This window comes from Trachurus trachurus, assembly GCF_905171665.1.
Source record: "Trachurus trachurus genome assembly, chromosome: 11".
Taxonomy (NCBI): domain Eukaryota; kingdom Metazoa; phylum Chordata; class Actinopteri; order Carangiformes; family Carangidae; genus Trachurus; species Trachurus trachurus.
In genome coordinates this window covers 5,767,270-5,839,358 of record NC_139904.1, presented here as the reverse complement: position 1 = coordinate 5,839,358, position 72,089 = coordinate 5,767,270, and the positions used below count along the sequence as shown (strand labels likewise).

At 42.3% G+C, this 72,089-nt stretch overlaps 2 protein-coding genes across 2 annotated transcripts in view; both read right to left on the bottom strand.

Annotated features, from left to right (window-relative positions):
* Positions 1 to 23,466: 23,466 nt before the first annotated feature.
* Positions 23,467 to 58,771, bottom strand: dbpa (D site albumin promoter binding protein a). The gene is made up of 5 exons (XM_083982711.1): positions 57,635 to 58,771; positions 51,186 to 51,454; positions 49,556 to 49,763; positions 28,129 to 28,382; positions 23,467 to 25,765 (listed from the first exon to the last, which is right to left on the bottom strand). Exons 1-5 carry the CDS (start codon positions 57,831 to 57,833, stop codon positions 25,550 to 25,552), a joined length of 1,146 nt encoding a protein of 381 aa, XP_083838837.1. The 5' UTR covers positions 57,834 to 58,771; the 3' UTR covers positions 23,467 to 25,549.
* Positions 58,772 to 64,028: 5,257 nt separating this feature from the next.
* Positions 64,029 to 72,089, bottom strand: part of znf865 (zinc finger protein 865) — a 12,757-nt gene continuing 4,696 nt past the window's right edge. Inside the window, exon 3 of the mRNA XM_083982715.1 lies at positions 64,029 to 70,057. Within this exon, the coding sequence (XP_083838841.1) occupies positions 65,405 to 69,565 (4,161 nt within the window). The 5' untranslated portion in view covers positions 69,566 to 70,057 and the 3' untranslated portion in view covers positions 64,029 to 65,404. The remainder of the gene's footprint in view (positions 70,058 to 72,089) is intronic.

Below are 72,089 nucleotides of genomic sequence, written 5' to 3'. Positions count from 1 at the left end.
TGTGTCACTAACAGGAAGTGGCACGTCTCTGACCACAGGAAGTGGAGGCTGAGTTTGATCTCTGATCAAACGACTTCACACACTTTGACAGCGAGTGAGACAGAGACAGAAACATGACGGCTGAGCTCAGGTGGATTTTCCTGCTGCTTCACTTCACAGGTAAAAACTCACATTAAAGAAACACGACCAGTATAAATGAGTGGATTTGTCTTGATGTAAAATGATCCTCACAGGAAGTCGTCTTCTAACTCACTGTTTGTCTCTTTTCTCTTGTCTCAGCTGCAGCAGTTGGAGTAAACATTTCATATGTCATAGTCAGGAAGGGAGATGATGTCACTTTACCTTGTTATGTTGGTACAGGTGGTCAGAGGAGATGTGATGGTACTGAATGGGTTTTATATGCTCTAGGAAGCACCTCACCAGTAACAGTGTTTAAAGATGGGAAGTTTCATGCAGACATCAGATCTAAGTGGGACAGACTGAGAGTCACAGAGAAATGTTCTCTGGTTATAGAGAAGGGCTCAGTAGATGATGCAGGTATTTACAACTGCAGAAAGTTGATAGACGGAGGACAATATGAAGATCCTAGTGTTATTCTGTCTGTTGTCACCAGTGAGTATTTACACTGAATCATCTCACTCATTCTGATTATTACAGTGATGAAGCTCATTTCTCTCTCATTGTCTCCATCAGTGACTGAACAGAAGGTCGGTGGTGATGAGGTGACGTTGACCTGCTCTGTGAGGTCGTTTTTAGCTGGGTGTAGACACTCAGTTCAGTGGCTGTTTGCTGATGATGATGATGACGATAAAAACAAGAAGACGTCTCAGTCTGACTGTTCTGACTCTGTCAAGATTAAAACGTCTGAAATTAATCAGAAGAAGAAATCACTGAGGTGTAAAGTGACAGATACCTATAAAAACACAGAGGAGCTGTTTGAGTTCAAGACTCAGAGATCAACAGGTGAGGAGATGATGAGCTCTGCTGCCCTCCCTCTCCCCCCTCTTTCTCTCTCTCACCCTTCCCCCCTTTCTCCCCCTCCCTCTCTTCCCCCTTCTATCTCATGAAGGAAACATGACGTGTTTCATCTTCTTTGTTCACTTTGTTCAGGTGGAGACACAACAACAACAAAACCAACAACGACAACAAAAACAACGACAACAACAAAACCACCAACAACAACAGCTGTTGACCAGACAACAACCAACATGATGACATCAGAGAAGACAACCAACACTCAAGGTAATCACTAAACGTGTGACGTATAACGTGAGGCACCAAATGCAAAGTTCATCAGTTCCAAAACAATCAGATTTTCTGAGTTATTCAGACGACAGATGAACTTAAAGGGACATTGTGTAGGAGGAATTCCTCCCATCTAGCGTTGCGGTTGTATATCTCAAGCAACTCAATCATATTTTTCATGCTGCATTCACGTGAAATTGGGCAGTTGCCAGTTGTTGCTGTTGCTCTGTATGTTGGCTGATTTTATGCATGTTCTTTAAAGCAGAAGTAAGCGATCCGGTCGTTTTGGGTAATGCTGTGTTCCAGGCAGGCTTTTGAAATCGTAAATTACAGCTTCAAGTCACAACTTACGACTTTGTAGCGTTCCAGGCAACCCACTCGTGTTTTTCCGACCTGTTTTACCTGTGAAAGTCACTATAACGGCCACTCGTAACTTCCGACCCGTGAACTCGTACCAGATTGAACTGGTACGACTTCACAGGTCGGAAAAACACGAGTTACGGGCTGCCTTGAACGCACCATAACAGTCCTCGTCCCTACGTCACCACATTCACGCGCATCCCTTGGTTGCACACACAGCCCTGCATGCCGTTCTCTCTCCTCATTGGATAAAAACTGTAGGATACGATAAATGTTTTCTCTTCGGCTGAGAGCAGAGCAGAGGGACTGACAGACCCGTGTTTCGGTCCAAACACTCTATGTAAGTGATTGCTGTCGGAAGATATAACTATTTAAGACTTATATTAACACAAATATATCACTCACTTCTGCTTTAATGTAAGTGATATTTTTGGCCATTACTGGATAAGGTCAAAGGCCCCCCCCCCCCCCCCCCCCCCCCCTCTCTCTCTCTGACATTGAATGTGTCTCCAGGCTGGTGGTGGCTGCGTCTCATCGTTGTAGCTGCAGGTTTAGCAGCTCTCACAACATCTGTGCTGACGGTCAGCATCTGGATGAGACGTAAAGGTGACGACTCTCACTGACCAAGCTTTGTCCATGAAGCTGGAGTTTTCCTCTTGAAGCTGAAGTCCACTCTTTTCTCTTGGTGTCTTTTCAGGAAACCAAACGCAGACAGAAGGAAACACAGTGAGTTCAAACACTCATCAAAACAGAACTCTACAGAACAGAACCACAGTTTATCAGTTTGATGGATGGATGGATGGATGGATGGATGGATGGATGGATGGATGGATGGATGGATGGATGGATGGATGAATAATAGATGGATGGATGTCGGATGATTGATGGATGGATGGATGGATGGAAGGTTTGATTAATAATAAATGGATGGATGGATGGATGGATGGATGGATGGATGGATGGATGGATGGATAATGGATGGATGGATGGATGGATGGATGGATGGATGGATGGATGGATGGATGGATGGATGGATGGATGGATGATGGATGGATGGATGGATGGATGGATGGATGGATGATTGATTAATAATAGATGGATAGATGGATAGATGGATGGATGGATGGATGGATGGATGGATGGATGGATGGATGGATGATTGATTAATAATAGATGGATGGATGGATGATGATGGATGGATGGATGATGGATGGATGGATGGATGGATGGATGGATGGATGGATGGATGGATGGATGGATGGATGGATGGACGGACAATGGATGGATGGATGGATGGATGGATGATGTGGATGGATGGATGGATGGATGGATGGATGGATGGGTGGATGGATGTTGGATGATTGATGAATAATAGATGGGTGGATGGATACATGGATGGATGGATGGTGGATGGATGGATGGATGATTGATAGAATGATGGATGGATAGATAGATTGATGGATGGATGATGGATGGATGGATGGATGGATGGATGGATGGATGGATGGATGGATGGATGGATGGATGGATGGATGGATGGATGATCTTCCACTCAGACCAGTTTCAGCTTCTTCCTGTTCAGCGTGTCGAGTCGTAGAGAATTTAAACCATCTGTGTGAAATCTCTTCATCGTTGTTGTGTGAAGTCTTGAGTTAAAACTAAAACATGTGTTGTGAGGTCACCACCACCTTGACCTTTGACCTTTGTTGTTTCCACAGGTGCGTGATGATGATGATGGTGCTGCTGATGAAAAGGAAGGTGAGGGTGCTGTGTTCTATGAAAACGTTGGAGAGTCTTCGTCCTCTGATGTTGGACAGCGCGTCAACATCATGTTTCACACGAGGACACAACATCAGAGTCCAGAGACGATTCCAACACGTGGGACGACTGAGTGACTGTGAACACAACACAACACAACACAACACAACACAACACAAACACACAAACAAACACACTGCAAGTAGCACACACCTCAACTAAACAGGAAGCTCCAGGTTTCTGTCTCTTCAGTGGACGTTTGTCTTCAGCTCTGTCTCCATGTGTCCTCACTGTTGGTGGGACTGTTGTGAAGAGAAGGTCTGGACTAGAGGCTGACACGGGAGTGTTTTTTCAATCCCGTCCCGTCCCGCTCCCGCAAAAAAATTCCCGTCCCGTCCCGCTCCCGTGACAAAGTCAAAAAATAATCATGTCCCGTTCAAATCCCGAATAAATCACTCCCGATCTGGTCCTGTTCCCGTTTTTTTCTATTTTAGAACACAGTCTTCGTGTAAACGATTGTGTTGACAGACACGGACCCCCCCCCCCCCCCCCCCCCCAGCGCACTGCAGGCTGAATGACAGACAAAACAAGACGGTAGATGTGTTGACGCCCCATACCGTCTTGTTTTGTTATTTCAATTAGCGATAATGAACGCCCTCCTCGTCCTTTCTCTCTCTTTTTCTTTCTTTATTTTTTGCTTGTGTGCATCACCTGTTTAACGTGAGGTGGAGATTACGCCGCCGCCGCATCAGCTGACTCCTCTTACTGGCGGAAAACGTTTGCCTACCGGTATGTTGATTTACACAGGTTATACTCCGCTACGTAGCCACGACAGTGATCACTGAGGGTGTTAAGTGTACATCAGTCCACACATTGAACTTTTGGACCGTTTTGAGCGCACAATCCGGGTTCTTAACGTAGGCTCCTGCCTGGCTTGTGCTTCTTTTAATGTCGTGCTTTGACTCTCCCGTCACTCCCGTTTACATTTTTTCCCGTCACGTCCCAATCACGTGATTAAAAATAAATTGACTCCCGAATCACGGGATTCACGCGGAAATTCACGCGGGAATCCCGTGTCCCGCGGGAATCCCGAGAAAATGTCAGCCTCTAGTCTGGACCTGGTCTGGTTCTAAAGTTCCTTGTTGTTGTGAACTGGCTCTAAAAGACAGACAGGAAGTGTTTCCAGGGAACACGACAGAGGGACGGACCTGGTTGACACTTGTCCTAGTCGTGTCTGTCACTTTTTTGTGTCCCCTGGAAACACTTGAATTGTGGTGTTGTTGGTTACTTGCAGCCTGTTTCTTTGTGTTTGTGTTGTACTTGAATGTGTAACTGTGTCAGTGTGTTGATCTGTGGCTCACAGTGGGAACATGCAGACTGTACATACATTATATTTTTATGCCTCTGTCTCTTCTTCTTCTTCTTCTTCTTCTTCTTCTTCTTCTTCTTCTTCTTCTTCTTCTTCTTCTTCTTCTTCTTCTTCTTCTTCTTCTTCTTCTTCTTCAGACGTCAGGTCAAACCTAAACATGTTTGTGTATCAGCTCAGAAACAGAACAGATTTGCTTCTTGACAACACACTGTAGACAACCACATGTATGATGCAGTGTTTGTGTTCCTGTGCTTCTCTGAGCTGGTTGGACTCCTTTACCTGGAGGTGGGCGTGGCCTCCTGCACACCTGCACTGATGATAAAACAAATATGAAGCTCTGTAGCTTTTTCTTTTATTTGCTTTGATGGACTAAATTCCTGTTTACACTTTTGAGCACAAAATAAACTTATGATATGAATTCATGATGTGTTGAACTTCTTTAAATTGACTTCAAGAGCAAAGTTGAGCTGTAACTTTAATGTTTACAGGTTCTTTTTCAAGCTGAGACAGTTTTACTTTAGTCAAACAGGTTCAGAGGAAACATTTCTAATGATGTGATTCAGCTTCTAGAAGCTTCTACAAACATCTTGTCACCCAGCTGAGAACTAGTCCATGATTTATGACATCATTCCTTTAGTTTTCATGGTAGTTCCCCTCTGGTTCATTAATCTCTCCGTCTGTCATTTTTGTTCATGGTGGATTCTTATTGGCTAAATCAGATGGAGATATATGTATATAAATATACTCATATGGGGGATGGGGCCGTTCCCCAGGCCACGTGGATGTTGCCGGCCCATCTCACCTTGGCAATGCCCCCAATGGAAAGTTTCTACTTCGTAATACAGTCCTGTATTTGGAGGATGAAAGCAAAAGTGTTTTTGTTTTTTTTTAAATAATAGTAATAGAGTAATTGAAGGCCCCAAAATGTAATTTTGCTAAGGCTCGGGCCTCTTGTTCCACGTCGAGCGCCTTCAGCTGTTTCCCGCGCAGCAGTTGGACTCCAACTCTGTAACTCTGGGAGTTTCCTCCCTCTCTCCTCACAGCGATCCCACCGGCCACATTTACTTTCACTTTATTTAATCCACTCAGTGTCAAACGGCCTCTCTGGGAGTTTTCTGCTTTAAAACCTCGGCTTCAAGCGAAGAAAAAAAAAAAACCTTCAGATGTGATGAACACAACAATAAAAAACCTGTCGCTGCTGCAGGAAATGCTCGTTCATCATCATCACTGTAGAGTCTCTAAGTCTCTGGGCTTTGGGAGCAAGGGGGTTGTTAAACATATTGAACCATCTTTTGAACATTCATCTATTGATCACCAATAGCAGAGGGACTGTTAGATAACAGCGCAGCTCGCCTCGCTGACCTGATATTGACAGGAAACTGGTGCATATGACACTGATTCTGTGTTTAGATAGCATTCGGCCGAACTCTGAAATAAGAAGAGAGAAACATCAATCTGTGTCGGTTTATACAATATCAAATATATTACTCAATATTACAACATATGAGTCTGAAATGTTGCTACGAGAGCTCCAGGGAGAAGAAGATGAGATGTTTTTTTTTCGGTTTTTAAAACTATAGGCCTGCATGATATCAGCAAAATGTCCAATGTGTGATGACGATATGACTTGCAATAAATAAGCAAATATTAAGGTGTGCGATAGGGGTTGCACAGACTAGTCGACTAATCGACTAGTCGACTTTACTGCTCCACAATGACGTTTTCAGCTTGACGTCGACTAGTCGCTGATCATGTGACAGTACAAGAGTAGCGGCTTGAAACAACAGCTGAGTGCGCTGAATGAAAAAAATACGAGCGCCGTCAAGCTGGATAGAACGATCTCGTACCAGACAGGAAGTCGGGCACAGAAAAGGCGAGAGAATCCGGTCGATTTTCAAAATAAAATAAATGATGATTAGTTTGCTTGTCCGTCTATAAATATTTATCAGTTGCGTCTGCACAAAAGGCACACATCCATACATACAGCGCTAGAGACAGACCTGTGTGTGTGGAAAACCGAGTAGCTACAGACGGGTCGATGTTTGACCTGCGCGGAGAGAGCAGGAGAAGCTGCTGCCTGCAGACGCCAAGCGCGGTGCGCCTGTGAGACGCTGCGCTGCCGCGGCCAGTGTGTCCGGCTGCCGGCAATTAAAAAAAAAAAAAAAACTCCGCTCATATCGACAGCTTTACGTCGTGCACAACAACAACCACCAACAACAGTAACAACCAGCCAGGAAAAAAAGCTGTGAGTGAAACTGTGAGTGAGCAGGACTGTGATGGTGACGAGGCCTGTGTGTCGTTTTCCTCCCTAATTGTTTAACGGACAGTACAATATTATCTTTTGCACTTGTAGCTATAGGAGTGTATGTTACAAAAAAACAAACTGATTTACAGCTTGTTGTTTATAAAGCTGCTGTATTGTGGACTAATTTATGTGCGTGAGCTGTCAGTCAGTGAATAGATTGTTGCAAAGCTTTTCCCTCCTCCTGTGATTTTAGTTATGATGGGAAAAATATGAATGATGTCATCAGCGACTAGTCGACGTCGACTCGACTTTCATAACATTAGAGTCGACTTTAAAAAATCTGAAGTCGTGCAACCCCTAGTGTGCGACGCGTATCAACCATACAGTTCCTGTGTCTTTCTGAAAATGACGTCCATACACCAGGTCTGTAGTGGTGCTTTAACACCACCACACAAATATACCACAATAAAAAGAGTAGAAAGCTTGCACGCTCTGCACAAACTCTATACATTATAAGTCGACTAAACACTAATGGGCTAATGGGATTTCTTGGTTTCCCTCATCAAACTCATCAAATACACAATCCAACAACTCCAAAACGCTCTGGTGGACAAGTTGTGACCTGCACATTCACCACGCTATGAGATAATAACACAACGTTACCAGACAGAGTCGTTTTAGAGGGAAATTCATGCAAAATCGCTGATGCGCGTTGCCTTCAGGGGCAGTTTTTCAGCAAGCAGTCTCTGTATTTACCTCAAAAACGACTCTGTCTCGTAACATTCTGTTATTATCTCATAGCGTGGTGAATGTGCAGGTCACAACTTTTGTGTTTTGGTGTTTCTGGATTGTGTATTTGATGAGTAGCTCTGAGGAGCTCGTGGCTCTGCTCCGCCGTTCTAAAAATAGCTTGCACCGACAATTAAAGGTAACAAACCTACTGCTATGACTATAGGGATTATGGCAATGGGCCAATTTGCCAAAATGTTGAACTATCCCTTTATGGTTGCTTTTAGCCGAGTATCTTCACCACTTCGTGTTGCTAAAGTGGCAAATTTAGGAACTTTTCAAAATTAGTGGTTTTAATGAATCATTAAATATTGTTTTATGGCAGAAAAGACATCATTTTGTTTGAGTTTGAAAGTTTAAATTACGTAATAAAAACATCAGTTTGAACTTGTGGCTGCTGGTAAAATAAGAATCCAACCGCCTGTTTACATCACAAATAGCAGAGAAATCAATAAACCCCCTGAAGTCTTAACAAGCTCGTTCTCAACAGGCTTATAATATTCAGATCCAGTTGGCGCTCACCTCATCATTACAGGTAAGCAGGATTATTCTTACTTAATTTTTTTCTAAACTTTTGTCTAATGAACATTCAGCCCCCGAGCTCGAGCTCTGCTAATATTACATAATTCTTTCCAATTTCATATTAAGGTGGATTTCCACAGCACCCACACACACAATTATATTTAATTACACTGCATAGCTTAAATCAGCCTTAATTTAATGCACGCTAAATGGAGAAAACTGAAGCTAATTACAGAAAACTCGCACTTTCCGCAGCGCAAAGCCTGATTTACCAGTTTTCCCCCCCGTGTGTGTGTGTGTGTAATTTAATGATTCTCGTCGACAACCAATATTGGCAAAAAAATATATATTTGCTGTATATTTGGAAAAAAATTTTCAGGCGCTGTACCGTTTCAGCAGTTGCAACCTAATGAGGGTAAATCAAGCACGTCGAGGAGGGGCCGCCCACGCTGCACCACATCGTTAGCAAACCCCCGAGTCAGGCCGAGTCAACGTTGTTATGAGGCTCAGGGGCTAAAAGTTGGAAAGAGGAGGACAATTGATTTTTCCGTGGTCACGTGGAAGGGGCTGCATATGTACTGTATTGATATATACTGTTATATACTGTTTGATTGATCTTTCCACAATGAGAAGGATTTTTATATTTAAGCTATAAATAAAACTGATGTTTGACAATGTTTCTGATCAAACCAGGATTAAGTTTCAGCTTTAATGCCCAAGATTTTCTTCCCAATTTGCAATAATGGGTGACCTCGGACCCTGCTTAAATTTACCATGGTAACCTATACTGTGGATCTTGGTACGATATCAGTATCTACCTTACATGTGCATGCAAGACAAAGCCTGAAAAAGAGGTTTTAATTATTTGTGAATAAAAGTCAATTATTGTCCACACAGCTTCACAGTTTCACCCACTCTCTGTTATTAGCTACACATCCTGTATCTACATCCATCCTAAAGTGGAGGCGGTGGGCGTCTATAGATCTTAAAAAAAAAAAAAAAAAAAATCCTTTGGGGAAAGTGTGTGATTTGTGCTACTGTTCTATATAAATAACAGTTGACTAATGAATGGAGGTGGAAAATATTGGAGAATCTGCACAATTCATTGTATCTGTGCCAAAGTCCACGGAGCTGCAGGAAGAAGCACAAGATCAGATTTACACTTAAGACTCAGACACAGAAATGTGATATGTATGCCCCTGTATCAAGAGGGATGATGTCACTTATATTAAATAAACATGAATAGATTATCTTGGATATAAGCTTATAGCATTTATGAAATATCATAATGTATCAGAAATGTCTATTTGATGATTTCTACAGTATTAGCCTAGTTGATATTCATTTAACTTAAATATGTGAGAAAAACATATATATAACATCTCTATTGGATTATGTATGTATTTGAATCCCAGTGTATATAATATTATACATATACATATATTGACATGATTTAGGATGGAGATACAGTACATAGATAACATGTCTACAATATATGGTCAATATTTGAAATTGTATTATTATCTATATCTATTTGATTTTTTGGACATGCACTTTTACTTTATATGTGCATATATGTCCTATATAGAAATTCAATATATGTACATGTACATTTTTACAATCACCATATCCATATTTAATTTTTTTTTCAAATATGATGGAAATCTTCAATACTGGCATATTGTGAATGAAATCTGTTTGGTTAAATGTTTTTCCTTCATTAAAAAAGATAAAACTTTCATGTTTTCCATTGTTTTGTTTTGTTTTCTCATTTCATTCAATAAACTGTGTTTTTGTCCTTTTTTTGTCCCACAAACATACAAGTTTCTCCACAAAGTGTGAGACTGTGAACAGAAACAACTCAGCCTCTGACTATGCGTAATAAATAACCAGACTCAGATGGACAGATGTCTGTGGATGAAGCGTGGCCTCAGTTAATCTCTGAATCTCATCAAAACCAGATAAAAGAAAAGTCATCACTGCTGAAATCACAGCAATCCCAGCTTCTGAAATAAAATATAAACATTACTGGTATTTTGTTGATCAAAGTTAGAAATGAAAAAAAAAACATACCAACACATTTTTACAGTAATGAAATCCTCTGGGTGCATCTCCTGCTGTGATTGGTTGAAGGCTGCCCGCTGCTTTCCACACCCACATTATCTGAAGCTAATTGTCAGTGTGCACAGAAGGGTTTATTTTATTTTATTTTTTTAATAAAGAGCTTTATCGCTGCCTGTGATTAGGACAGAGTGGGCAGTGGCTCTTTAATTACATTACATACAGTCAAAAATTATTTCCTGTTCAAACAGTGACAGTGTGTCACCTTCATGGCTGCAGAGAGACGGGATATGAATGTTTTGGTTGCAACAACTTTTCTCAAGCGTTCTAAACGTTTTTCATTCATCTTTTTTATTCTGCAGTTTTCTTTAAATTAAGCAAATTTATATGGCTTAGATTAGTTGTGTTTGTATTTATGTGTTCATTAATGAAAATATAGCCTACCGTATAGTAGCTCCATACAGTATAAAGGTAGATGTTTGTATTAAAGCTCCATACAGTATAAAGGTAGATGTTTGTGTTAAAGCTCCATACAGTATAAAGGTAGATGTTTGTGTTAAAGCTCCATACAGTATAAAGGTAGATGTCCATGTGTAGTGTGATTATAAAGCAGCTCTAGGTTCTATATTAATACTGTGAAAGTATCAAAGCCTCAGTCCACAGAGAAATGCACACAGCCTGTATTCAGAAACTGAACCAGCCGTCAGGACTTCCTGTCACTTTGTGATGTCACAACAAAGCCCCGCCCACCACCACCTGGACCCACCATTCAGCAACTTGCAGAATTTGGTTTCTTTGAGTGTTTTATTTGCAAATCTGCTCTGTTTTTTATTCAAGCACTCAGAAAACAATCAGCCAATCAGAGGAGAGAATCAGAGCCTCCTCTCTTCTGATTGGCTGACACTGAACTGTTGTTAGAGCGGCTGAGATAGGAGACAGACTGAGATTGTTTGTTCTGGTGCTTTCAACCACAAATGTATCTTCTTATCACTAAACACTATTTAAAAAAAATGTAATATATGTATTTTTACAACTCGACTCCTGTTGAATCACATTATTTTTGCTCCACAGGGTCGAAGACTTTCCTCATATTCCTGGTTCAACACCTTCCTCTGGATCGCCTCATTATTTTTCAGCATGTTAATGTGACACAGTCAGTTCACCTGAGGACAGGCCCACACAGCAGGAACTCACTGTGCCACTTCTTTAATGTTGCTCTGTCTAAACCTTCAGGCCGGTCACTGGGAATAAAAATTCATGACCAGCGGTTTCTATAAATGTGCGATAGTGACAGTCGTTCAGATTTCATTCTCTCCTCACTGTGACACAGTATTAAAGAAATACTGTTCTTGTCCTTCACCTCTGTGTTTATCACATAAATAAAGTCGACTTGACATAGTTAGACACTGAGACACGGAAACAACACATGACAATACAGAAAGTCAAAGTTAGTGTTGGTCAGTGTTGTTGATATAAATAAAAAATAATTCAATCTTATTTATTTACTTTTTAAATTTAGTTTGTATCATGTTTGATGGATATCTATCAAAATTCAAAGTTGTATTCTATAATATCAAATATTACATTTTCCAATATAGTGCATGCACTTAGCATTATCTTGTTATATAGGCCTATATATTGATATATATTGCAAAATTTGGGCTGAACTTCAAAATTAAATAAAATTTTATTGCCAAGACCTGGATATAAAAGTCTCTGAACCACCTCACATCTTTGCAGTTATATAAAATTTAAACTCCACTACATGATCCATCATAAATTAAACTGTGTTGTGAACTTTTTCTTATAAACAGACATTTTTAAGACTTATTATCAGCCCTTTAAAGCAGAAGTGAGTGATCCGGTCGTTTTCGCTAATGCTGCGTTCCAGGCAGGCTTTTGAAATCGTAAATTACAGCTTCAAGTCACAACTTACGACTTTGTAGCGTTCCAGGCAACCCACTCGTGTTTTTCCGACCTGTTTTACCGGTGAAAGTCACTATAACACTCACACTCGTAACTTCCGACCGGTGAACTCGTACCAGATCGAACTGGTACCACTTCACGGTCAGAAAAATACGAGTTTCCTTGAACGCACCATAACAGTCCTCGTCGCTACGTCACCACATTCACGGCGTTCCTTGGCTGCACACACAGCCCTGCATGCCGTTCTCTCTCCTCATTGGATAAAAACTGTAGGATACGATAAATGTTTTCTCTTCGGCTCAGAGCAGAGCAGAGTGACTGAGAGACCCGTGTTTCAGACCAAACACTCTATGTAAGTGATTGCTGTCGGAAGATATAACTATTTAAGACTTATATTAACACAAATATATTACTCACTTCTGCTTTAATTATTTCTGTTGTTAAATTTCTGACTTTAAGTTTGCAGTTTCCTTCAGACTTGTTGTACAACTTTGTCTTTTAGAAATAACATGGTTTAAACTATAGATAAAACCAGTTTGTCTTCATCTGTCACCACAGTCAGTTGTTGATCAGAGCCGAGGATAAAAGTTTGAAGTGTTCACGGCATCGCTTTGACTAAAGAGGACAAAATTAAACAGGAGTGTGTGAGTGATGCTGCAGAACAAACACACACACACACATCACATCTGTCTCACATCAGCACCGACACCCTGCCGCTTCAAGTTCACCTCCTCCTCCTCCCTCTCTCTGCACTCATCTCTCATCCCTCGTCCTCCCCCCTGCATCGACCCCCCTCCTCCATCTTCTCATTAATCACGTTTCACCTTTCCGATGACTCCGGGTCCCCTCGATGAAACCAGGAAATGTCATCGGGCCCTGACGAGGCCGCGTCATCACAGAGGAGGTCGATCGGGCCTCGTTAAGAGAATACTTCACTCTGATTGGCCGATTATGGCCGTTGTCATTCAACATCTGAGTATGATTTCAGTTAATCACAAGCTTAAGTTGATTTATACTCAAAACTGGCTGATGGGAATGATTTTGCTGCGTTATTGATACTGCGGTCTATCGATCACATTGATCTCTCACAGACATGTTCATGCATATTACACAGACACATTCACATAGATCTGTGAATAATGACCCAGAGCTTGCATGTTACGTTATCCTCCCTGTTTTATATTCTGCTCAGCACATGCACCTGACCTGCAGAAGTGCATCATGGGAATCAATAGAGCAACAACGTCCTGTGAAAAACCCTGTGTATCTCTAAAATATCGCATCTCATCAACCACACAAAAAGCACAGAAACACACTCACAACACACACACACACACACACAAAGGGTTTTAGCCGACCTCTAACCAGCCTATTCATCAGTGAGTTATTAGTGTGGAAACCTGAGGACTTGGAAATGCATTGTGGGACGTCGATCAGCGCTGCAATGTCTCTGATTGAGCCCACAGAAGGCCGACTGCAGCAGCCCGGAGGCGATTAGATCAAATCGCCTGATTCTCTCATCAGTATGCTGCCGCTGACATTTCACCAGCCGGTTCATCATCACACACACACACACACACACACACAAACACACACAGACACACACACACACACACACACACACACACACACACACACACACACACACACACACACACACACACACACACACACACACAGAGGCCCTGTCAGGTAGGAGGTGTGTGTTTGAGTGTGTGCGTGAGGAGGGGAGAGATAACTGATGGGAAACTTTTTTAGTTTTATTTTCTAAGGTCTACTGGTGCCAGAATGTTTCCTCACAGTTCACAGGATTTAACGGGTAGAAAAGCAGCCGAGCTCTAAAAATGCAAAGAGTTTCATTTCAATGCATAAGTTTTGAAATGTCTAAACACCTGTAAACAGTACTGTAAGGAACAGTAAGGTAAAGTAAAGTAAGATTCGGCAAGGTAAGGTACAGTACGGTACAGTATGGTAAGGTATGGTACGGTATGGTAAAGTAAGGTAAGATAGAGTAAGGTACGGTAAGGTAGGGTAAGGTAAGGTAAGGTAAGATAGGGTAAGGTACAGTACGGTAAGGGAAGGTAAGGTAGGGTAAGGTAAGGTACGGTATGGTTAAGTAAGGTAAGATAGGGCAAGGTAAGAAAGGGTAGTGTACAGTTTGGTAAGGTATGGTATGGTAAAGTAAGGTCAAATAGGGTAAGGTAAAGTAAGATTCTGCAAGGTAAGGTATAGTACGGTACAGCATGGTAAGGTAAGTTACGGTATGGTAAAGTAGTAAGATAGGGTAAGGTAGGGTAAGGTACAGTAAGATAAGGTAAGGTAAAGTAAGGTAAGATAGGGTAAGGTACGGTAAGGTAAGATAGAGTAAGGTATGGTAAGGTAAGGTACTGTATGGTAAAGTAGTAAGATAGGGTAAGGTAAGGTAGGGTAAGGTAAGGTACAGTAAAGTAGGGTAAGGTACAGTAAAATAAGGTAAGGTCAAGTAAGGTAAGATACGGTAAGGTAGGGTAAGGTAAGGTACAATAAAGTAGGGTAAGGTCAAGTAAGGCAAGGTAAGGTAAGGTAAAGTAAGGTAAGTTAAGATAAGACAAGAAAAGATAAGACTTCTGTAAATGTTCTTTGTTGATATTGCAGAGCAGTATCTGCAGAAGAAAAACATTGTCTAGCGTTTTAGACGCTTTTGAAAGGCGACGTCTAAATGTTTGTTTCATGTATTTTTTAGCTCTTGCATTTTCCTGTAAAATCAACTCTTTCCTGTGGAACTAAATTTCTGATCGACCGGATTCCTACGCACGAGCACACCTACAGAGCTGCAGCTGAAGGTCAGAGTGAATCATCCATCCATCCATCCATCCATCCATCCATCCAACTATTTTCTTCCACTTTACCTGGGTTGGGTCGCAGTCTCCTCCCAGGTGAACAGGCTGAGAAGACCTCCAACCTAATCCACCTTAACTGAATCAGACTGAATAGGAAAGAGACTAAATTTGCTTTGTATGTTGGGGATGTAAGAGCAGAAATATTCTATATGAAGCAAACATGTAAAAGGACATTGGGTTGTTCTTGTGCTTTACTGTTTGTGGAGTGTGAATACAAATACTGTCACACACACACACCTGCCTGTATGTGGGTCACAGGGCCCGGGGGGAGGGAGATTTTGATTGACAGCTGGTTGGGATCAGGTGCAGCGGCGGCTGAAGGTTTTCGGGGGGCAAACGGAGCCTCGGAGAGACGTTTAGACCGACGCTGAAATGGAGATCAGCACAGCAACAGATGTGACAGTTAAACCCCCGAACTGACCCGCTGTCTCCGAGCACACACACACACACAAACACAGACACACACATATATAAGGTCAACTAAATGATGACAGGATTTTTTTTAGATATTATCCATTAATGATTCAAGAGTCAGTCGTTCCCTCGGTCTCTGTGATACAGAGAGGCCAAAGATCAGACAGCAGCGACGAGTCTGTGCACGATGAGGAAAATAAAACCTTTGTTTCTGAAGGTAAAAATATGGCCTTGGATTTTTTCTTTAAAAAGTCGAATGTTGGATTCTTGTCTCGACAAAAACCTGAGGAGAAAACAAGATAGTCTGAATCTGACCTTCAGCGCAGAAGAAAGACTTTGAATATCATGAAAAACAATGTCTGGACCTCGTCTCACATCATTATTACACAATACAAGACTCCTTCGGTATAAAGAATTTAAATATGTGTTAAATTTACAACAAATGTTGGACCATGGAATTAAAATAGAGCAGATTTCAAGGTAAAAACACTACAAATGTTGGATGGTGGGTGCAAGGCTTGGTCACTGCTTTGTTGTGACATCACAAAGTGACAGGAAGTCCTGACGGCTGGTTTTAAGGCTCAGTTTCTGAATACAGGCTGTGTGCATTTCTCTGTGGACTGAGACTTTGATACTTTCACAGTATTAATATAGAACCTAGAGCTGCTTTATAACCACACTACACATGGATATCTACCTTTATACTGTATGGAGCTTTAACACAAACATCTACCTTTATACTGTATGGAGCTTTAACACAAACATCTACCTTTATACTGTATGGAGCTTTAATACAAACATCTACCTTTATACTGTATGGAGCTTTAACACAAACATCTACCTTTATACTGTATGGAGCTTTAACACAAACATCTACCTTTATACTGTATGGAGCTTTAATACAAACATCTACCTTTATACTGTATGGAGCTTTAATACAAACATCTTCCTTTATACTGTATGGAGCTTTAACACAAACATCTACCTTTATACTGTATGGAGCTTTAACACAAACATCTACCTTTATACTGTATGGAGCTTTAACACAAACATCTACCTTTATACTGTATGGAGCTTTAACACAAACATCTACCTTTATACTGTATGGAGCTTTAACACAAACATCTACCTTTATACTGTATGGATTTTCTACATTGCTGTTTTTGTTTTGTTTTTTGACTCAAATTTGATCATAATTATAAAATGTACACTACTTGCATCATTCATTAATTATTAAAGAAATGTATGTTTCTATGTCTCTGGGTAAAATAAACAGTCCGTATTTAACACAAATAATTTAAACATCATTGAGCTTCAGTTCACTCATTTATATCTGAGCTGCAGCTTCCTGTTGTTTCCTCTATAATGTCAAAGTTTCACCTCGTTTCATCATAACACAGACCTGTGTGTGTGTGTGTGTGTGTGTGTGTGTGTGTGTGTGTGTGTGTGTGTGTGTGTGTGTGTGTGTGTTTTACCTCTGACAGGCAGCCGACCACCGGGGGGCGCTGCCGCTCCCACCCACGCTCCACTACAAGGTGGGTTTCTCACCCTCAAGACACTTCTCACTCTCTTTCTCTCTCTCTCACGTGAGTAGAGATGTGAGGAAAGCACTTCTCAGAACCAGAACATCCAGCACACGTGTCATGTGTGTTGGCAGTAGCTAGTTGTCACGGCAACCAGGAGAGTAAAAGAATCAAAAGGGGAAGGGTCGGTAGGTCATGGTCTTAAATCTTTATGATGATGATGATGATGCACTGATTACATCACAGGCCGTCTGAAAGAAAGGAGAAAGTTACACTGAGGTAAATTCCTGAGCTCCACGTGGGTCTTTGTGTGTGTGTGTGTGTGTGTGTGTGTGTGTGTGTGTGTGTGTGTGTGTGTGTGTGTGTGTGTGTGTGTTTCAGGCGGGAAGGTCAGCCATCTGGTTCCCATTGAGACTTGAGGTGGAACATTGAACTCACCTCTCACCCAGTTCTCCAGACGTAGATGACTGCACGCACACACACACACACACACACACACACACACACACACACACACACACACACACACACACACACACACACACACACACATACTTAAAATGGCAGCGTAAATTCTCCTCATTGTATCTTTCAGGCCTCTTACTCACTCACTCACTCTGACTCTGGACCTATTTCCTCTCTGAAGCTTCAGCGCCTTTATCTCTTTCACATTGAGTAACAGAGTTTGGGTTTAACATATAAATGAATGTGATTGATCTAAACAACCAAATTAGAGCAGATAGGAAATTTACTGAATGGAAATTTGACACATAGTAACTCACATTTCCTTATTAAAGAGGCTGCTGCACCTGTTGCATTACGTTTCATGTTTGATTCACTACATATATTCATATATACTGTATATAAATATTTAATTGCAATCAATCACATGAGTCTCCATAGTTAATCACGATCATTCACAAAAAATGCAACTTAAAGAGTTTTACCTGATAATGGACAAATCCGCTGCTTTATGCAAATGTAACTTCATTGTCCATCAACAAAAAACACTGACAAATAATGTCAAGAACGCCTCACTGCATCTGGCATAAAGACATGTGATAAAATAATACCAGATGACCTGATTCAGTTCCAGCCGCTGATTCAAATCATGGATCAGGTCAAAAGGTAAATATAACACAACTTGTGTTAACTTCACTTAAAAAAAAAGAAAAAGTATAGTTATTATCATGTCGGGCCTCAAGTTAGAGGTGTTAAAGCTGCTCTGTGATCCAACCACTAGCCTCTGTTAGCACTAGCTCAGGTATGCAGATCTGTAAAGTGACGCTGCATGCACGAAAAACTTTTGGATAACAGCTGAAGAAAAGACATGAATTCACGTCTTTGCACCAGTAAATTCAATTATATTTGCAATTAAATTGTGAAAATGGAAACAAACAAAGAAATTAAAGCAGAAGTAAGCGGAATATTTGTGTTAATATAAGTCTTAAATAGTTATCTTCCGACAGCAATCACTTATATAGAGTGTTTGGTCTGAAACACGGGTCTGTCAGTCACTCTGCTCTGCTGTAAGCCGAGGAGAAAACTTTCCTTGTATCCTACAACCTTTATCCAATGAGGAGAGAGAACGGCATAAAGGGGCGGTCCTCTCTGTGTGCAGCCAAGGGATGCGCGTGAATGTGGTGACGTAGGGACGAGGGCGGGGACTGCTAACTCCATCGGTTAGTTATTATCATGTCGGGCCTCAAGTTAGAGGTTTTAAAGCTGCTCTGTGATCCACTAGCCTCTGTTAGCACTAGCTCAGGTATGCAGATACCCAGGTGTTTGATCTGTAAAGTGACACTGTACGAAAAACTTTTGGATAACAGCTGAAAAAAAGACATGAAGTGACGTCTTTGCACCAGTAAATTCAATTATGTTTGCAATTAAACCGTGAAAATGGAAACAAACAAAGAAATGAACCTGTGTGTCCGGTTCCTCAGTGTTTATCACGTCACATCAGCAGCTCATAAACGTGGCTGCGCGTTGGGAGCAGGAATTTCAGATCCCTGTTCTGTAGGGACTCCCTCTGGGCGAACTGTAAATACATGCAGCAGCAGCAGCAGCAGCAGCAGCAGCAGCAGCAGCAGCAGCAGGGTTACGAGGCCTGGCACCACCTGGCACAGCTCGGCACAGCTCGGCACCGAGTGGGCCGACGTGGCACGCTTTGGCTCGGAGAACCAGCAACAGCTTGGGCAGATGGTCGGCCGTGTGACGAGGGGGAGCTGGTGACGCAAACATCGGCGAACAGCTGAAACAACCCACCACATACAGGTGGTAAGACGATCCACTCCCCCACACACACACATACACACTCACACACACACACATACCAGGCTGGTGTGTGTTACATAACGGAGGTTGAGGGGTTTCGCTGTCTAATCTGTAGGGGACTTGCAATTCATGCCAGTAGTCATGGAAACACACACATTAGGACATGCATCCATGCAGACACATGTATTCAGTTAAAAACACCCATGTATAAACAATACGTGCACATGGAAATGATGAGCTCACACACACACACACACACACACACAAACACTCGGAGTGTGTGAACAGAGCAGCAGTCTGAAGGGTCCGACTGCCTCCCAACGGTCTGCTGCTGCTGCACAAGATGCTCACTTCGTTGTTCGGTATCAGAGTGAGGCAGATTTATAACATCACACAGATTATTACCCTCTCTTCTGCAGCTAAATCTCACATAACAAACTCAAACTGTAAAATCTTCAGTGTGGGAATCAAGACAACATGTCTTATTCTTTGTAAATTTATAGGTTGATAATGAACTTTAAACTCTCACAAGAAGAACAGTACTGTAGGTTATGTTCACAACTTTGCTCAACGACTGAGTATGAGTGTTACATTTCAAAGCCCCGGGGGTCGGGGACACAGTGGAGGTCAAGGTCCAGTAGAGTCTGAGAGATTGGACTTTGCGCCCCCCACCAGCCATCTGGGAGCTAGAAATCCAGTTTTTGGCAGCAGGGAGTCGCCTGGAATCGAACAAACAAGCTGCAAATAACAGCTTATTGTCAGCTTTTCTTATTGTCAACGAATGAAAAGAGCAAAAATGTATCAGTTTTTCAGTAGCTACTATCCAAATGTTCTATCATGTAGTGTCTGTTTTGATATTTATATTCAGCAGAGATACTTCTATATGACTCTCTTATCAATAAAACACACAAAAAACTATAGACGATGTTGACAGCTGGTAACTAGATTCTTTGTTGAAAACTATTTTAAGCGGTGGATTAACACACTGTGAATGTTTGGAGTGCCAGGATGGTTTAATGTGGGACTGATGGAAAAAACACTGCAGCGTATGTGTGTGTGTGTGTGTGTTTGTGATAATGACGGAACATGTCAGCAGAGCCACAGTGCGGCTCACTGATGTGTTAATAATAGTTTTTATAACAGTGAAGCTGCGGTGCTGAGGAATCAGGCGGCGCTTCAGAGTCACATCAGTTCAATGTTGACATGAAGAAACTGAGGCCTCTGATCACAAGGTACAGGTGAAAATGAACCCAAGACACATGGATAATGTATCTGAGATCTGATTACACACACACACATACACACACACACACACATCCTCTATAACTGTCACAACAGTGTCATAATGAGCCGACAATATTTGACTAATTCAACGGCTCAAACTTTATTTCCTTGCAGAGTTGATCAACAGCTTCTTACCCAGACCAATCAGACTGGATTAACACAACAATACACTCATGTTTACTTGCACATTATTTGAGCATGAACAGGAAATTTAATAGATCATAATAGATCAATACTGTTTTGTACATTAGATTGCGATCCATTAATATCCTGGAAAAGAATCTCTCTTTTTTTTTTTTTTTTTTAACAAACATTCATTTGGACTCAAAGATGAACTAATTAAAATTTAGTGATCTAAGGTGCAAGGTTGCCGTGACCTTATAAAACATGTTTTGTTTTGTTGTTGTTGCCTTAACTCTAAAATCCATGCACTGAATTTCACACAGTTTGACACAAATGTCTGTAAGGATCAAATAAACAGTGGACACTTCATATCCAAAGGGTCAAAAGTCAATAATATTCAATGCTGTAATGTCCTTGGCTGGTTGTAATAGGCTGTAGGTTATGGGAGCTGCAGGTAATGACACGTGAACACACCTTCAGATCACACAGCAAGACACCAGGAGAACTCTGTCGGTGAGTAAGGATAAGCCTTTATTGATGTTTGGAGGGAAATAAAAGCCAGACCACATATGCCATCATCTCTGTGGACAGCACACAATACTGGTGAAGAGTTGGGGTGAGTGTATAGCGCTCATGGGATTTGTAGTTCATAACAGTCAGTCACAACGAGGAGAAGTTATCTGAGAATCCACAAAAGTTGAAGGAAAAACAATGCTGTGTACATTATTGTTATCGTTGTTGTTATTATTGTTGTTGTCATTATTACCCGCAATGCCGTTTTTTTTTTTAATCGTACAGCAGCAAACTGTCACTGCCACCATGTGAAGAGTGGGGGCCCCCAAATGGCCGCCAGGAAAAAAAACACGCTCAACAACACAGTTACATAGAAAAATAGCACTGTCAAAAAGTTTCTGAAACGTCTGTGAAGAAATCCCAAAATCCCAGATATCAAAAAGAAAAGAAAAAAAGGAGAAACACACGGCTTCTTTCTTCCAACAACAGATAGAAGCGTGAGAAGCTCTGAGACTTTTCTTCCACGGATTTAAATTCAAAAGTCTGTGTTCTTTCTGTGTATCAGGGTTTAAACATATTCCCCCAAAAAAGAAAAGACAAGAAAGAGGAAAAATATATATGTATTATATATCAAGGATAGAACTACAGCTCCCATAATACACCTGGGGCTCAGGTACAGTAAGTCTCTGTGGACGCCGGTGGCAACAGCTAACAGGCTCGTGGGAAATCAAGTTGTTTTTGGGGAAACAAAAGGGGATTTACGCAAGAACTGAATCACAGCGTCGCCTCAAGGAAAACGAGTTGCATTCAAAACGAGCGAGGAAATTAAACAACAGGAGCCAACGCTGTGCAGCAGGTAACCATGACTTTAAACTTTTTTCATCTGTTAGCTAGATCCGGTAAAAAGACACAACAGGTCAAAATGAACCGTTCACTAAACCCCTCCCCCAAAAAAGCAACTGTCAAATCACAGCTTATAGCGACCGTCACTGAGTAGGCTATGGGCGGTCTATCGAGCTTTTGGTGGATTTTGTATGAAAGGAAAAAAAAATGATTATTGTATATTTTTCTTTTTCTTTAGTTAAATATGCGGGATAATTATCTTTAAACTTTTTGTCTGGGGATCCTGGTAAGTTAGCGGAAACATTATAGTGTCAGCTGCAGACGGTGTTTTCCCTCGATGACGTTAGCTTAATTAGCTAAACCACAGCTGATTAAATGTAAAGCCACAGTTGCTGTTTGCCTCAGTCTTTTCAGCATCATTACACAGCATTAGATTTATATCATAAAAGCTGCCGTTAAATGCATATTTAAAAGCAGTGTTAACCTGGTTTTCCATTGTGAGAGTGCAATCTACTAATGTAGAACATTAACTTTTCTCTGTCTGAGCTAATCCAAATCCTCAATTCACTGAGAAACAGTTAACATGTGATCTGTGGGTTTGTGGGAAATGGTGTTTGTTAAATTCCGCAAAAAAGATAAATGACATTAACGGATATAACACAGAGGCTGCATTTTTAGCTAGCCTATTAGCATAGTTACAAATGCCAATGTGATTTAAAAGAGATTTTCATATGGTAGGCCTATAAACTTTTGGGGGTTATCACATTTCATACACAGCAATGTTAGTTAGCTAGCCTTAGCTAACAATTTTAATTATCTAACTTAAACTAGCAGTCAATGAAATCTGCTAGCGACACCGTCATATTAAAGAGATGGCTCGGAATTTTAAGCGGTCGTTAGGGTCTGCTATTGTTACCGTAGTGACCACAGAGTTCTAGAACCCACAGCATAGCAACAGTAACTAGGGAGGGTGGAGCTTAGCGAACAGTCGGACAGTTGGTCTGAGGAGAACGTTTTTGTAAAGGAAAAACCATAACGATAAAAACCCAACGGCTCTGGAAAGGTTCGCCAACAGAAAGAGTAAAATATAACCCCCACCCTCCCCCCCTCCATCAAAAAAAATTAAACAAATAAATCAATCAATCCACAAATTCTGCGATTGGATCAAAGACATTTTTTGCGTGTTTTTTTTTTAATACGTGTATTTAATACCTCAGACAAAAACACCTGAGAAAAAACTGACAAAATGATTCCAATGGGTTTTTCTGTAATATATTCAATTATGTATATTACAACTATAATCACATAATTCAAGCATATATCATATACACATATATATCTAGTGAGAGAATAGTTTAATATTCAATAGTACAGTTGTATGGTACAGTAGCAGTAGGGTGCATTTCTCGTTTCTCATTGGGTAAAGTTTGAAGGAGAGGTATAGACAAGTGTTTGTGTGTAAATCTATATACGATTTATCAATACAATATGCAACAAAAGAAAGAAAAATAAACTAAAAGGAAGGAATAAAAGACAAAGAAAGGGTATAGGCAGTTCAGTACTGTGTTTGAGATGGTGGAAGTGTTTTATTATGTGTGTATGTGTGTATGTGTGTGTGATCATGGGTTTGTATGTGTTTGTGTGCGTCAGGTGAAGGATCGGATCAGATCAGCACCAAAGAAGTCCATAACAACATCAACAACAACAATAAGGGTTAAAACCTGGGTGAGGACTGTGCATGTGTGTGTGTGTGTAATATGTGTGTGTTTGTTTGTTCTGTTGTGTGTCTGCATGCTGAAGGTTTCAGTCACTGTTCAAATCTGGGCAAATCAACCCTAAACCAGTTAGCATTTCATTTTTGCACTTCCTGGACAGATCGAGGAGTAAACAGAGAGAGAAAGATTTGCAACCATGCCGTGTTATTATTAACAACAACAACAACTGTGTGTGTCTGAGTGTGTGTACAGTGTGTGAGCAGTGCAAGTTCACCCAACTGAACGCAAAACCTGCCAGCGAAATTCTCCACCTTATTTATTCTCAAACATCTGCTCACATCCAGCTGCTCTGATGGCTAATTACTTCCCGGTTTTTTCTCTCTCTTTTTCTCCTTCATCTTCAAAAATAAAAGCCCTGCGATTATTATTATAAGAAAAAAAAAAAAAAAAATCAGAATCAGACACGGAAAAGAGAAGAGAACAAATCAAGTAAGTGTTTTTGAACGAGCCCACAAAGAAAAACAAAAAAAACACAAACAATTTCTTTTAAAACTATACAATTTGTGTTTCACCGTCTTCCTCCAACGACTCCCCCCCCCCCTCCCCCCGCCGCCCCCTCTTCCCTCCCACACCGAAAACAATCGTTACTAAGATACCTCGCCTCGTCTCATACACCGTGTGAAATACCTGATTCAACCGTGATACATTCTCTGTTTCGCCTCCGCCTCCTCCGCCTATAACCTGCTCCGTGAAATCGAAAATAGATTATTTGTTGTTTTTTTTAGCGATAAACAGCTGGGAGGAAAAGCGCTCCGTGTGGCCCCGTGACTGTCCAGCTAACAGCCCCTCCCCGCCCCATATATAAAATATACAAAAGATTATCTCCAAAATCCTCCTCCTGACTATCTCTGCTAATAGAAAAATATACAATAATCCTATGTCAAAATCTCTTTGCGTTATGGACGAAAACCCTGCTCCTCTTCCCCCCTCCTCCTCTTCCTCCTCCTCCTCCTCCTCCTCTTTGCTGGACTAGTCTTGCCTTCCTGCCCAGTTCAAAAATATACATGTTTTATTTTTTTTGTCCTATTTATAGAAAAAATTACACATCTGACCTCTCCTGGCTTGTGTCCATGCCTTGAGCTTAAAAAGTGAGATTTCACTGGCATAATGTGAATTCAACACCCTGTTTGAACTGGCCGGAGCAGCACTAGGACGCACTACCTGCAAAAAAAAAACGCCGTGCGACACCGGGCGTAAAAGCACACAGCACCGAGGGTGACGTATATATTTATAAGCTGCCGAGGTGACACAAGGTGGTGATGATACAGTACGTTGTGTGGATTCAGCGAAGCAGCAAAGTACAAAGAGTCAAACTGGGAGGGGGGGGGGGAGAAAAATGGCGTCGCTGTGCTTTCCTGTCGTGACTTCCTGAAGCACAGTGGACGCGCTGCTTAGAAAAACAAAAAAATCAAACAAAAAAAACAAAAAAAAACACGCTCTTACGTCGTGTTTGCGCCCGGTGTCGCATGGCGCTTATTGCAGATCTACGCCAGCCTTCCCCCCTCGCCACTTCAACTAAAGTGCTGCTGTTGTTGGGTTGCCTTGTACCCTTTTCTCATCTCCTCTTTCCCCTCCCCCACCCCTCCCTTCCTCATTTTCCGCCTCTTTCTTCGTCTTCGTCGTCTTCGTCCTCTTCCTCTTCCGCCTCACAAGTCTCCGTTTCTGCTTTCGTACTTGTTGATGATGTTCCTGCAGCGGCCGAGCTCTTTCCTCATGTCGGCCACCTCCTGGCGAAGGGCGCCGTTCTCCCGCTCCAGGAAGGCGGCCCGCACCGAGATCTGGTTCTCCTTCAGCCGCCGGGCGTCCCGCGAGCGCTTCGCCGCCTCGTTGTTCTTGACGCGCCGGCTCCAGTACTTTTCATCCTGTCAACGGGGGCGACGGCGGTGTGGTATGTTGTTGGGGTGTGTGGGGGAAGAAGGAGGTGGGGAGAGGAGAGAGAGAGAGAGAGACAAAAACAAAAGGAGAGAGTGGGATGAGTTATGTGATGAGAGAGACAGGATGGTAGGAGAGGAGGAGGAGAAGCAGCGACAGCTCAATAATCATGACCATACAACATGAAAATACATGACATGACACATTTTTTGCAAGAAAACACTACGTATTATACAATACAATACAATAAGCAAGACAAATACTGATTTCTGATTGGCTGACAGGTCACTGCTTTGCAAATTACATCGGAAATCTTAATTTTTAGTTGAATCTGAATCGGTAACAAGTCGGAAAAGCAGCCATTTTGTTTGTTTGCTATTATTGTCGTTAGCATTGTTAGCTAATACCAGATGATAACAACGCACCAAGTGATAGTTTGCGTGCTAAAGAAGTTAAAACTAATGGCACATAAACATGACTAAGTAGCTGATAAACAGTGTGATGTTCAATGCTTTTTCACTATTGATGCCTAGGGCAGCCATCTTGGATTCAGAGCTTGGCGTGTTTCCAGGTTTCAGAGTTTTAATTTTAGACGTCAGAGGTTGTTTCTGATGACGCAGCCGAATGGGAATGTGGAAAATCAGACTCCCAAGTTCTTACGCATCTTAAATTCCACTTGGCACAGCACAAGATTGTAAAGTGGTCCTGAAGTCTAGAGAAGAGCTACAGTATAGGAGCGTCATCCATTAGTTGGCAACCAAGGGGAGTTGCGTAGTACTCCTTTAAACTGCCTTTAACATTAATACACTTCAAGATTTTCTCATCCTAAATGAAATAATGGACTCCCCCCCACGCGTTACTTTCTTATATCTGAACACCTCCTTCTGTTTAATTGTGTGAGGCACATTAAAGCTTTTAGTTGCATTAAGAGGCAATGAAACACTCAAACTCAGACACTTAGAGACGCAAACACACAGTGATCAGAGCTTTACATGTACAAAAGACCTGGACGTCAGATAACCGCAGGTAAATTTAATACTTTTCATCTAGAGCTGGAACAGTAAAGATGTGAAAACTGTATTAATGCGTCTTTATGAAGAGGCTCCTGGTCTTAATGCAGCTGTACAGTGGATCCCTGCTGAGCTGCTCAGCTGAATGAATAAATACTCTGCAGTTCAAACCCCTGCAGCCTCACAAAACTCTCTGCAGCGTTGTTTTTCGGGGCATGAAACGAAACGTGTTGGCTGATGTCGGTCTCAGGAGAACACGGGATTGGAAAACGACAGCGATGTTGTGTTGTGTTCAACTTTTGGACTTTTGGCTGCAAAATAGAGATTAAACCATGTAGAGATCTGACGGTGGAGGGTTTTAAACCGGTGTAAACAGATTTTATTTTATAAAATGTGCGTGAAAATGATGTTGTGACCTGCAGGAGCAGAATCTAAATGGAGAACCTCACGTTTGAGGAGCTGCTGAGTAATCCCAGCTTCGGTCAGAGATCGTTTATCCAAACCTGTGTACGGATGATTTATAAAAAAAAAGCAGCTCCAGTGCTGAACACTAAAGGTCCGTCTCTCTCCGTAAATAACAAATGCCTCCGGAGCTGCAGCTGCTTTCTGCTGAACTATGAAAGCAGCAGTCATTGATCAGAGCCCAGTGAACAGGATTGTTGGGCTCAACAACAAGCACTGAAACCAGCAAACATCAAGCTCCTTTGGTTTTTTCCCCTCATTACAAAGAGCTTTGACTCGATGAAGTGCAAGGTTTTGCCTGTTTATCTTTAGAAAACATTAAAGTGAATATTTGTTTTCTTGTGAAGCTTGACTCTGCTTCTGTCTGAGTCTCAAAAAACATTATTTTCCTACGACAAGCAGCAAAATGTACCGGTGCTTTTATAACGTTTAAATATTTAAACCTGCTTCCTACAGAAATTTCCTGCGAAAAGAGTCTGTAACTTAAAATTGTGGGGGAAAAAAACTCTGCAGTGGAAGCTCAATAATTAATGTTTTTTAGAGGGAATATGCCTTAAAGCACTGATGTTAAGTTGATTTTAAATTGAAATCTCCTAGCTTTAATAGCAGATCATTATTTACCGTAACATATATATAACTTGAAATAATAGTAGAAAAATCTTTGCTGCTTTGAGATGTTATTAAGACGATGATTTTAGTGCCTTTTCACCATTAAACAAAGTACTTTTTTTTAAATAAATGTTTCTAATATTAGCTTTTACTTTGAAGTGGCACTAAAATCTTAATCTAATCATTTCCCCTGTGAGCCATCAGCATGTGAAACACAGTCAGACGCCCATCTTTCAGTGAATAAGAGCTATGAATTGTGGGAGATGTTTTACCTTCGCCTCGTTGGGGACCAGCATCTTTCGGGCCTTCTTGATCATGGGCTGAGGCTTCAGCTCCTCGTCGGAGAAGCGGTGCCGCCGCGGGTCGAAGGCCTCCTGGCCCGGCACGCTGGACAGCGCCAGGTCCGCCGGGTCGGGGTCGAAGTTCACCATGACGTCGTTGCCGCCGTTGGAGGCCGCCGGGGGCCCGGGGGGTCCCGGAGGACAGGTGGAGGACGGTGACTGGTCCTGAGGCACCGACTGTCCACCTGAGGAGAGGAGGAGAGGAGAGAGAGGATCGATACAGATCATTAAAAACGTGTTGAAACAAACCACAGTCACAGTCTGCTTTGTTAATAATACCAATATGTGGCAGCCAGATCAATAAAACCACGTAAGAGGAGAGAGAGACAGCGGGTTAATTATGGTCAGAGATGGACAGAGTACTCAACCCCAGTACTTGAGTAAGAGTACACACTGCAAAAACCCCAAATCTTTCCAAGAATATGTGTCTTATTTCTTGTCAAAATGTCTAATTTCTAGTCAAAACTAATCTCTTTCCAATTAAAATAAGACTCATCACCTAAAAATGAACTTGTTTTTAGATAATTTTCACTTGTTTCAAACTAATTTTCATTTGAAATAAGTAGAAAAATCTGCCAGTGAAAGCAGGTTTTTTGATCTTGTAATAGGAAAGAAAAACTTGCTCCACTATCAGATTTTTCTGATTTTTTCCTAAATGAATTTAAGGACCTTTTAACTTTTAACTTGTTTCTGAGAACGAACTCTTTGAAACCAGCTGCACTGATGTGCTGCTTTTAGGGGTTAGGGTTTCCTTCTTTGACAAACACAGCTTGTGTCCAATAGGATTTTAGAAAAAAGAAGAAAAAAAAAAAAGAGCAGACCTGAAAGTAACAAGTACTTTTCAGCCTTCCTAGAAATTAACTCGAGTAAAAGTAAAAATATTTGTCTTGGAAATGTATTCAAGTAAGAGTAATAAGTACCAAAGAAATCTAATACTCAAGTAAAGTACAAATCCTCTGGATATGTACTTAAGTACAGTACTCAAGTAAATTTACTCCGTTACTGTCCACCACTGGTCATGGTTCTGTTTCCACCGATCCGTCCGTTCACATGTAATAAAACACAGACTCAGCAGGACCGGCTTTAATTGCTCGTTTAGCCGACCAATCACCATCATCTAATTTTAGTTTTATCTGCAGATTAGAGCCCATCTGCCTTCACTGAGCAACGCTCACATGACAGAGCCGACGCCTGCTCTAATCTACCAGCAGCTCAAAGACCAGCGGCTTCTGGAAAACCTTTAATTAAACTAATTTTTTCTACGTTTAATGTACTTGCACAGCAGCGACCGTCCTGGTGTCAGGTCATTATTATTGTCTCATGTCCAACACCTTCAAATTCTCATAACCAAAAACTACATCTACTAGTTACTAGTTACTGAACTTAACCAACAGGAACTATTCAAACTACAATTAACCATTTTCTTATGGAAATAATGAATAATGCACCTATTGTACCCACTTTTACATGAGCATACTAAAATATTTCACATGTATATACACAAGTTTTCACTGTGATAATCACAACTGACATTTAACATGAAAGGTATAAACTCAGTTTCATGCAAAAATGCAGCATTACAACCAAATTAACAACAATAATAGTAAGAATAATTTTTAATTTATTGCTCAGGTGTCTTTTACTGCAGTGATAGAGCATAATAACATATTAAGGAGGCTGGTGTCATTTTAAGGAGCCACTATCACACTAATAAATAAACAAACATAAAGAGCTTTGATGATTCATGATGTTTTTAAGTTCATATTTACATTAAAAGATCAATTTAACACATCACCACGTGTAGTTTATTTGCATTTATTATCAAATATCTATGTTATTTCTGGTCTTATGTCTATTCTAAGCTCATCGCTGACACATCAGGGCCTTGGTGTATGTGTGTGTGAGGTGATTGTGTGTATCAGCAGCAGTAGCTGTGTGTGTGTGTGTGTGCAGGATCTGATCTAAAGCAGGTGATGTCATCGGTTTGACTGTTTGAAAATCCCACACAGGTCGGCGCTCCCGGAGAGCTGGAGTGGTGCTCAACCACTTTCCATCCAGAGGCCTCTATCAGTCACATGTGCAGCACACACACACACACACACACACACACACACACACACACACACACACACACACACACACACACACACACACACACACACACACACACACACACACACACTGCTGCTTTGAGCCAAGAGTGAGGCTCGTCAGATGAGTTGACCGTAAAGAGGATTACCCTATAGACAATATGTTCACATTTAATTCAAACCACTGATTGAAGGAGGGAAAGTAAACATGTTTTCTTTTTTTTACCTCCTCCAATCTCTCTCTCTTTTTTCTTAATTACATCTCCACGGTGACCCTTCGTCTCAACAAACAAGCAGCATCTCTCTCCCCCCACCGCCACCATCACCATGAGTCGCTGCAGTGACGGCGTTTCACCACCAGGTGTCAGTATTGAGCCAGAAACGCTGCGCCGAGGGCAGCGGGTTCACATCATGCTGGATGTACAACAAGCAGGAAAGATCAGGTTTTTGTGTTTAACCCTTTGCGGTGCAGGATGCGAGGGAAGGAGCTGCTCGACGCACGGAGCGAAATCACACAGGAATCTGATCCGGAATCAGCCCGTTTGAATAAAAATACTCCACTATTACAAGACAACACTTTGCTTTCATGGTTCAATCCCAGTGGGGTTGACTAAATATAAACATCTATGCACTGGGGATGAAATAAACATGCAAGTACATGGTGTTTTGGTTAAATATCACATCTGCGAGAACAGAAGAACCGGTTCTAGTAATTCCTGGATTCCTTGTAGTAAATCATGTGACAGTGGATGTGAAATCAGCTCCTCGATGTTTTTCACCCTGCAGCTACACTATGTTAGCGAGAGCGGCTTTTGTGAATGTCACAGAAAAGACCCCAGAATAGAAACGACTCCATTTTCAGTCGCCTTCTCTCCCTCTCTAAAAAAAAAAAAAAGAGGGGGAAAAAAAAGAAAAACAGCTGTTAACCAGGCAGCTGGTCTAGAGGACAAGTTTCCCAACGTTTCCTCTTTGCAGCAGAAAACGTGAGTTAGCTGAGGAAATTATCCAGAACCAGCAGAGTCGACTATTGTGGCAGCTTTTTTTTTTTTTTTTGTGAGGAGCTTTTTTGGAGCTCCAGGCTCCGAGCCACAGATTATAAATAACCACAGAGCTGGTGACCAATATCGACTGAATCAGTGGTGGAAAGATTTCACATACTTGAGCAAATCAAACAAAAGGACTCGTTTATAGAAAATAAAACTCGAGAGAGAGAAAGAGAGATCTAAAATCCCTCTGAGTGAAGATGATCTACGTCTTTAATTTGGTTTCAAGTCATTCATGCGTTTTTTTTGTCAAGTGACAGAAGAAGCTGCGTTCCTTTGTGCGAACAACGCGTTCAGTAGAAAACCTGGAGATGTCAGTCACTCACAGCAGCACCACTGACACTGATGTGCTACTTGACTTGCCGCTGTGAGCTGTCACTCATCTTTATTGTGCGCGTCGACCACAATACCACAAACCAAATCCTCTACGGGCTCGGAGAAATCAAGCTGACGCTCCGTGGCAGAGGGGGGGAGGAGGAGGGAGGAGAGAGAAGGGGAAAGAGAGGGGTTGAAATACAGCAACCCCTCGAACTCCAGCTGAAAACACTCAACTTTTACACACGCAGTGACCCGGAGTGGGGAAACTCTGAGGTTATAAATGTTGTAAATGTTTTTTTTTCGTTTGTTTTTTTCTTTCTCGAACTCCTGATAAAATCTCCTTACGACTGTGTTTACATCCAGTCGTTTGACTCCTCTGGGGTTTTGATCTGCTTTTATGAAAAACCCACGAGGACCGGAGGAAACTCAACAGTCGCCTACACGTTTACAGCCTTTGTTTTGCCAAATGGGAGTCGTGACATACTGAGTAAAAATATAACCCACATTTCCTACTTGAATCTAACAACACAGGGTATATCTGAATATGTTTCTCTCCCCAGCTGAGAGCTCAGAATTACATAACCCTCAGAGTGACATGAATGCATCACCCTACTCTGCTGTTATTATCCTTAATCGTTGCTTTTCTGCAACACAGAGTGGAAAAGTTGACTTTTTTCTGTTTTTTTTTTGGTGTGTATATTTCAGTTTCCCTGTGCTCAGCTGCAATCAAACAGGAGCCGGTAAACAAATGTCACATGGACCCACAGAGTACTGTAGCCCTGTTTACCGGTCGCACAGTTTTGGCGATCTGTTGGACATTTTGGCAGAAGAGACAAAAAGAAAAAAACTGATTAAAATTCCTGTTCAATTTTCCAGCCAGTGCCTGTGCGTTGTTGTCTGGTGCCATCGCTGTTTGTCTCATAACAAACGAACTGAACTCCACAAGCTGCCACAGCTCAACAAGAAAACTGGGATGTCGACACAGCTACGGAAAGACTGGATGAAGTAAAGTTATACCGACTTCACCAAACTTCGATCTGTGCATCAATGTCACATGTTAAACCTACGTAGGTTGAGAGTGTGTTGGTAAAAAACGAAGCTAAGGAGACAGTTCACCAATAAACAAAAGAATAGAGAAGGTAAAACTTTACTCCGACCATCGGCCAATCAATAACCAATACTAATCTGTACCAAACTTGCCATCTTGTTGATCACCAGCTCTTTGAACAAGGTTGAGGACAAGTACATAGAGTAGGCTATTCACCACTAGTAGGGATGAGAGTTGGTAGGATTTCATTGGTACCATCATTGGTTCTGCTCATCAATCAAATCCGATCCATTTATTGATCGATTCCTGTGGATTTCCTGCAGGTTTTCAATGGCAGCACCTCTGTTTGATTTTGACGTTCATTAATATCAATGGGCAACCAATGATTTTACTTGCACAGTGTGACCACGGTCGGTCGGCAACATCCAACGCCATCTTGGAGTTGTTTTGAGTGCACAAAATCCACCTGGGAAAAACACTGCTGGTGTTTCCACACATGTTGGTTTCGCATGCTACTGTACGTGGAGGAACTAAGTGGAAAGCATCAATAAGGGAATCGTAGTTAACGATGTCAATGGACTGAACCAGTTGGAGCAGATTCTTGTTTTGAGTACTACTGTATGTCGTATGAAGTATCCAATCATGTCGATACAGCTGTTTCTGAGCAATGGTATGGACCTGTTTGTATTGTTTGTTAAGTGGATGTATGTGTTTTTATTGGGTGGCAAAGCAGTTTCCCCTCGGGGATCAATAAAGTTTTCTATCCTATCCTATCCTTGTTTCCCTTCCTTGATCATAGGCGAGAGGTTTAAAGGTGATTAGTGGTGAGAAGACCAATCTGAGACTCTGGGACTGGACCACTGACGACTTGGACTGGTAACCTGAAGGTAAAGGCTGTTTTAGCTAGCGCTGCTGCTCTTAGATTCACCACATGGAAACGATCCACAGACTGATCAACAGCTCTTTCATGACTCTAACATGTCAGCATTGCTTTTTTGTTTTTTTTGATGCAGCTTCAGCTCCTCGTTTTCTCATTTCCAGCCCGACCACACTGAGGATTTCCTGCTTCTCTTTGTGACGTGAACATGTTTGGACAGATGGTTGGACAATCTGAAGACAGACACCACGCTCGCTGTCCCCTTTAAAGCTCCATCCTGCATATTATGGCATCTTATTGATCAAGCAGTTGATTGGGTAATCCATACAACTAACTGATACACGACTAGATTACAGGTTTAATACCGTCCATCCATCCATCCATGCATGCATGAATACGAACTGTACGCACATTTATGCAAACATTCATACAGTCGACATGAATCTCCCTACATGCATGTGCTGTTTACATTACCCATAATGCATGCAACGTATGTACCATAACTCCCTCCCTTCACCCCGCAGCCCCTTTATCCGTCCATACATCCTCCGGTCCATCTGTTTGAGGCAGCGACTCTATCAGATGAACTGCTGCCGGCTTGATCTGACTCTCTGGCAGCTGGACAGGGCTGATCCTGGATAAGTCTGCCCAGAGCTCCGTCCTAATAACAACCATTTTGGGCAAAAAGTTGAAACCGATCCAAGAACACGGCTCCCACTGCTGCCGGGTAAACAGTGGCCAAGCCGCGGCTTCGCTCTGGCTTCATTTCCTGTCTGTGAGCAGGGAGCCATTTGGAGGAAGCAAGCCACCGACTCTCTGTGCTTTCATTAATTTAGCTGAGATTATGTGGTTTTCTTCTCTCTCTCAGCCCGTCAGTCTGCTCATGTCTATGAATTCAGCTGCAAGGCTCAAACTCTCCATACACTCGTGTTATTTTTGGACCGAGCCAACATGACACTCAGGTAACACTTCACTCTGCAGGGTTTCTGTATTTTACCTGCAATTTCCTGGAAAGTTTCCTCATAATTTCCTGAATGCAGCTGTAAATGACAAAGACAATGTCCAAGGGAAATGGCACTTGTTCATGTTTTTTTTTTGTTTTTTTTTTAAGAAAACAAATCCTTCGCTACCAGACATTATTGATCTGCTTGTTCATATTAGTAAATATTGATTTAATTTACATTTATGATGTATGACAGTTCAGTTGAACGCTGAATTGCTTAAACTCATGAAGAAATTAAACACTCCTGTGCTATAAAATCTCACTATATGTCAATTCTGCTTATTGTCGACAGATCTAGTAATAAAATACCAAATAATTTCCTAGTTTTTCAAAGAATCTCCTGAGAAACTCCCGGGTAAAACCATAAACGTATTGTTATTTCTAACACAACCTTACTCAGAGGACACGTGCAAAGTGTCAAATATGTTCACAAACAACCAAACAAATCAGAATAAACAAGGAATAAAGTTTCTATCAATATTGTTTTCTCTGTAATCGGGACCAAACCATTTGGTTCGCTCCAGGAAACTTTTAAGAAATCATAAGGAGATTTCTGTTTTGATGAAAAACAAACTGTCTTCATCTTTTCTGTGAAATATTTTTGCCATTTTAACTAAACTCCAGGAAATTTCCAGGGAATTATCTTGACGTATGAAATAAAAAATCGCCGATGTATAAATCTAGACAATAAAAATATCCAACGTTTCTTTCAGAGCTGCTTCACTAAACCTCCCGTGTTAACGCCGACATACTCGGGAGTTTTCGGGCTCTTTGAACGTCTCGTTCTGTGAGATTCAAGGGCGTGAACGGTTTTTAGGAAATCAGAGACTTTGTGCGTCTCGTTCACATTCTCGTCAGGTCCAGAAAACCTGCAGCTGCTGAATCGTCTGAATTCTTCATCACTGGATCGACCTGAGGACCTGAGGTTTTGAGAAGCTTCTTAAAAGATCATTTAAAAAAGACAGATTTTCTTTTTTTTTTTTTTTCGGATTCTGTCCTTTAAAATCAAACAGCTTCTCTCTTCAGCGGCCATTTTGTTGCGGTGTTGTGGGACCATCACAGGGGAGAAGCAGAGACGCCCACACAGGCCCGAAATAGACGAGCTGAGGTTTGAGAGTCAGGTGAGCAACTCTTCCTCTTGACTAAACGCTCACTTGATCTAACTTTACTTTCACTTGATCCGCCCACACGTCAAACCAACGACCAACGCAACAAACCTGCTGCTGCTGCTGAGAGAGAAACAACGGCATTTTGGGAAATGTAGGAAACTAAAAAACCTGAAGTAGGAGGTAAAATAAAGACACAAACGTCGTAATCGAAGCTCTCACCTTCTGTTTGAGCCTTTTCCTGTTTCACTATCATACATAATAAATGGAAACAATGCAATTACCAGCAGAGTGGTAATTATGCTAATTATACAAGGACAGAGCAGAACAATTAACTTCCATTCTGATTACTGTAATTGAGCAGATTCGTGTGAACTTTTTTCTGCCGTTTTTAAGTCACTTATTTTCTTCCTCGGTGACTTTTCATTAAAGTCGAGCACCTCGCCAAGTTTTAAACTGTAATTACCGGCTCCATTAGCTCTGAAACAGACACAGTCCGGCCGACTCCTCTCCGTCTGAATGGTTTTTATTTCAGCCTTTACTCCGACTCAGTAGGAGCTCGACCACATTTTTAGCTTTTATTGATGTTAAAACTGGGATTTTCATATATAAAACAAACTATTTTTGGTTTATTTGTTGGTTTTCAGACAATGGAGGAACTAATAAGATGATGCTCTAGTCAGAAATGTGGTTTTCTTTCACATTATTGCATCACTACTTGTGGCCAATATGATTAATTATCAATATTTCTATTGTGATTGTGAGTTTTATTCAAAGTTATAGCATCTGAGACCGTTACTATGGCTTCAAACTTCAACATAAACACAATCCTTTCTTTATTTGTCGATATCAATATCTGTAAATAATACTAATATTATTGATCTTAGCGGTAATGCTAACAGACTGTTATGTGTTTAAATCTTGCAGCAGCAGTATAAGTATGAATATTATCAGTACCAGCAGATACACCAGTACTACTAGTACTAACAGCCATAGTAGTATTATTGTATGTCCACCAGCAGCAGCAGCAGCAGCCGTAGCCGTGGCGATGAGATGTGAACATGAACCGTGAGCAGCTGTTTGTGCCAAACAGAAAAACAGGATCATGTGATGTGATATAGGAAGCGTGTTACATAACGAGGGTCCACTCCCTGTAACATAAACACTGGGGCAGGTCCTCGAACGCCTCACGATGCTGCTGCTGCCTCCATGTTTAACTTCACTACTGCTTCACTTCAGACCTTCCTCTCTGATATCTGATCCATTATTAATCAATAACCTTTATGATTAATTCGTTTTTGAGTCTAGAATATAGAAAACATGTGGAGATACTTGTGGCTATTTCCATTTTATGCTACTTTTTATGCTACACTTTTAACATTATTAAATGCAGTTTGTTTAAGTTTACAAAATAAAAACTTAATGAACTTATGAAACACAAACTTTTTAGTGAGAGTGTAGGTTTGTCTCCTGGTCACGTCACAACTTTAACAAATCATTAAAAAAAAATAGTACAAATATTTTCTAGCTTTACACACAAACACTTGTAAATGGACATTGTGATCTTTTAAATAAAGTTTGGGATTTTTCAATGTGTTATTTTTAATCTTTAGTTTGACTAGTGTTAGTATAGGATTTGTTTTTATGGATGTGGTTGGTTTATGATGCAAACTAAAACAAAAATAAGAATAAGATATAAGAATTTTAAATATGTTTCATAAAAATAAAGTTTAACTCTCATGAAACCAGACTCGGATTTTATTTTTATCTCAGTTTACAGCATCTTCTACATCTGGTTTTTGTCTCAGCGTCATTACACATTACACAGATACACAGTCAGACACACACACACACACACAAACACACGGGCGTTCATGTACACACCCAGGCAGGCAGCTTGGACTCCCCTCTGCACACACAAACAAACACACCGTCAGGCACGTGCACATTCACATGAGTGTGCAGCTCTGACACACACACACACACACACACACACTAGAAACAATTCAGTCCAGGTGACACACCCCAGGAGTCTTGTTCCTTATGTCAACACACTGACTGGGAGTTATGTCACCGCTGATAGTAGTGGCCTCTCTCTCTCTCTGGACACATCACATGATCAGACATGTATAAGGACGAAGACGGCCGCGGCCACATGCTTAGAGGGGGTTTTGCAGTAGTTTACCCATAATGCCACAGTGTTAGTGTGTTTATTTTGTTGTGTGGAGGAAATGTGGACGAGCTGCACGGTCGGTGACGTTTCCTTTTAAAGCTGCAACGCGCTGCAGCAGGAGAGTCAAAGGTTCTAGTTTTATTACAGTACAGCTTGGTCTGTGCAGATTTATTATGTAGATCTGTTTTACTATTAAAATCAATGGAGGAATAAAAGGTTGTGGCGCGACGTGTCCTTAATGGTCGTATCCCTCCGCCGTCAACTCAGAATGACTCGAAACATGGCCACATCAAACAGCCAAATGGTTTTGAGGAACATCGTGATCTTTGACCTTATAAATATGTAGTTAAAAATCTTCTTCAAACCTCATAATTTTATCCTGTTGCATATTTGTGTTAAAGGGATAGTTCAACATTTTGGCAAATTGGCCCATTGCCATACAGTAATCCCTATAGTCATAGCAGTAGGTTTGTTACCTTTTAATTGTCGGTGCAAGCTGTTTTTAGAACGGCGGAGCAGAGCCGCAAGCTGCTCAGAGCTACACTATACGGAGGCTCATGGGATTTCTTGGTTTCCCTCATCAAATTCATCATCAAATACACAATCCAACAACTCCACAACACTCTGGTGGACAAGTTGTGACCTGCACATTCACCACGTTATGAGATAATAACAGAACGTTACCAGACAGGGTTGTTTTAGAGGTAAATGCAGAAACTGCTTGATGAAAAACTGTCCCTGAAGGCAACGCATATCAGCGGTTTTGCATGAATTTACAGACTCTGATACTATATGAAACCAGATTCGACCACTCTGCAAAAATGATCGATCAATAATCATTTAATCGTCCACTGTGACGATCAGGATGATTTTTTTTGTTTTTTTCACCATTCACACTTCAACGAGTCCCTAAATGAAAACGTGCTGTTGCCTGCAGCTGATTCGTCGATGCGGTGCGGTGCGTCACCGAGGTCTGGACGTGACCTTCAAGTGTTGTCATGCATCAACTGACACCCACAGCGCGCACACACACACACACACACACACACACACACACACACACACACACACACAGAGGACGCAACATTCACACACAACACTGACTGTTTTTTCTCTTAACCGTCGTCGCTGCAGAGAATCGGATGTAAACTACACACACATCCTGTCACACACACCGTCGATGTGTCCGAGACAAACAAAGGTCAAATTACTCTTATTTTTTTGTTGTTGTTGTTATCATTGAAGGTCATTTTCTCTTTTAGAAGCTGTGAACTAATCAATAACATCCACATCCGATCTGATCAAAGATCAAAGATCGAAGCTGTGGAGGGAGAAACTCGGCTGCTCAGGTTGGACGACTTGTTGAATCCAGGACGGAGTTGTTATTATGATTCTTAGTATTCATAATAATAAAATTATTATTAGCCTATAATTATATTTCATTTAATTTCATAATCTTTATTTAAACTCGGAGATATATTGAGGAGTAACCTCATTTACAATATAGCCGAGATGAAACACAAAACATATAAGGACAGAAGACAAGACATTTGAAACATACAAAAACATAACAGAATACCAGAATTTAAAGGGTAAATTGAAACATAGTTAAAAGCACGAGCAGTTAGAGGTAAAATAAGATGTAGTTATGGTTTTAAATCATTATTATTTCTGCACGTGCTGACTGGATCAATATGTGAACACTGTTTTTTTTTCTATCTATAAAAATCTGTTTTAAAATTCAATTAAAAACCCTCCTCTCTGTTTCTTTTTCCTTCTTCTCTTCTCTGCTTCGTCCTCTGTGTTTATTCGCTCTCTAATCTCCACTGCTTCCTCTCCCTCTCTCTCTCTATATCTCCCTCCACTTTCCTCTGTCCTCGCTCTCCCTCTTTTCCTCCTCCAGCCCCTCCCTTCCCCTCTCCCTCTCCCTCTCCCCCTCCTCCTCCTCCCCCTCTCCCTCCCTCCCTTTCTCTCCCTCTCTTGCATGCTGGCTCTCTCTCGCTCCAATACTTTCTGCAGCGGCACGTGAGGTGGCAGCCGCACATGGCCCGGGCGTGTGAGAGAGGGGAGGGAGAGAGAGAGAGAGGTTTCAAAACATGCAAAGCGAACACTCTTCTCTCTCTCTCTCTCTCTCTCTCTCTCTCTCTTCCCCCTCCAGAAGTGCCTCCCCCCCCCCCTCCTCCCCACCCCCCCCCCCCCCCCCTGTGCAGTGTTACAGAGTGCAGAGTCAGTGTCTCGTTTAACTCTTCCCTCTCCAGGATTAATCACGGCCCTGGATGTTAAATCACTGGACGCCTCAGCAGCAGCGGCTTTATCCTCGCTGCTCTCACTCTCTCACTCTCTCACTCTTCTCTTTTTTTTTTTTTTTTTTTTTTAAAGAGACAGGACGTCGCCTCGTCCTCCTCCTCGACAACAATGCACGGCAACAGATTCAGCTTTAAAGGGATAGTTCGACATTTTTGGCAAATTTAACCCATTGCCATAATCCCTATAGTCATAGCAGTAGGTTTATTTGTCGGTGCAAGATGTTTTTAGAACGGCGGAGCAGAGTCGTAAGCTGCTCAGAGCTACGCTACGTCAGAGGCTCATGGGATTTCTTGGTTTCCCTCATCAAATACACAATCCAACAACTCCACAACGCTCTGGTGGACAAGTTGTGACCTGCACATTCACCACGCTATGAGATAATAACACAACGTTACCAGACAGAGTTGTTTTGGAGGGAAATGCAGAGACTGCTTGATGAAAAACTGTCCTTGAAGGCAACGTGCATCAGCGGTTTTGCATGAATCTACCTCTAAAACGACTAAAATGCGTTTTGGAGTTGTTGTATTTGATGAGTTTGATGAGGGAAACCAAGAAATCCCATTAGCCTCCGTAGCGTAGCTCTGAGCAGCTCACGGCTCTGCTCTGCCGTTCTAAAAATAGCTTGCACCGACAATTAAAGGTAACAAACCTACTGCTATGACTATAGGGATTATAGCAATGGGCCAATTTGCCAAAATGTTGAACTATCCCTTTAATATGTGTGCGTGTATCAGATTTAAACTCCTCATGCATTAGGCTACGTATACACTCCTCCTTCTCCTTCCTGCAGGGTCAATCTATCTGGGATTCCTCTTGTCTAGACGCTGCGTTGGTGCTTTTTTTTTCACTTTCTGTTTGACGTGAAACAGTTGCACAGAATAAATCTCTTCATATGTGTCGTTCCTGTGCAGTAGTTTGACATTTTCTACAAACATTTTGATCTATTTTCAGTTTAGCCATGGGAGAAACCCCCCCCACACACACACACAAATAAAAGAGATAAAATTTATTTAACACCGCCAAAGCCACAATCTAAAAACCACAAAAGACTAAATCTCTGATCTCGATCTTCTCCCTCTGTCACAGCTTAATTAGATAATAAGAAATAATAAAATAAAACTAAAAAGCAGCGCAGCAGCAGCAGCAGCAGCAGCAGCAGCAGGGCTCGGGCCCCTTGAGTAAAGTGTGTTATACTTCAATTCTGTGTTTTCTGCAGCTGAGTGTGTTGGCACGTGGCGTTCATCATTATTCCTGCAAACAGACGCAGAACAAACACCACAGTGATGTTTTCTAATGAGTTTGCATATGTTTTAGTCATCTGACAACTCAAAGAACTACTTTTCCAGAGCTTTCCACCACAGCTAAATTAATAAATCAGCTGATATTAGTTATATCTATCTATATATAGGTATATGTGTGTGTATATGAGGCGGATGGTGGACGCTGGCGTGCCGTCTGATTGGCTTAAAGCTCCCGAGCTCACGTCAACAACATCCAACTGAGTAAACTGAAGCTGCTGATGACGACAGTGTGATGAGGTTTAAAGCTCCAGAAAAAGACAGTAAGTGGACTTTGAGTTGGGATTACTTTGTCAAAATTAATCCGCACAGTGATAACTCTCAGTCCGCTCTTGTTCTTCATACCGAGACGATAGCCGACTTAGCCAGGCTAAAATAAAAGAAGCATTTTAAACTTCACGCTGTAGCATATTGTTGCACTAGATTATTGAGTCAAAACATGTTGATTATTAAACCTATCTTCACACCAGCTCTCTGTAAGTTTTCCTTTTGATTTTAAAATTCATTTTTTTAGTTTATGAGGCACTTCATAACCTTGGACCAGTCTACGTTTTATAAAACACGTCTTAATTTATGAAGCAGGAGCTGATCCTGTCAGATCCTCTGGCTGCTCCACTGAGTCGAATAAAAATATTTGGTCATTTTGCTCCAAAACACTGAATCTGGAAATCTGGCTTTTATTAAATGTTCTATAATTTTATGATTTCAGGATCTTTTTTGGACATATTTTGTTATTTCTATCTTTTCTTTATCTTTTTTTTAATTTCATAGCAATTGATCATATTTTTTTGATTATTTTCTAATAGTTTTCTTATTGTACTTCTTATATACACACAATTGTTTCAAATTATTCAACTCTTTATAATAATTATTCTTTTATTTATTCTACTATTTCAACTCTTCATGCCTTATTGATATGAATCACTCTGAATGGTGTTTTGACTCCTGAAAGGCGAGTTATTTATTGATCGATTGATTATCTTGCTTTGTGTTGTGTTGTTAATTCCTAGAAGTCGTCATGTGTTCATGCTGCTGCAGCGACGGGCGGCGCCCACGCAGCAGCTCAGGTCAAAGTTCATCAGATTTGAAGTCTCAGCTTGAACCACGTGTCACAACACAACACCACAAACACACACACACACACACACACAACAACGGAGGAGGCGTGTGTGTGCAGAAATCACTTATCTCCACTAATGTGAAAACGCCTCGACTCAACTTCAACAACAACGGCTGACGAAGCTTGTGCAAATATGTTGTTTGTTCTCCAAACACAACAAATGAAATCAGAGTCATTCATATGAACATATATGTATATACACTTGTAAATGTTTCCTAAACTCTAAACATTACATCAGAGCATCAGCTTCCTTCCAGTTCTCGACCTCAGACTGTGTCCACATCTGTCTGAACGCTGCTGCACAACCAGCAGTCTTGAGTCTAGAGTCTTTATGTCTGAAATAGTGGATAACGTATCTAAAATATCTGTTAGATACTTCACTTTAACGCAACTAAACTCAACACATTTGGGATTTTGAGCTCCACTCGTCTACTCATTGTGTTTGTTCGCACCCGGTGACAGCTGAGAACCAACCTGACGATCCGACTCTGGATGAACCATGATTAAATAATGAGGCCTGAAATCTCGCCCAGCTCATGAATAAGTCAAAGGAAAAATCAAACGTAAAAAAAAAAAAAAAAAAAAAAAAGTCCTTTAAAAAATAAAAGTGCTGGATTTAGCAGCGGTGTGTGCAGCTCTGTCTGTTTACGTTTCTATAAATGTATAGAAGTATAGAAGTCGTATTTTCTCTCCTATATCTGCCTGTTTGTTTTTGGCTCCATTTCCCACTCGAGCTTCAGCACTTCTGCTTTTCTCCGTCAGTCTCTTCACGCGTCTGTTTAAAAAAAAAAAAAAAACTGAGCAGCTTCTCATGAAGTTTGCAGCACAGATCGGCCTCAGGCAAAAGACTAACTGATTAGATCTGTGGGATTTTTTTATTTTTTTATCTCCTGCTGCCTTCAGGTGCAGCTCATCACGTGGGTCAAACTTATTCTATTTATTCATCATCATCACATTTCATGTCTGATGTTGATTTCTTGAAGTTCCTCCAGGTCTGATTTCACATTACGGTTCAATAAGTTCACACACGTTTCATTACGAGGGACAGCTAAATTCGGAATTAGTTTTATTAGTTGTTATTTATTTTATTTTTTGTTTTTTATCCAGTCTTTTATCTTTTATACAATTCTTATCATGCACTTACACTGTGATTTTATTCTATAGCTCCACTTCCACATTTATACGTGCTCTTACACTGCACACTAGGCTGGCTTTGTATGTATTAATGCTGCGTTCAAGACAACTCGGAAGTCGGAAAAAAAAACGAGCTCCGAGTTGTAAAAAATGAATTGAACGGCGTCAAACTCGGAAATTACAGGTCGGGAACTCAGGTATCATTTCAGAGCTCCGACTTTCCGACTTGATGTCACGACAACATCAAAACATGGCAGCCCTCGTCTTAAACGGTTAGAATTTAGAAATTTTAAGTTATTTGTTGAGGTTTTTAATGCATATTTTTTGTGTAATATTGCAGTAGCCTATATGAAATGCGTTTATATTAAGCTGTGATTGTTGTATGGTGTGAAATTGTGGTCGGAAATAACGTTTAACTGTTATCAAGGCCATAACATTATGTGCACTCTTCTGCGGCGTTTCCTCTCCTCTTCATTTGCCTCCAAAATAAACATAATTTGCTGCTGCATATATTCTATCTATCTATCTATCTATCTATCTATCTATCTATCTATCTATCTATCTATCTATCTATCTATCTATCTATCTATCTATCTATCTATCTATCTATCTATCTATCTATCTATCTATCTATCTATCTATCTATCTATCTATCTACCATCTTCCTCCTCCTCTGCAATGCTCGGGCTCATTCTGGTTCAGGGTCAAACGGGGGAAGATCTTCATTTATTTCCACGGTCCATTGGGATTCGTCCGACACCGAGAAGGTTTCTGAACCTCGTTGAAGATGCTACATGATGCATCCGTCCATTTTTCCAACCGTTTAATCAGGAGTCGAGGAGGAGTGGAGGAGGCAACGGGCCAGAGGAGGTGTCCCAGATGTCCAGCTGCTCCTCAGTGTTAGAGTTAGACCAGATGAGATCGATAATCCCCCTCCAGCGAGGTCTGGACCCGGCTCCACCAGCTGGACGAGGCAGGAAGACCAGATGCCTGAATCCACCTCCACAGGTTCAATCTGTTGACTCCTCTTCTTATCTTCAAGCCCCAGCTGAGGAAACTGATTCACTTTAAGATAAATTGTCTTTTTTTTTCCTTCAGCAATTGTTTCTTTAACCTCTTTTTATTAGGTCTGTGGCTCAGTGGGTGACGAGAGGCAGAAAGTTAAAGCAGAAGTAAGCGATCCGGTGGTTTTGGCTAACTTCCTGTCAGCAGATGGAGTTAGCAGTCCCCGCCCTCGTCCCTACGTCACCACATGCCGTTCTCTCTCCTCATTGGATAAAGGTTGTAGGATACAAGGAAAGTTTTCTCCTCGGCTTACAGCAGAGCAGAGTGACTGACAGACCCGTGTTTCAGGCCAAACACTCTATATAAGTGATTGCTGTCGGAAGATATAACTATTTAAGACTTATATTAACACAAACATTCCGCTTACTTCTGCTTTAAACTGAGGCGATGACTCAAACAAAGGACGGGACCGATGTGTACAGTTTGTAAAAAATTAATTTCTTCTTAACTGTCCTGCAAAAATTGATGCCTGAACTTCACTCGCGTGTAAAACAGGCGACGCAGCCGGAGAATCATGTTTCATTCAGAAGCTTTGACATTTTGATTTTAAATATCTACTCAAAAAACTGTGAAATTTATGACAAATCTGGATGAAACACATTCTGTCAGCACCGTAAAAACTATTTTACATATACTTAAGGGACCAGATCAAAGGCTCATTTATTTGTCTTATTTCCACTATGTTTTCTAATATGGGAGACTCTGATGAGGCGTTCAGGCTCCATTTCCAACGCCAGAGAAAAGAACCTCAGGAGGAAATCAGTGAACTGCACTTTGTTTTTCTTTTCTAAACTCCAAATATCTGAGTTTAAAATCATATAATAGTGAACATGATGAGCCTTGTTCACGAGGTCTAGGAAGGGGGTGGGGGGGGTGGGGGGTTTGGGAGATCAAAGGACTGTTGTGGTCCTGCTCCTGGGCTCAGATGATCCTCAGAGGACGACTTTCAATGCTAAAAAAACAAAAAAACAACCTGATCCTAAGTCTGTGAGGTGAGGAAAAAGGAAGGATAAAAACATAATGTCTCCTGCAGCTGGTTCGGTTAATTGTTTTATTTATGCGGCTTTCGTCCATTTCGACCACTTTCCCGCTGACGACCTCGCTCTCCGGTCCTGACTCATGTAAATATTCTTTGCAATTTGCAGCATTTGAACAGGTGAAAAATATCATGAAGACACAGCTGCATCCATTTCTCTCCTCTTTTTTCTTTCTTTTTTTTCTACCCCAGAATGAATTAAAATCAAACTAAAACATGTGCATGTGGATCAGATTATTATTTCCAGTCTATTTTCCATCCATCTCTCTGGTTGATTCTCTCTCTCTCTCTGTCTCTCTCTGCAGCTCTGTAGTAACACTTCAGCTCCACAACGACCTGAGGGATTTCTGGCTGAATGCATCATGCTCAACCCAGTCACGTGTTTATAATTCAGAGTAAAGAGCGCACACGCACACACACACACACACACACACACAGAGACACACACACGCAGATGAAAGTATGTTCACATTAAAGCCTACACAGTTGCATGCAAATGCCGAAACAAAGAGGACACTCTGATATGCACGTTCAAAGTTCAGTGCACACACACACACACACATATGCAGAAATGTGCATGTATTAGGGCATAAATACACACACACAAACACACACTGGTCGGTGTGTATTCATAGACACTTGCACACACACACACACACAGAGTCAGAGCCTTGCAGCAGTATCCAGTGCAGCAGCTCTATCCAGGCTGAAGCTCTGCTGCTTCCTTTCATGCATCTCTCTCTTTCTCTCTTTCTCTCTTTCTCTCTCTGTCTCTTTCATTTTCCTACATCTTTTCTTTCATTTCGTGTGTGTTTCATTATTTTCTTCTTCAAGCTTCTCTGCAGCTTCTTTTCACAGTGCAACATCTCCTCTCTCTCTCTCTTATTGTCGAAGACCCAGAAAGAAAAAGATAAACACAATGTCCCAGTCAGATTTCTCAGAATCTGATCCTGCTGGGCAATTTATCTCTCTCTCTCTCTCTCTGTCACAGTCTCTCTCTGTTTTTTCTTCGTCCTCCTCCTCCTCTTCTTTTTTTCCTGCCTCCAGCTGAGTCTAAACTTCATCCTGCACTCTCGTCGTATTCAAATTTTATGAAAAGCGTGTGAAAGCTTTAAGTGTGAACCACGAAGCACGGTAGCTGATTATCACGACGTGATCGAAACCGAGTCTGAACAAATTTGTGCAACAACAAACCTTTTAACATCTGAAGCTCCACGGGAGTCGTCATCGTTATCATTCAGCCCTGTGCACTGCAGCCCGATCCATTCAAACCTCCAAAACTTTATCTCACATTCTCAAAAGAGCTCAAATAAAAGTTTCTGATTATTCTCAATATTATCAGGATGAATTTTAAAGCAGCGTGTGGAAAGGATTCAAACCGCTTCAACGTCGAATCTGAACAAGCTGATAGAAAATACATCTCTGTGAAACAGCAGGAAGATGATGATTTATTAAAGTTGGAAGTTAAAGAGAAATTTAAATCGAATAAATGTTTTACAATCTCAAGTTTTTGTGGTTTTGTAACTTGGTTTGGTACGATGCAGCTAACATGCTCCTCTCATTTCTCTCTGCCTTGTGACTGTTATATTTGTACGTTAGCAAGCGACTAATGTTATAAAGCTGCACTCATCAATATTTCTATATCAGAAATGGATTGAACCCTCCATTTCTGCAGTGGTTCCCAGCTCTACAATGTGTTAAAGTTTGGTTTTCTGACGAGCTACTGAACACGTTGGAGCATTTAACCACTAGAGACAGAGGTGATGCTCATAGGAGGCGGTGGAGACCAAAACAGAGCTAAAAGAAAAAACTAAATGTGTAAAATGTGAAATATATTGTTGTGTTAAGTTGAAGTTGTGTTAAAGTCAGAAAAATCAAATACGTAATGCAGCTTTAACTATTCTGTTAGTTTCATCTTCTTTGCTTTAAAAAATAAAATAAAAAAAATAGCAAAGAAATGCATACAGTATTTATTCTATTAAGCTTTAACGCCATCACAGGAAAAAAAATGTTTGAACTGAAATAATGAACTGATTAAAAATCAAAAACTAAAGTATTACTTTGCTTTGTGGTCCAGAAGAGGGAAGCGCTTCAATTTCATCATCAGCTTTTATTTATGTTATGCTTTATGTTTGAAGTAGTGTAAACAAATATCCGCCGCTTTGAATTCCCTCCAAACAAAGTGACAGTTAACCATTTGCTGCTCTCCAGGATTTAACAGCTGTAATTTCCCCTGCTGCAGTGGAAGTTAAGATAAATATATAACCATATACACACACACATACATACGGCTCTGCCTTCACTTCAATACATCAAATATGATCAAACAATTATAAACTCAGTCTCTCTCAGCTGATTCAATTCCATTTCGCTTTGATCGCAAAAATAAAATTAACCATTAAAACGACTTCAACACATCTCACACAGAAAAAAAGTTTGGTCGTCCACTGCTTCCTTTCTATGTCTGTGTAATAACTTTACATTTATAAAAGACGCGTCTTCAATAAATCATCATGAAATTAACCGTGGTGATTGACTCGGTGGTTCACAGGAAGAAAAACACGACCGTCAGCATTATCAGGAACGGCTTTGTGGTTTCAATTAGTTGGAATTAGAAGTTGTCAGACTTGTGAAACCAAAAAAATAATGTAAAAGAAAGAAAACACGGACAGATAGACAGATAGACAGAAAGACACTTGTGATGTTCTGGCAGTTCTGGTTCATATCAAAGGCAGCAGAGAGAGGAAACAATAAATTATGAATATATATAACGGATGAAAACAGGGCTGGTGGATGGAGCCGAAGAGCAGCGCGTCAGCCATTTATCACACAGAGATATAATTAGAGACAATCCTACTCTGGTTATTGTTGAAGGAGTTTGAACGGTTGAACTGGGTTTAATGTTTCAGGGATCTGTGTCCTCATTACTGCCACATCTCATCCAGGCTTCTGCGTAACGCAGCTTCATGTACGTCTGACTTCATTAGCCGCTGCGCAAACGTCTCAGACTCACGTGTAGTCAGTTTAATTGAAAACTGGAGTCAAGGAAGATTTCTCATTTTAAAGGGATAGTTCACCCAAAATTCAAATTGCACTCATTATCTACTCACCCTGCCCATATGATGGTTGCAAATGGATACCAACTGTCTTCGTAACAAAAAGACACACCAAAAAACATCCAAATACCTCCATGCTGCTCGTATGTAATGTCCGTCTTGTACTGAAGCCCCGAAATGCAAAATTGTCCCGAAAAGTCTATTTTTCAAGCTTGTTTGTAGCGGAAGCTTCTCTTCCTGGTTCGTCCAAATATAGACTTATTTAATGTTTTTCAGAACAATTTCGCATTTCGGGGCTTCAATACAAGATGGACATTACATTCGAGCAGCATGGAGGTATTTGGATGTTTTTTGGTGTGTCTTTTTGGTATGAAGACAGTTGGTATCCATTTGCAACCGTTATATGGACATGCACTGCTACGCCGAGACCCCCTGTAACTCAGAGAAGCCACGGAGGACTCTGAAACTTCTCCCAGCCCTTAGTCCACATGAGGGTGAGTAGATAATGAGTGAAATTAGAATTTTGGGTGAACTATCCCTTCAATAGTCTTCAGACTGACTGATGCAGTAAATAACTGATGTGCAAAATGTATTGACTCGTCACAAACTCCATTAAAAGTCTCATAAACCGCCTCCAAAGTTCACTGTTGTGGTGTTTTGTGGTGAAAATCCACATTCACTCACCGTGTAGACACTCGGGTCCTCCTCCCATCATGCCTTGCTGCTGTTGCTGAGGTGGCGGCGGCTGCTGCTGCTGCGGCTGGACGGTCTCCAATCCCAGCAGCGAGGAAGAGGAGGATGAGGAGGACATGGAGGAGGATGAAGAGGAGCAGGGGGAAGGAGAAGAGGGGGGGCACTGGGAGCTCTGGTTGGGCACCGCAGACTGGGAACTCTGGGAAGACGAGAGGACGGGAGAATAATTAAAAAATACAGTCTAAATAACAACACGCAGAACAGACAAGAGGCATTAAAATCTCCTCTGAATGAGCTCCTGTGGATTCGTCCAAGTCTCCCAAATTAAATTCAGGTGTTGGACGAGGCCACATCTCAACGCACAAAAGATTAAAGATCAAAATTTAAGAGCACAAAATCAAATCTTTGGCCCAGACAACATGGCCTCTTGTTGACAAGTTGAGCCACGCCAAGTGTAAGACAATGGCTCTCTTGTTTTCAGATGATATGGGCAGCGGAGTCCAAACTGTTATTGGGCCTTATAGTGGCTCTGAGAGGACATGACAGGGAAAACAGCAGCTGGATTTTATTTGACAATCACTGATGTTAGATTTTCAGTCATTATCTCATCAGTTTTTGACATTTCTGACACTTGTTGAGCAGCCAACAGGGCGCTAACGTAGATATTCCCAGAAATACAACGAGACTGATGTGAACTATCAATCAAAGATACAGTAGCAAACAAGATCGTTAAATAACCCGCTAACAACAGTGTGATTACGTTCATTTTGTATTTGTTTCAGTTAGTTAGAGAAAATTAACTGATGTCTGTTAAAAAGAAGCAAAAAAAAACTTGCTAACAAGCATGCTAACCAGCTTACAAGCAAGATAAACAACTGTCTAACAACCAAGCTAACTAGTTAATGAAAGATAGTAAGCTAACCCATGAACACAAAAGGTACTAGCTAGTTTTACAGTCTCTCAGAAAGAGATTATTTTATTTAATCAATATGAATATTTGCAAACTATGTAAAAGGTTGCTACACAATTTTAAAGGGATAGTTCAACATTTTGGCAAATTGGCCCATTGCCATAGTAATTTCCATCATCAAACTCAACAAATGCAAGTGTGGTGAATCATTGTGCAGGTCACAACTTGTCCATGAGAGCATTTTGGAGTTGTTGGATTGTGTATTTGATGAGTTTGATGAGGGAAACCAAGAAATCCCATGTGCCTCCGTAGCGTAGCTCTGAGCAGCTCGCGGCTCTGCTCCGCCGTTCTAAAAATAGCTTGCACCAACAATTAAAGCTAACGAACCTACTGCTATGACTATAGGGATTATGGCAATGGGCCAGTTTGCCAAAATGTTGAACTATCCCCTTAAGGACAAATAACATTCAGATGAACTTTAGTGGGAAAACCCAAAACATTAGCTTGCAAGTAAGTTTACATTGTGAAGTTGTTATTCTTGACACATCTGAATTGTCCTACACCGAGACTATAATGAAAGTAAATCCAACGGTCTAATTTTGTTCTCATTTTGTTAACGCTAAGGAAAGCTACACCTTGTTTTTAATACCAAATCTTCCTGCAGATTAAAGTTAATAAATCTTTTGGCCTCTAGCTGTCAGTCAGTCTCACCTGGGAGGGGATCTGGGCGCTGGTGGAGCTGGGCCCGTTACCATGCATCCCCATCCCGTTCTCGGTCAGGAACTCCTCCAGGTCCATGTACTGCAGCTGGAAGAGGCCGCCGTCGCAGGGCAAGGTCCGCTCCCACAGCAGCGGGCCCAGGAAGGCCGACTGGGAGTTGGGCCGCAGCGCACCGGAGCCCGGGGCGCCCCCGACTCCACCGGTCGTTCCGCCGTTCACACCCTGTGAGTCCTCGTCGGAGTCCAAGGGCTTGTCTTTGTCTGGAGAGGGAAAGGAAGAATAAAGAGTTTATTATGTTAACTGTTATTTCATCCAGATACGAAAAAGAGAAGAAGCTTTGTTATGTTTTGAATGTTTTGTTTTTCTGACCACACGGGGTAAGGACACTTGTTTCTCCTCCTTCTCTCTCGCTCTATGTTTTTAAGTTGAAGGACAAAAAGACAGATAAGAGCCAATGACAGAGACATCCAGTCTGACGAGGTAACGGCGAGATAACGAGAAACTATGCAGTTAGAAATGTGGAAATGTGACTCTAAACTGCATCCTGAAAGGCCGATAATATCATCCACATTAAACTAATTAGTTTACTGTTATTAAACTGTCCTCTCTAGCTAATGCAACACAGTGATATATTGACATTACGTAAAGCACTTTTGTTCCGACACCCTTTAGTCATAACATTCAAAAAACATAGTAGGCTATTTATGTTGAAAATATCTCCAATTTCTAAAAAGAGGTTTTGTGATTAATTGACTGAATAACCCAGAAATGTAAGGATGTGCATGAAAGCAGGTTTTGTGTTTGGTGAAGTTTTAAGACAAACTGATTAAGTGGAAATCCTGTACACACTGTACACTGTCTCCAAAGATAGTCAATGTATGGTGGCCACATGGTCCCAGGTTCGATCCCCCAAAGGCACCACACACTGGTGCCGTATGACACACACTAACAAACATGCCTTTTGTTTTCTACCGCACGGTCGGTCTTTCCCCTCGGCGCCACTGAAACCAGAAATACATTGATTTCATTAGATTTACACTGTGAACTGGCCCATCAGGGCCACCGTACATCTCCGTCTGCTCAAAGCTTCCAGTGTTTGTTAAAGGGAGACTACAACTCGGCCCATAATCAAAGACTATACATCCACTGAAAGCTGCATTTTGATGATCGGTTGCGTCATAGCGATGCAACTATGGTGAACTCAGTTCAACAAACCAAGAACCTCAGAGAACCTCAAGTTCTGGTTTTCTAAAACCACAGGAATGTTAAAAAAAAAACAATACTCCACTTATAATGATCTGTTCAAATTCAATATTCAAGTTTAAACACACTATTGGGTGACGCTATGCAAAGTGAAAACTCTTCATAGGTCTGAAGGTCTCATTTGAGTTCAGCCTCCGCACTTTATAACAGCCACAAAAGAGACTCACAGCTGAGTCTCTGGCAAATAAAAAGCTGAATTCTGGCAAATAAAAAGTTGAATTCACACATTCAGTGTTTTCTAACTTCATGACTCTCACCCCCTCATACTACTGTGACGTTATATTTGATTATTAATCAGTAAATTGAATCAAAGCATCAACTGATACAAGACTATGCAACACAGCTGCCAGATGCAGAACCACCTTAATTGTATTTCAAAAGGGAAAACGCACAATTTTACATTCAGAATCCAGACTGTGAAGAACCAAACGTTTAGTTTTTAACGTACAAATCACAGCGAGAGAAGCTGGAAGAAGAGGATGATCATGTGTTGTTCGAATGGTTCAATTATTGCCAGTAATAAAAGTAAAAATATCATCATTATACTATGACCACCATCACATGTGGCCGCCTTCTGGGCCATTGAGCAAGGCACCAAATGGACATTTGTTTCCACCAGCTTGGAGCTTTGTTTCTTGGATCTCCATCAGTTCTTTTGTTTATTTTTTTTTTTAAAGCAGAAAAAGCGGCTGATTCCAGTTAAACTCAGACGAACGGAGACGACGGACCACCATCAGATCATTTTGTTCCAGCTCCAGATCTGCGAGTCGTTCGTTCCCCTGACTGTGTGACTGATTTCCACTACTGCTGCTGCTACAGGGAGAACAATGCATCACAATAGTGTGAACACTGTGTCAGCTAATCATTTAAAAAGACAAACAACCATCAACAAACAGCTCCAGAGGCCGCGCTGTTGTTTACTGCACAACAGCCTCTGTCCTTTGCTGCCTATAAAGCACTTAGCTGCGATCATTAAAAGGCATCTATAGATAAAGTTGATTTGATTGACCCTGCACTCTGACCCAACACACACACACAGCGAGGGAGGGAGTCCAATGGAAACATAGATACAAACTTCAGGCATCAATAAACCATCAGCAGAGAGAGAAAAAGAAAAAAGAAAAAAGGAAAACCTGCAAATAAAACATGAAGCTAATTTAATTGAATCACTGTACAGACGGAGCTACAGTGGTTGTTTTGTTCTCCGATCCTTTGGTAATATTATTCTAAAGAATTGTGTCTCCAAAAAGTGCATATTGAATAAATGGCACACTGAATAATAAAACCCAATAAAATAGTAATAAAAGAGCATATTTAACTGGGCTGCTGGGCCGGGACGACAGAACCAGAGAGAGAAAGAGAGAGAGAAAGAGAGAGTAATGAGACGGAGGCAGAGCAGCGAAGGAAATGTAAAGTTAAAGGGATTAAAGAACAAGAAGACGTGAGAGAGATTACAGCAGGAAAACAGCAGAGCAGAGTCCAGATTCTACACAACTATCATCATCGTCATCTGTTATCATCACAAGACTCAAACTGAACACACAGATGATCACAGGCCACTTAACCACAAGTTAAAGGGATAGTTCAACATTTTGGCAAATTGGCCCATTGCCATAATCCCTATAGTCATAGCAGTAGGTTCGTTACCTTTAATTGTCGGTGCAAGCTATTTTTTAAAACGGCGGAGCAGAGCCGTGAGCTGCTCAGAGCTACGCTACGGAGGCTCATTATGGGATTTCTTGGTTTCCCTCATCATCAAACTCATCAAATACACAATCCAACAACTCCACAACGCTCTGGTGGACAAGTTGTGAGCTGCACATTCACCACGCTATGAGATAATAACACAACGTTACCAGACAGAGTTGTTTTAGAGGTAAATGCAGAGACGGTTTGCCGAAAAACTGCCCCTGAAGGCAACACACATCAGCGGTTTTGCATGAATTTACCTCTAAAACAACTCTGTCTGGTAACGTTGTGTTATTATCTCATAGCATGGTGAATGTGCAGGTCACAACTTGTCCACCAGAGCGTTATAGAGTTGTTGGATTGTGTATTTGATGAGTTTGATGAGGGAAACCAAGAAATCCCATTAGCCTCCGTAGCGTAGCTCTGAACAGCTCGCGGCTCTGCTCCGCCGTTCTAAAAATAGCTTGCACCGACAATTAACGGTAACGAACCTACTGCTATGACTATTGGGATTATGGCCATGGGCCAATTTGCCAAAATGTTGAACTATCCCCTTAACACAAACACACAACTGGAAAATATGACCCATATATAGTGATGCTGCCATATGCAGTATGAGACTGTTATCATCTCATATTAGGATGTAAATATATCTATCTGTCTACAATATTAGCATAGCCTACTTGTATGGATTAATCTGTGACCTCCTCATTGATAAATTACTGCAAACACATTGATAAACTATTAATTTCAGCTATTTTCTTAAAATATGTCACTGAATACTGACATTAGACTTACTGCAGTGGCTTCAAATGGACTTTTATAATATACATGTATTACATTTAATGGGGATTTCTACAATAAAATTCACTATAAAGTATCAACCAAGCAGCTAATAAAGGAAAGAAAAGGAAAGGAAAACCAATGGAAAGGAAAGGAACTGGGGAAATCCCTTTGGGGGAGCAGAAAATGAAAGAGAAAGACAGAAAGGGAAATTGATGGGAGGGAAAAGTGAAAGTGACACAGCTTAATCAAAGTGATGGTGACTCTTTGAACTGAAGTGGACAAGTCATTAAAGCCTGATGAAGTGGGAACTGACCACAGGACGGAGGAGAAGAAACGTTAGAGTGAGAGGACGGACAGAAAAAGAAAAGACTGGAAAGAAGAGGAGGAGGAGGAGGAGGAGAGAGAGGGGGGAGAGGATCTATGCAAATTTGATAGAGATGTGAGAGGAAAGGGGAAGGAAAGAGAAGGAGAGGAGAGGAGAGAGATGGATGCAAATGAAAGGGGGTTTGGAGAAAGAGCAAGAAAGAAAGAGAGAGGGATGATGAGGCCAAAGAAGGAAGACAAAGCCAGAGGAAATGTAAATGAGCAGAGAGGAGAGGAGGATATAGAGAGAGAGAGTGGAAGACGGACTGATCTGATGAGACAGGGAAGTGTGAGAGGAAAAACTCAAAGACGTGTGAAGGAAGGAGCGAAGAGAGATGTGATAGAAGGGAGAGTGGGTGTTTGCGAAGGCGTCAAACAAAGCTAGCCAGGGAGAGGAGGAGTGAAACGTTGACTCTGCACTGTGGAAGAGAGGAGAGAGAGAAAGCCCACGGCCATGCAGCAGCAGCAGCAGCAACATCACACACAAGCATCTTTTCTCTTTTTTTCTTTTTTTTCTTAACACCCCTGAACGCATCACCTATCGTTAAGGGAGCACGGTGCTCTACGAGTCCTGACAATGAGGCTGTGTAGCCGGGGCCTCCGAGCTGCTCTCTGACTCCATGGAGAGGCTGTCAGCCGGGCTCACCATCATCTCCTCCTCCTCCTCCTCCTCTTCATGCTCATGCAAAGCAACCAAAAAAAAGAAAAAAAAGAAGGAGAAGGAAGAAAAAAATCCAAAGAAAAAAAGCTGCAGTTGCACCAAAAGGCCACCAGGGGTCGCCAACCAGCAGGAAACAATAGGACAGTGTGATGTCTTTGTTTTTCTGCCTCTGTTTGAGTGTGTTGGAGTATAGCTATACAAATGAGGACCAGCTCGTGACAGATTTAAAAAAAAAAAGTGAGGCAAGATAGTCAATGCACTGTCCTCAAAAGCCCATCAAAAACCAGTGTGTGTGTGTGTGTGCGTGTGTGTGTGTGTGTGTGTGTTTGACAGCAGCTGACGAGGAGTTATGACATCCCCACAGCACAGAGAGAGAGAGAGGAAGAAGCAGAGGCAGCCTGGTTAATGTTTGTCATGGCAGCTGGTGGATGGGAAACAATTCAATCCCACTCACTAACCTTTATTTAAACACAACGAGTCAACGACAACGGCACACACACTCAACAACAGCAGCAGCAGCAGCAACACAAGCGGCTTCTGCTTTGGCTGGATTTTTAACGGCATCCACTTCCAGACTGTGCTGCTTTTTTTATTCCCTCTCTCCCTCCTACACCTCCACCTCCACCTCCTCTTATTCTTCCTATTCTTCTTCCTCTACCTCCTCCTCATCCTCATTTCATTTCATTTCACCACCACCAAAATGCAAAAAGGAAATGTTTAATATAAGAACCCAGCGAGCCAGAAGGAGGAAGGCTGAAGTGAAAACAGTGTGTGCATGTGCATGTGTGTGTGTTTATATGTGTGTGTGTGTGTGTGTGTTGGATACGCAGGGCCTCTGTCTTCTACAATCACACCTACCCACTCAGTCACATGCACACACACACACACACTCTCTCTCTCTCTCTCACACACACACACACCGATGAATAATCACTGTAATATTCCTGCACAGATTTAAAACTGAGTCGAGGCTCTTTGTTGAACATGTTACTTATCATTATTATTGTTGTTTCAAACTGATTAAATGATCGTCTCAATTGTTCTATTCAATAAAATTAGTCATGACAAAGGAAAATATTGATAACTCCCCAGGGTGCTGCTGTGTGGTGTGTTCAGGTGCCAAATATGTTCAGTTTTATTTCAATTTCTCATATTTCAGAAGCTTATAACAGATCATGACTGACAGGGTTAATGAACTCCATTAATAAACTTCACTGTCAACAACAAACAAGATGGATTAGTTATTGATTTCAGCTGTTTTTTCCACGGTATATTCCTGCAAAGGCTCCAAATGCTCATTAATAGTTGTATATTTACAGTATTTTATTGCATTTCATGTATTTTTATTTTATTTTTTACATTAAACTATCAACCAAACATCCTAATACAGGAAATGCATTGCACTTTTATTACAGTGATGCACGTTGAAAGTGCACATCTCCATTAAGTCGCTGCAGTAACTTGTTGGTTGAGGTATTTCCACTAGTGTCCCTTTAAGAAGTTTATTCCCCATAGGACCCCCTCCTCCTCCTCCTCCTCCTCCTCTTCCTCCCCTCCTCCTCCTTGTCACACACACAACACAACACACAGACACATAAATGTACACTCACACACATGCTCACGTGCACAAACACACACACACACACACACACACACACACATACACACACACACTCACCTTTCATCTCGCAACAGTCCTTGGTTCCTCTCTGGTCGCTCTTGATTGGCAGCTGGAGCAGCGACTTCAGGTTGGTCATGGAGGTCAGCTGTCCGCTCTGAGGGCCACTTCCGGCCGGGTTGGTGGTGGCCCCGAACTGGGGGCTGGTGGCCCCGGCAGGGAGATCCGGCGGTAGAAGCTGAGTGAGAGGCCTTGACATAACTTCTTAGGGGGAGAAAGAGGAGGTGGAGGTGGGGGAGCTGGGGTGAGGAGGTGGTGGTGGTGGTGGAGCAACCTGCAGACTCTGAGTCCAAGATCAAAATAATCCAATTAGTGCCGCTAATTGACAGACGCGCCGTCAAAAAGGTGTGCGGCCGTGCGCTCAAGATCTCCACCTGATGTCCCGCTGTCCCGCCCGTCCCATGAAGAAATATGAGTTAAAAGAAGAGGAAAATAACCAAACAGGGGTAGAAGTGGTGTTGGTGGTGGTTTTGGTGGTGGTGGGGGGTGAGGTTTATCTCCAAAATGGCACCATGTCGACCGAGTCTAATTCATCCTGTGGAGCTGGAGCAGCCCTCCGGAGTTCCTGTCACAGTTCCCCCTCCAAAAAAACAAACTCAGACGCGCTGAGGAAGATCAATTCAATCCCGGAGGTGCAGCAGCGAGGTCCGCTGTGAGTTGGTGGAGGTATGAGCCTGTAACAGCGGCTGTAGTCTCGGTTCGGTCCGGTCCAGTCCGGTCCAGTCGGTCGGCTGGTTGGGTTAGTTGATCGATTTTATGTCGCTATTATTTAGCGTATTACTCCGTAGTTATAGCTCAGGAGGAAGAGCGAAGGAGAAAAAAAAATAGACAAGTCGATAATGACAACAGAAATAAACGCGGATGTCTGTAGTCCCATGCAATGAGTGGAGAGAGAGAGGATTAGAAACAGTAGAAAGCGAGTAGAGAGTCGAGCGGCGGCGCTTGGCAGAAGAAGTCAAGGTAGAAAAAAAGATGAGCAAAAAACAAACAGGCGAAAAATACAAGATGAAGGAAATAAAGAGATCCCCCCCTCAAAAAAATAATAATATCCAATAGTATGAGAGTCAGATAGATGGGGCTGATGGCTCTTATTTTCCTCCCCCTCTCTCTCTCTCTCTCTCTCTCTCTCTCACTCTCCCTCCCTCCCTTTCTCTCTCTCTCAGTCAGCTGGAACCAACACGGGCGGCTCGTGTGACGTCACCGCTCACGGGGGAAAGGCGCTTGGGGGCGTGGCTCGTTTGCATTCAGAGGCCACGCCCCCCGGCCACGCCGCTCTCTCGTCCAAGCCGCTGTGATGCCTTCACGGCACATGTGAAAATTGGTAAATGTGAGGGTCGAAAATAAAAAAATCTGTTTTTTAAGATAAAGATAAAAGGTTACAGTAGCCAAATGAACTAATGTTTTAATTAAAGGTGTACAGAAAAGAAACATGAATTTGATTCCACTCTGGGTTATAAAATTAGTGTAATAACTCATCTATCAGACGATGTAGCCCAAACTTTGTGCAAAATTCTATTTTCGAGTAAATCCGGGATGAAAGTGGGGTAGTTTTTTTCCGCATTGGATAATGCAGGCACACCAATTAGCCTATGCATCATGCTGCTCATGATAGAATAGAATAGAGAATACTTTATTCATCCCTAAGAGGGAAATTCAAATTAGTCCATTAGCTCACACAACAATGACACAAAAAAGAAAGAAAGATGAACACAAAAAACATTTTAATAAGTGTTATATGCTACTGATATTGGATCCGTCATCCGTCAAACGTCTGAGAGACACACACACAAACACACACCGAGCTCGGTCTCGCCCCAAACATTGCATATTGAATCAAATTGGTTTTCCTTACTCGGGTAAACTTGTGCGGCAACTCATGGAAACTCATAGAAGAAGGCGCAAGAAACAGGACAAACGGCCATTTCTGAACACCTTTAAAGATAAAAGGGTTACAGTAATGAACTAATTATTTAATTAAAAAGTGAATTCAGTTGATTCGACGTGTCCTAAATAAAACCGGGACGACTTATTTAGTTGGCTGCGTTTACATTTATGTAGCCTAACAAACATATCCACCAGTTAAGTTGTAAAGCTTAGCTGAGCAGAACTGCAAGGTCATTTCAGTAGGCTATAATGAGAAAATTATTGTCAAGGGGAAAACTAAAGGGAGTTAGCCTACTTAAAAAAAAAACAATTGTAGTCTACTTGAAGTTGTGTCTTGGTGACCCTTCAGCTATGACAAGCTGTAGCCTAGGCTATTGTATAAAAACTATATTTTTTATCTTGTGGACACCCCTAAATCGAGGATTGTATATATGAGCAGAATATTAAAACTCATAGGACATAGTTTAACATTGGAAAATGCAATGACTTTTTCCTCATTCATTTTATAGAATTTGGAGATATTTACACTACGTATTTATTAATCGTGTATATGTAGGCCTATATGTAATCTTTCGAATTCACCCACTCCAACATTTCCACCTGGTATCAATAAAGTTTTCCGATTCACAGTTGTATTGATATTAACTGTCTTTTTAGACACACAGTGTTGACAGTTAACACCCTTGTATAACCACATTGTAATGTCTTATAAACAGTTTATTCAATATTTTCATTGACTGCTGCTTTGTAATGGTGAGTAGTGTTACCCATTATGATACAGTAGTTAAAGAACTTTAAACTCTTTTTTTTTTAGCTACATCAACTATTCCTGCCTTTTTGTCAGTGTAGCCACGTTTCCTCCCACAGCACCCTGAACGCAGCACACAATAACATTAAACTGCCACGCCCCCTTGTAATTTCAGCCAATAGCTGCTCAGAGCTGGAGCTGTTGCGTACCAGGACCCCGCCGCCCGCGGCCTGTCCTCGCGCCCCGCCCCTCTTCTCTCACGCTGTCATTTAAACCGAGAAGCAAAAACAACAAGCGGAGAGAGACCGAGGAGCGGGAGTCAGAGTCAAATACGATGACCAGTCCCGAGACGTGGGCATGTTTGCTGTTTCACTGCGCCCCCACACTGAGACACACACACACACACACACACACACACACACACACACACACACACACTCTATCTATCTCTCCCTCTCTCTCTCACACACACACACACACACACACACACACACATACATAGACACAACGTGACTTTGAGTGTGAAGGCTGCAGATCAATAGCCGTGTGTATTAGAAGCAGGTGACAGGTGTTTTTTTTTTTTTTTTTACTCCATTTTGTACTCAGGTCTTGCTATCTTTGAGGAAACAAAACAACCGCCATATTGTGATGTATTAAGAGTGTAACACGTGTTTTATTTACGTTTCCTTCGACGGTTTTACTGGTGTTTTTCTTTTAAAATGTAACTCTGGGCTGTTAAGTTGATAAAAAGCACCACATTTAATGTGGTTAAACTGTATTAAACACCACTAAAAACGGAGGTAAAAGCCACAACTTGACTGTTTTTCTGCCCACTGGCTGTTCCTATCTCAAACACCACAGAAGCACATGGCTTCGGCACGCGCCGACTGTTGCCTACCGGCGACTGTGCCGCGCTGTGATTGGTTGAAAATAGGTCACTCGCTGCAGCTCTCGGCCGCCGATTGGCTAAAAATAGGTCACAGTCTCCGCCCACAGGTTTCCCTATGCTATTGCCGCGTGAGGGGCAGGTTGGAGGGGGGTGGATTTAAAAAAAACAAACACACTCACACACATACACAGAACTAAACGTAAATAATAAGTAATATTAATAAAGGGGGGAATTGCAAGCATAAAGAGCAATAAAAAACAAATTATATATTAAAAAAAATGATTGGAAATAAATACAATTTAAAAATAATTAAGAATAGCCTCTTTGTTTATACAGTTACTCTTTTATTATATATTTTTTAAAACCTGATAATGCCACTGTCTTGGAATATTGGGAATTTATACTTGAGTAATTCCCCTTTCTGATACTTTATACTTACTCTGCAATATATTAATGTAGGCTACTTTTTGCTCTTTTTACTCCAACACATGTAGCCTATATTGGTAGTTACATTTCAGATTAATATCTTGCATGGAAAAATGACACAAAATCTTAAAATTAAGTAAAAGTACAAGTAGGTGTATAGTAGTATAGGGTTTACAGGACTAAAACTAGCTTCAACTCAATCTGCTTTGCTTAATTAACAACTTATTTATTCACTTATACTTGATGCATTGGTATTTAACATCTTCTAATAAATTGATGTTAAAATATATCAGTTACAGGCACAAGTTGCCACTCCAAAGTAGATTTTGCTTATAATACTTCACTTGAAAATGATTTTAAATGCAGAACTTTTTCTTTTCTATTTTACAATGTAACTGTAACTGAGTATTACAGTATAACCAACTGTCTATATCCCGGTGAAACAAATGGCAACCTTAAACTTCCACACTAGACCAGTAATGATAATAATAATAATATTAATAATAACAACAGCCTTTAAAACTAATTGCACGGGGTAAATCAAACATAAACATCATGATGTGTTTATTGTTGATACTGATTTGACTGACTCATGAATCAGTGGCAGCAGCTGCACGATGGGAGCAGCAGCAGAAGTTCCTAGAAGGACCTGGGGAGGCCTCAAGGTCCTATCTGGTGACAGGAGTGCTGTCAAATATACACGACAGGAATGTGTTGGTAGTAAGAGGCTAAAATAATCCCTGTCACCCACTCACCCACACACATAGTGGTAGGAGTGTGTGTACGCTGGCATGCATCAGGGAAAGTGTGGAACAACAACATGACTCCACTAATGTGTGATCCGAGTTTCATGAGCCGTTTCGAATTGAAATTATTTTCCCTCAGGTCCTTTTCCAGCTCTGCTTTACTGTTCTTGTCTATTTTACTGTAATGGCTCCATCTAGTGGCCAATTGTTGGTAATGCACCTAAATGTCACAGTCCACTTCTCCACCAAGACTCCCCAACCAAAACCAAACTAAAAAAAAAGTAAGGTCCACTCGTGTGTTCAGGACAGACCAGCGGACCACCTTGACACCTTAGGTGATCAACACCTTACCTCCTGTCACTGATGGTATATACCTGGAGCTCTGAGTCTACTCTTCAGTGCGTGGGCTCCATGCGTCAGAGAGAAAAAACCTCTTCAACACCCCTGAAAGTGGAGAGGGACGGATAAAAATACACACAATGAATTAATTATCCGAGACAAGCTTCCAGGGGATTGAAGCTGGAGTTGGGTTCTTGATGGCATTTTAAAGACAGACAGTTGTTGTTGTTGGCTGGTTCCTCCCAAGACCCGGGGCTTTGTGAAGGGCTGATGGTAATAAACAAGTAGTTAAAATAGCCGCTTTGTGTTTTATAAATGTGAATTAACAAAACATCATTTTGACAATTCTTACACAATATTTCAACCATTTTTAATAAATCTTTATGATTCCTGACTCTACTCTCTAACAGATGCTTTATATTTAAAACTCGTCAGGCCTTGAAACTAGAACTGAAGGTTAACAGATCATGGTCAAATATAACTTCAATTTGTTTTGTTTTTTCATGGCAACACTGATATTTTTTGATCTAAACCAAACTATATGAAGACCACCACTGTTGTTGTTTTTTCATAGGGGAGGTATTTTTATAAGCCTTTTTTGGCTTCTACCTCTCCTGCACAATGTTTAATTTTACTATTTTCATTGTTTATACAGGTTTTATAATGTGCAAATAAAAAAAACTAAACTAAACTATACCAGAATTAAATGTGCCAATATCTGTGACACTGTTTATAAAAAGACTTTGTGGTTGGTTTTTCAACCACTTGACTTCGTATCAAATTGCACGTTGTGGTATTGGACAATACATTTCTGGAGATGTTTAAGAACTGTAAGAGTGGATTGGAAGTGTTGTTTTTGCTGTTTCTGTTTTTGAAGTATCGCTGTTGGGTTGTCGCATCTGTTGTTAATGTTATTTTTCTTTTGTCAAAGAAGTGCAATGTTGTGGAAAAGCATTTCCCCTTGGGGACAACAAAGTCTACGTCAGTCATGGGCTTTTTTTTTTTTTTACAAAATTTTTCCAAAAAAAGAGTTAAAATTTTACTCCAAAATTTCAAGATGTTTCCTGGAGAGCACAATGTAATTTGGTATTAAAGATAAATTAGTGTTGCTCGTAAGCAAATTTACTCCAATTAATCAATTAAATCCAATGAAACGGTGTCATCTAGAAAGTCTTAGCATTTGCACAACGAGAGATGCTTAATTTCATGACCATTTTTCCAATAAGTACCGAACTACACTGAGTAAACTTTACAGCAGTGATCTGTAAAGTTTACTGACTTACTAGTTGCTGTTTAGGGTTTGAACATGATTTCCAATTTCAAATGTCAATTTTTAACATGACAATGGACATAACATTTCAGATTTTTTTTTATTTGATTTGAGGGTTTTCAACAACTCACTTTTAGGCAAAGAAAAGGATAGTAATTTAGTAATATTACATGTTTTAGTTTTACAGAAAAAAAAGAAAAACACGTCTGGACAGGACCTAAGTAATGAACTATGTGTACACGCTTTTGTTACAAAAAAGTTGGGCTTAATAGTGGCAATGAGGAAGTAGGTAAAAGAGGTGCAGGGAGGGGGGTAAAAAATATCACATCGATACATATACTCATCCCGCTGTTTTACAAAGATAGCCCCCAACTCGTTCCCTCCCACCCATACAATACCAACAATGATAAAAGAAATGATACTTGGAGTAAAAAACAGCAAATAATCAATATATAATAAAATATAATACGAATTGTACAGTACACTCCGGTTATTTCTGTAGTCCTTTTCAAATCCTGAACACATTAACAGTTTGAGTCGTGTTTTCTCTCCGTCCACGCCTCGTTTAAAAAAATGACAAAAGTAGTGTACATTAAAAACAAGATCACCAACACTTTACTGTTTTCTCTTAGTTCCTTTTTTTCCTTTTAAGTCACTTTAGCACATCAACTAGTTCTGCTTTTTGTGCCAGATACGACTATTCACCAATGTAAAATCTTATTTTCAAGAGGCATTTCATGAGTCAGATCAGGATTTCTTTTTCTTTTTTTAAAATCGCAAAAAGATAATTTCATCTTGAGGGCAGACGTCATCTCTATATAAAAAAAGAGAGATTCTCCACTGGGGTAACAAATAAACACATACAGAGCAAGAGACGAGGACTATACTGTTTAACTGTGAATAATGTGAAAACAATTTGTAAAAATAAACTGGTACTAAAAAGGTACCTCACTTCTACAATAGGCATCCAATCCATATTGATGCGCAAACACTGCTAACGGGAAAAAATTACAAATTAAAAAAAAAAAAAAAAAAAAAACGTGAACGTGATGCAAAAGGAAAAGAGGATCAATGCCTTTTTCAGATAGATGCTACTGAACTTGTGTTGTGGTCTAGAGTTCCTTCACCTTTGGGGAAGAGGAGACAGAATCTGGGGGTGGTTCTGATTTTTGGGGCTTTTCAAGTCCACGCTAATTTATCGACCACCTCTGCTGTAGTAAGTTAGGATTGTATACAGATTTATCCAGGGAGGGAGGGGGGGTGTGTGGGGATATTATGGGAGTTACACTAAACCCTCCCCACTCACCCCCCGCCCAGCCTCTCTCTTTGTTTTTTGTTTTTTTTTGTTAAAAACTTGCTAGCTCTCGCTTGTTGCTTCTTGGATTATTTAAAAAAAATAAACATCAAAAGAATCTATTCTAGAAAACTTTTTTTGTTGTTTTTTTTTTTTTTTTTAATGTTTTTGTTTTTACTGACTGTACTCAGTCAGAACTGTTGATCTCTCAGGCTGGACCAGGACCGGGACCGGGACCGGGACCGGGACCGGGACCGTCAGCTGGATTGGCGAATGGTCACTGTCTGATGATGGAGATTTCATCTTCATCAGTCCCCAGTTCACGGGTGCGCCGAAACCCGTCGCGGCCCGGCAGGAGAACTTGTGGCGAGCCAGAAGCCGGGCGTTCCAGAAACGGTGTCGGCATTTGTGGCATTGGAATGCAGCTTGTTTGAGATGCTGGCCCCTGTGTTTCAAGGCTTTGTGTAGCGAGCTGGTGCGTCTTCCACACACCTGGCACCGCAGGCGGGCGTGGCGGCCTGAGTTTCTCGGGGGGTGCCTGATGGCGTGGTGGAGCAGCAAGGATCCGTGCTTAGCGTACATGGTGCTCGGGCAGATCGGGCAGGGGAAGCGCTTGATTGGGATGTCCATTGAGGTAAGCCCGGTGACTCTGACGGCGCCCCCGGACCACGACTTCACTCTCAGCACGCCGCTTTTCGTCCGCAACTGAGCCAGGAGCTTTTTTTTGTTGACCTGCGCTTGCAGTCTACCCCTCCGTTTCCTCAACATTATCAGCTTTTTGCGGGTGTCTTTACTCAGCGGGACCCCCACCAGCTTTCCGTCTCTCATGATGCTGTGAATCACCACTCGCCTTTTTTTCTTTCGGTGCTTTTTTGTGTGTCCATGCCGTTTTTGGAAGTTTTTTGAGCGGTAGTGAAAAGGGTGCTGCTGCTGTGGTTGCGGTAGCAGCGGTGGTGGCGGCTGCGGCGGCTGAGGTGGTGGCGGCTGTTGTTGTTGTGGTTGTGGCTGCGGTGCAGACCCCCCCTGCTGCATGTGAGAAGGCGGCGGTGGCGGTGGCGGCGTGTAGTTGGAACCCGACACTGCATCAAAGTAGATGGGCGAGTACCCGGTGGGTTGGGGTTGGCTGACGCGCTGCCCGTTGCGGTCGAGGCCGTGCTGCGAGAGCTTGTGCCGCACTAAGCTGTTGGAGTAGGCGAAGGCTTTGCCACACACTTCACAACGAAAGGACTTCTCCAGCCCGACCCCGCCGCCGTGGACGGTCTGTTGATGCGCCGTCAGGTGGAAGTAGTGGCGGAACGACTTCCAGCACACCGTGCAGGTATAAAGCCTCTGGGAGGGCGTGCCAGTTGTTGGCGATTTTTCACCTTGGGAGCAGGAGGAGAAGTAGTCAGAGTTTCCCGAGTTGGCGACCTGACTGAGGGCGGCGGCGGCACCTTTTATTCTCCGTCCCTGGTTGTCGATCTCGCCTTTTCTGTGCAGCTTCCCGTGCCGCACCAGGCTCTGTGCATACGCGAACATCTTCCCGCACAGGTTGCACTTGTAGTTCTTTTGACCGGAGTGCACGGTCAGATGTTTGGTGAGGTGGAAAGGCTCGCGGAACATTTTGCCGCACACGTCACAGGCGTGAGGTTTCTCCCCCGTGTGAACGCGGTTGTGGCGCCGCAGGGTCTCCGCCCTCCTGAAGCGCTTGCCGCAGATCTGACATCCGTATGGCCGCTCGGAGCCGTCACCCGGAGGGGCGGGGCTCCTCCTCCTCCTCACGATGGCGCTCGGGTCCCTTTTCTCTCGGGGCTTCCGTGGCCTCCGGGGTTTCGTGTGGGGATGGTTCGGGTGGGTTAAAGGCATTGTGGAACCGTTCAGGCCGGAGGTGGATGACGGTCCACCCATGTTACCAAACCCCAACCCCCCCAGCAGGCCTCCGATGATGTCCCTCCTCTCTCCGTCTCTGCTCTCCGTGTTTAAGTCACAGGAAGCGGCGGCGGCAGCAGCGATGGCCGACATCGCACTGCTGGTGACCTCATCCTCCGAATCATCTAAAAGGGAGGAGAGGGGGAGGTGTGGCTGCTGTGGAGGCGGCGGGTGGTGGTGGTGCTGCTGACTTTGGGGGTGGGGGTGAAGAGTTGGGGCTAAAGGGGCTTTACGTAGTGTTTGGCTGTTCATTTCGCTGGCGAGCGCGCTCTCTGACGAGTACAGAGCCGAAGACTGCGACCGTCTGTAGTCGTCGACCGCGCTGCTGTACGAAGACTGGCTCTGGTATCGATTTCTGGAATAATCCGTTGCATACTTGTCGTTGGCCAACGCCGCCGCCGCCGCACTGTTTGAAATGCCGACCCTGTCTCCGCCGCTGCCGCCCATCTTACTGCTGCTGGGGTTGGACGAGCCGCCGCTCCCTCCGGGGCTGGACCGGTTTTTTGAACTCCGTGGAGGTTTGCCACAGGCACCGGAGGCAGCGTGATTGAGGAGGGAGGTGCTCTCGCGGAAACAACGTCCGCAAGCCGGGCAGCGGAAAGGCTTCTCGTCGTGGATCTTCTCGTGTCTCGTCAGGGACTCTCTGCGGTTGAAGGACTTTTGGCAGATGGTGCAGGCAAAAGGCCGGTTCTCCGAGTGGGTGACACTGTGCTGGATGAGGTGACCCCTCTTTTTAAATCTCTTTCCACACTCGCCACAGCAGAATATCCTCTCCGGGCTCGGGGAGTTACAGTCCGACTTCCTGCTTTGGCTTTCGGGCGTCAGGCCATGGCTGCGGAGATGCCGTCGGAGGCTGGAGAGGTGGGTGAAGGTTTTACCACATTCACCACAGTGGTAAAGGGGCTCCGGCTCGGGCTGGCCAGACGAACTGTTACTGTGGCTCTCTTGGGATTTGGACAATTGTTGGTTACCGTTGGCTACAAGCACAGAGGTCGAGTTGGAGGAAGGAGGGGCAGACGATGAGGAGGAGACGGTGGAGGACGACTGCTGCTGCGAGGACGAGGAGAGAAGAGAGGAATGTGGCGGCTCGCTTCCGATGCCACTTATCCCGACTCCTCCGGATCCTCCTCCCACGAGGCCCGACGAGGAGCTCTGACTGTGCCCACTCGAGCTGCTGTTATGGCAGTTACTGACGCTGCTGCTGCTGCTGCTGTGGCTGCTGTGGCTGGCGCTCTCCGATTTCCTCTGGGGCAGGTAGCCTGCCATTGCCTTCTTTCTCCTGCTGCCGCCGCTGCCCGACGTGGACGAGCTGTCTCCCGACTTCGAGTTGTCTTCTTTGGAGAGGGACAGGTGGAGGGGGAGCGGGAGGGGGAGGCCGGCCTCTTGCTGCATTAGTGACGCAATCTGGTTGGAGGAAAGGACTGGAATGCCTTGGAAATCAAAGCCACCCAGCGGGGCGGGCTGTGGCGCCGGGTGGAGAGGGTGCGGATGGTGAGCGTGACTGTGCGGGTGAGATAAGGCGTGAGGGGTCAGCTGCTGTTGTTGCTGCTGAGGCTGTGGCCCCGAGTGGCCGTGGCTGTGGGAGGAGTGCAGGGCGGGCGGAGGCGCCAAGGCCGAGTTTGCCTCAGTGGTGCCTTGGCCGTGGCCGAGGCCGAGACCTAAGTGGTTGTGAGTGCCTTGCTGGACGAGGAACTGCTCCAGGCTGCTGTTGGTGGGAACGCCAGATAGGAAGTACTGGTTGGCGGCGAGCATGCAGCTGAACTGCTGGTGGAGGCTGCGGGGGTCCGACTGGCCGACTAAAGGGACCGCGGTGCTGCCGGAGGGGTTGTTGGAGGATGACGAGGTGGCGGGAGAGGGCGTGGAAGAGGAGGGACCAGGGGAGGGCTGGGGGACAGAGAGACCTGGGTGCAGCGGTGGAGGCGGAGGCGCAGGTGTGACGACGCCCCCGCTGCTGCTCCCACCAAAGTCGAACCGTCCCATCCCGGAGTGGAGCTGCTCCTGGGCCAGCGCCGCCTCGGCCGGGTGGAAAGGCCGCAGGAACTGGGGGTACCCGGCGGAGGAGCTCCCACTCCCGCTGCTGCTACTGCTGCTCATCTTACTGGACTTCCTGGAGCTGTGGGACGACGACGACTGGCTCTGGTGGGAGATGGAGGGGGGCGGGGCGCTCATCTTGGCGAACAGCGACGAGGAGTCGGCGAAGGCATTGCTCCGCGAGCTCTGGAGGGAACCCAGGCCGAGGCCGGACAGCAGGCTGCCAGAGCTGTCGGCGGAGGGCTGGTGCTGCTGCTGGAGCTGCTGCTGATGCTGCAGCTGGACCTGCTGTTGGTGGCTCAGCTGTCGCTCTAGTCCAAGGCCTTTGAACTGATGGGCTTGGTGTCCACTTAGCATCTCTAAAATGTCCATGGGGTACTTGCTGAATTGAAACATCTTCCAAACGCGGCTGTTGCAAAGTGTCCGAGGGTCAAAAACGACCCCAAGCACTAAGTCACTTAAAGTTGCTGGGAAACAGCGGTGAAGCTGCGATGAGCCGATTCGGCGCTCGTCTGATTCTCAGAGGTAGTCCTTGTCGTGATCTCTACCTCCCTCCCCAACAGATCACAAACAAGCTGCTGTAATCCACAAACAAGCCGATGCTCGAGGTTTTCTCACATAAATATTATCAACGGAGAGTAAAAGAACTACCCTCCATTCAAGAGTGAAGCCTTCAAGTGCTTCTGTGGGATGTTATAAAAAAGGGTCATAAATAGGCAATATACTAAATTATACTAAAAAACAGAGTCTGTAGTGTTTCTTTAAAGTGTTCCATAACCGTGTGCTGATTTTTTTTTTTTTTTTTAAATCAGGTCAGCAGTCCCAGGAAGAGGGAGTGTGTCGCTGTTCCCGTGCCCTCCTGCCCCGTCATGGAGTTCTTCTGGGAGCCTGAAGGGAAATGAGGAGCAGAGGAAGAAGCATTAAAATCCAAGAGTGAATCAGAGGCTCGATACCAAACAGAGAGACTAAACAGTTTTGGCACAGTTTAGTTTAGTAACACTAGTAACACTGTTTTTTTTTTGTTTTTGCTCGACTTTGCCCTCGGTTCTGAAAGCAGGATGCTGAATGTCACCAGAAGGAAATACACAAATAAACAAGTGGCTGAACTCGACGCTCGTTATTCACCCTGACAGGAAACTTTCTAATGCCTGTAGTTTTCTGAATTGCCGTGTGTGATACACTACAACTGTTTTACTCCAAAGGTTTCGTGTATTTATTTATTTTTTTCAAAACACACTCTCCAGAGGAAAATAAAAAGCAGAGACGTTAGGTCGCCTCTTCTACATTTTTTTTTTTTTGGCTAAAAATACAAGCGTGTTGACAACGTCTGACTCAAGATAAGATGGAAATTAGGTCACTGCCTTCCCTCCTCACGCTGAATACTCACTCACTCTGATGCCCAAGCAGCTGTTGCACAATTATTTTCATATAAAGTCTCTGGAAAATCTTGGAAAGCACTCTGCGTTTGATTATTTGTTCAACCAGGTAAAACGTTTCCTGATACCGAAACAGCGCAAACCCAACGAACCCACAGAGCCACACACAACACAACAGCAACAGCTGCTTGTGACTTATAGATGGACTTTGTGTGAAGTGTTTTTCTTAAATGTTTCATTAAGATGAATCTCTAAAACTAAAATGTATACATTCAGAGGCATCTCTGTGTCACTGTTTTAATGTTAAAGAGCAGTTTTCACAGAATCGCCCTCAGAAAGAAGCACAACAGATCATCCACAGAGCGTCTTTTATATCAAACCAACTCCTTTACGCTGGACTCAGTCTGTTATTATTGTCTGTATTATGGGCATTGTGCTAATTGTATCATTGTTTTAATTACCGGTCTGTGTGTGAATCACAATGATGTGTTTTAACCAGCCTGTGCTGTCTGAGGCAAAATTTAAACATTATTATAATGTTTTAACCAGCCTGTGCTGTCTGAGGCAAAATTTAAACATCATTATAATGTTTATTACAATCACATTAGTGTTTGGTCATTCATAAACTATGCATAAAGCTGACATCATTGGAGACAATGATCATCCACTGGTTTCCATTTGTTCAATTGAAGTCTTGGCCCAATAAGGAAAAGTTACTGGTTTTCTACTTTATAAAGTTTTCAGCTACATACTAGTTAATTAACGTGAGTCTAAAACTCAAAACTGTCCTCAGTGCAGCTTCTCTACTGTAATGATTCACCGACTTTCTCTGTTTTTATACCATTAAAAAAAACAAAAACAAATATCTTTGGGGTTTTAATCTGTTGGACGTTTGGAGAGATCACCTTGAACTGAATTAATCTGTGAAACAATCGGCAGATTAAAAAAAAAAAACAACAATAAAAATTATTGTCAGCTGCCCTTTAGTTGAACTGTTGAAGAATTTAAAGAGGCTGGTGAGAGGAGCGAACAGAGCCAATGAGAGGGAGGAGAGAAGAGAGCGGTGGCTTAAAATGCCACGACTCCTGCCCAGCTCCTGCAGGATAACATGGCTGCCTGTAGCCTACAACACACACACGCATGCACACACACACACACACACACACACACACACACTGAAGTAAATGCCAGATAAAAAAACAAAAGGTGGTCTGGTGGACAGTGTCTCTGGAGGAAAAACAGAAGCTGCAGAGAATCAACAAATCCCTCCTGTAAAAAAACTTTACAGACCGCCATTTTTTAATTAACTTCCACCGATCTTGTGTTCCCATTTTGTTTCTTCAACAGAGTTAAAGAAAAAAAAAAAATTAACAAGAGGAAAAATGTAATTTGTACAAATGTGGGTCAGAGCACGGAGCAGCAACTTGATACCGTCATGTCAACGCTGCAGCAGCGCTTCAGCACCAATATAGGAACTGATGCTCCTGCTGTTATTTCTAGTGTGTGATGTCACTGGATTGCTGCACAGCATCTGACACCACGAG

What these genes read in the sequence shown, in the direction of transcription:
- dbpa (XM_083982711.1), bottom strand. Translation starts at nt 57,833, where the DNA reads ATGTCAAGGCCTCTCACTCAGCTTCTACCGCCGGATCTCCCTGCCGGG. An exon ending in GGACTGTTGCGAGATGAAAG is followed by an intron (nt 51,455 to 57,634) that starts GTGAGTGTGTGT and finishes TTCCCTCTCCAG; the next exon opens with ACAAAGACAAGCCCTTGGAC. An exon ending in TGGTCCCCAACGAGGCGAAG is followed by an intron (nt 25,766 to 28,128) that starts GTAAAACATCTC and finishes CCCCGTTGACAG; the next exon opens with GATGAAAAGTACTGGAGCCG.